Genomic DNA, 72,089 nt, shown 5'->3' with positions numbered 1-72,089 from the left:
AGAGAGAGAGAGAGAGAGAGAGAGAGAGAGAGAGAGAGAGAGAGAGAGAGAGAGATTCAACAGTATCCGCCTCCACCCCCAGCCCTAAGTTACTATGCGCTGCTTCTTTGTCTGAAAACTCGGAGGTGAAAGATGCTACTTGAGCCGTATGTTTTGTTCAAGCACAAACCAAATTATGCTATACTTGCTTATATCTGAACATATTGGTTTATCTTACATAGAGTTTAATTGATGCAAACTTGAACTTCAGTATGTTAGATTTCAGAGCAAACACCATCCCTCTGATTTAGATTGCTTTTTTTCTTTGAACAAAGCAAAGAGGAGTAAGGCAAATATATCTCAGCTTCTATTTAATTCTTCCATATTCACTAACCGTCACAAAAATATCGTTTAACCTCTTGCAGTATTACCTCTTGTGTCCTTTACTGTCCAATTGCAAAATTTCTTTCTGAGCCAACATCTGCATCCTTGGACAGATCAACTAGTGTGTAAAGTCCATGTTAGCTGATCAAGCATGGCTTTGTTTGCACTCATTCACTGCGCATCCAGCTCTGTGTAAGTGGTTTTGCATATTAACTAAGTGCACAGTAACCTTCCTTTACCTCCTCAGAGCTCCACCCCCTCCCACCCGGCCTCCTCGGAAATCAACACTGTTACTCGCTGAGGAAGCTGCCAAGTGGTTGCCATGGCAACTGTTCTGCTTTCAGCAGCTACTTTTCTCCTTTGAAGGGGGTGGGGGGAGAAAAAAAAAAAAAAACCTGGGAAGAACTAGGCGGCTTTCTGATCAGAGTTCAGATAAAGAAGGTCACAGTAATTTTCGGGCGCTGCCTAAAATAACCTAATGGATTTGAGAGTTACAGCGAAGGAAGTAAACAGACAAACTAAAAGGTGAGTACAGTGAAAAGGCAATAATTAAATTATTTGGTAGTGGTCTTAAGCCGAAGCATTTCGAATTGATATCAGTTATCTTATCTAGGATGCTATTTTATGAATCGCTTCAGTTTTGTCCAGAATCAAACAAAGATAATGAGTGTTATGAGATTACAAATGGCAAGGGGGTAAAGCAGCACCAGAATGGGAATCTAACATCTGAAAGTCATTTTCTAAAATTTCATTCAGCGCAGGAACAATGCAGCATTCAGGCATAATGAGCTGAGAATGCGTGGTGCGCCAGGTCAAGTCGGCAACCTCTGAGCTCCTTTCAACAGAGTGGTTTGCCAAGGTAGGCTACGCAGCGGTCTCATTTCAAAGGAAGGGCTGTGATTAGGGAAAGGTGCAAGAAGTCAAAAAGTGGCATCAGGGCACAAAAGACTGGCACATTTCAGCGACGCAGAGAACTATGCTAAAAACTGCCCAGACACCTGGTTCATGGGATTTCAGTAGCGACCCGTGAAAACGCTGAACAGTTCACAGTGATTTCTGGCAGACAGCTTGGGCAGGGTTCAGGCAGGGCCACGTCCTGCGAGTGGCAGTGACTTACAGAGTCTGCACTTCATACTTTCTGCCTCTGCTCTGCCCACTGCCCCAGCACACACTGCTCCCCACTGACCAACAAACTTCCCGGCACTTCTCTGCAGTCCACCGCCCCTTGCATTATTTATTCAGCAGTGATGAAAACAGTGCTATGGCCTTCTTCAAACAAACTGCCCTTTTCTGAATCCATATAGTTTTCTTAAGAACCCAATAACAGCTACAACACCCAGATAAATTTAAAGGAATTGTTAGCTAGAGAAGCAAAACAGGTACAGAGAGACCAAATGAGATTGTAAGAGGCAGTGTCATTCTGGAAACAGCGTCATTAGTGTTTGATGACAGGAGTATATTCTTAGTGGAGTAGCAAGTGAAGCACTAAGATCTCATAGGTTAACGTCTCTTTAAGAACATGTGACGGTGCATTAAGGAGCCTTGAGTTTGGAGCAAAGTCGTCGTCGTCGAGGACTTGTCTCTGACCTGAAATGCAGCCATTTTTGCCTAATACCATGATGTGGTCTGGATATTTGTGTCTCCTCCACCCCCTAAATTCATATGTTGAAATTGTAAACCCCCAATGATGACAGTCCTGGGAGGTGGGAACTTTGAGTGCTGCTAAAGTTATGAGGGTAGAGTCCTGATGGACGAGATTAGTGATCTTATAAAAGACAGCCCCACTGCAACCCTCAAGAGCTCCTCAGCCCCTTCTACCACCTGAGGATAAAAGCAGAAACCTGCACCCAGAGAGGGCCCTCACCTCACTCTGATCTCAGACTTCCAGCCTCCAGAACTGTGACAAATAAATTTCTCTTATTTATAAATACCCAGTTTGTGACATTTTACTATAGGAGCCCAAACAGACTAAGGAAGTCCATATTGTGGCAGAGATAATGGGTGTATTGTCAACTTTGCGTAGACTTTTGTCACTCACTTTTTTTAAGTGGTCTCTGACAAGTAGAGGTATACTGAGGCAGGAAGGAAGAGGTAAAAGGGAAGGGAAGAAAATAGAACTATTGGAAACAGAAATGACTAAAGCAAATTTACTTTAAAGCAGGATTCAACATTCTTCATGGTTTATATCCTGAATGATCTTTGTAGATGACAAGAGGGAGTGAAACAAGTTTGAGGACATAAAATAAGGCCAAAGACCCAAAGCATTTTATTTATGCAAAGTTGTGCAAAGCACTAGCAGCCAATCTAGAAGAGAACGGATGGATGTATGGATGGCACCTACCTTGGAGCTCTTCTCAATTAAAGCAAAGTACTAAGAGTTAAAAACAGAGCAGGCTCTCCCGCGTATGCTTGATGTAGCTGGAGGCCCTATATTATATAACAGTAACAGGATAGAGTGACAGTTCCTCACAGACTACAGTAACTGTGATTAAATTATCTCATCAGCTTCATACTCTTGAGTATTTCTAAAATGCCAGAAAATCACGCATTAATCTGACCTGTCTGCTAGACCCCCAGGTAGCACAGGCTAGCAGTATTAATATTCAAAGACATTCCTCCCTTGAACGGCTGATCGGAGGGATGCCAAGTTTAGTCTGTGCAGCCGTCGTGTTCAGGAATAACACATGGAGAAATAATAAGGGGGAAAGGAAGAAAAGCAAAGAGAAAATTTAGAAATTTGTTTTAACTCTGCAACATCTTCTAATCCAGTCCTTTTCATTGACCTGATCTAATTCGAGCAGCTATTATCTCTGTGAAACACTGCCACAGCTGAATTTATTTTTATTTTGCCTGCTCAACGGCAAAGTAAAGCAAATTTGAGAGCACATCACCTTCAGGGAAAAGACTGCAGAGTATTACTCACCACCTCCCGCCTCCCCTCTGTGTGAAAAGGTTAATTTGAATAAGGCTGCTGCTTCCACAAATAGAACAGGCACCAGCACACAGAAGCAACGCCAATGAGAATGTTTTTCAATGATGTCATACTTATACCTGCTTCTTATTATTTGCTGCGCTGTGACAATGCGTTCCTTGAATCTCACATTTTATTGGTTAGAAGCCCTGCCATTCTGAGTGCTTCTGGAAGGTTTTAGACACTGCAGTTTCCTTACAAGCCCAGAATTTTTTCAGCTTCTGCACTTCAACAGACTATTGGAAAACAGAGTATTTTAGACACTAATATCTTGAAAACAAATAACCTTTTATAATTCATACATATTAACATGGCCTTTGATACTAGGCCCATTTACCATGTAAAAGCAGAATTAAGAAATGTCTGATTTTGGTTAAAAAATTATTTTGTTGAACAGAACTTTATGGAAGTGTTTATAGAAAGGTGACATTTAGGGTAATATTGTCACCACAGGCTTAAAGGAAAACAAAACTATCTCCTTTATTCAACAACAATTTACCCCATGGAGCAGAGCCTTCTTAAAAAGAAATAGCTCTATGATGTATCACTTTTCAGGATAGAAGGCATTGGAATGAGGGCGGTCTACCTGCCTTATTTTTATTCTAACTGGATTTTATTTCTTTAGCTCAGTTAGGTTTTAGTGTCATAAAATGTGTGCTGCAGATCACTCAGATTCCAGGACTTTTCCAAGGAAATTCTTGCAAACAGATTTGAGAACTGTACTACCTTATAGTGAAGGTGATAGATCAGCTGTGCACGAGTTAGACATTATTCAACTAATTAAAGGATTCTAAGAAATATTGTGGTCAGCAGGGTATAAAAATTTGGTTGGGGAGCACAGAAATAAATGCTGATGATTTAAAAGTCCCAAATCTACCTAAACTCTTGTAATCTATGGTGGTGAGTGGACAACTCCAGGTCCTCAAAAACATTGAAGACAAAGTCAAGCTGTCTATTGTTAGCTGATGAAGCAGAATGTATAGATTGAAGGTTAACCTATTACACGGGCAGTGCAGTATATTAAATGCTCCAATGAAAAGGGCAGGGCGTGGAAGGAACAGCTAGGTTTTAATGGGTGGAGAGAGACTGAAAGGGTTCCTGGGTGGGGAAATGACATAGGAAAGGATGAGTAAAATCAGAACAGACCTCCTTCAGTGGATATATGTATTGTGAGATAAATTTAGAAAAGCAGGTGCACAAATTAGGAAAGATGATGTAAATTAGGAAGCAGATATTATTTTGAACGTCCATATTTCAAATTCAGTAGTTAATACCAAGTGTTTTTGAAATGAAAATATCTTTGCAGCTGTGTATCATGGCTTATTGTCTGCTGAATCTGATGAGGGGTTAATTGCATGTTATAAACATTTGATTATTTTATAACTTAAATATTAAAATTCTAATACAAAATTATTGTGGATTTGAACATTCATTGAGATCTTACTATATTAAGAGTATGAAAAATATGACCAAAATAAAACGTATTTGTGGTAAAAAAAAAAAACCTGAGAATATAATTCCACTCTTTTATTACAGTTAGAAGTATCTACAGCCATATTTATTGTATACTTGTACTTCACAGAATTTTCACTGATAAACTACATGTAAATTTTGATTCCAGAGAAGTGTCTATAGTGACAGCATCATAGAAAGTACAATAGCCTCTGGCGTTAGACAGACCTGGGTTCAAATCCCAGCTCTAATACTTAGTAGTTGTGAGACCTTGATCATGTTGATTAATCCCTCTAAGCCTCAGTTTTCTTAAGGGATAATGATGATATCCAAATATAGAATTATCGTGAGCATTAGACAGATATATATATACTAGTATAGTGCCTGTCTCAGTAAATGAAGCATTTTTTGTCTGTTTTTTGTTTTTATTTTATTATTACCTTCAAGGTCCTTCAAGTATCTCCATGATCTGGCACCAGGCTGGCCATCTTCTTTCACTGTTGGTCTGCTCCAGCCAGGTTTAACTGCTGCCACTTCCCAACACGCCTCATGTGGTTTTGCCTTTGCAGCTCCTCCGGCCTGGAACACGTCTCCTCCCAAATCTAACTTCTGCTTTACTCCAATCTCAGTGCAAATATGGACTCCCCAGAGAAATCCGACTTCACACCCTGTCTGAACCAGCATCCCTGTGGTTCTCTTCCCCCTTATACCATATTAGGCGTTTCATTGTCACTTATCACTACTAGACCTTACTTCATGGTTGTCTTTTTTTATTTGTTCATTATCTGTTTTGCTCCCTTGAACGTCAGGTCCACGTGAGCAGTGGCGGCTTTGTTTACCTCTGTGCTCCAGAGCCTGTAGACTCACGCCTGTACATAGCCGGTTCTCAAAACTCAGTCTTTGCTAACGAGCAGTGACGATGAAGAAGACAGCAGTGGAAACCCCAGTTCTTCGGACTGTGCCACCACGGGAAGTGAGTACCCTGACCGGACAGGGGATATGAACATCCTTGCCTCACACCAAAGTTTCAGATGATCCAGCGGTGGCTGGTACACTCACGCACACATTAATACACAGGTGGTGAATGGGCTGACTGAAGGTTCAGAAAAACTTTAAGATCTTTTTGCTCTGTCCTGCTCTAATTAATCATGATGATACAATAAACTCTTTTTGGGATTCCGATTTTCCCAGTAACTGAAGGACAGTGTGAAGCGGCATAGAGCTTACATAAGCATTATCCCTGCTGACATTCCAAGTGGGCAGATCAAATGCTCCCTAATCATTGGGTTACAGCCTGGGTTTGGCAGTTTCTTATAAAAAGTACTGAATTTGAAGGAGCATCTGCCTTTTACATCTTGGCAATGTCAGCACCTGTGGCTGCTACCTCTCCTAGAAACTAATTAACATAATGAAAGCAATATGAAATAAAATCATTGCTAACCAGAATGCTTTTGAAAGATTTTAGAGTCATGGTCAAAATTCAGGGTTTAGAGCCTTTTTTTTTTTTTTTTTAAAGAAAATTGCCTCTCTGACACTTTCCTCCTCTATTACCCTCAGTATTAGTTCTCCTAGATGAGTGTTTTATTCCTCCCTCCTTCTCCTCCTTCTTCTTCAGTCTGGAGGTCTTGTTAAACTGCAGATTGTTTAAGAATGTCCTGAATGGGGTATGAAATTTGGCACTTCCAACCAACTTTTAGGTGAGGTGATGTTTTGTTGGTCTTGGACCGCACTTTAAATGACATGATGCCACATGTTTAGTTCTGCTCTTCCAAATGAACATAACAACTTCTAACGAAGTATTTCACTATTTTTCCTGGCACACGTTTGATCATATCTGGGTTCAGAGATTTTATTCTGAGGCATGTTCACATCTGACTGGTAACCAAGCTTCTTTGGGTCACTCCCAGCACTGTTTCTCTCCTCTCCATTTGCACAGAGGCTGGCTCATCTTTCTCTCGCAAAGCCGTAATAACCTCCAATTTAGCTCTCAATCTCCAGCGTGATCTCCCTCCAATCCACCAGCTCACATTCTGTCACCACACTTTCCTTTCAGAGAATTTTTTTTTTTTGATGAGGTCATTTCTTTCAAGACCCCTGCTGGCTCTCCTTGCTTAAAATAGAGGTTGGCATGGGCTCCGTCATCTGACAAACCTGGGCTGGAATCCAAGTTTCTTCAATCTCTTTTTATGTAACTTCAGGCAACTCACTTAACTTCTGAGAGCAACACTTTCCTCATCTGCACAACAGATATAATGCTACTTATATTAGAGTGTTTTTACATGATTTAGATGCATAAACATGGTAATGCATCTGGTTCGATGCCAGCCATAGTAAATATTCAGTAACTTAATTGCTATTTTTTTCCCCTTTTTTCCCCCAGTCTGATCAGTTTTGACTTCTCCAGCCTCATATATAGACACTCTTGTACCTCCTCCTTCTTGTCCCTCCTCTAATCCACACAAATGCATTCTCTAGCCCCCTTGAACGTCTATTTCCTGATTCATCTGCTGAGAGGCTTTCCCATTGTGTTCCACCCAGCACACTCCCTGGTTCTTCAGGGCACAGATCCTCTTCTTTCTGCTCTAGGAAGTCTGAGTCTGCTTCCTAGGGCAGAACTTGCCACTCGCTTCTTGTCTTCCCATACCACTGTGATCACACATCTCTCGTAATACATTTAGTCTGATGTGGTGTTAGGATTACCGCTGTGGCTGTTGCCCGACTTGATTGTAACCATTCAGTGGCCATAACTTTCTCTTATTTTGCAATCGTTAGTGACTTGAGCATTTTTAAAGTTAAGGAATGTAATCAATATGGTATGTATTTTAAAGAAATGGACGATTCAATATTATATTCTAGAAACTATACATAGAGAAAAGCAGTTCTGCAAGTTTTCCTAGATAACAATAATAGCTTAGAGCAGCAATTTTCAACCATCTCCATCTCATGGCACACATAAACTAATTACTAAAATTCTGTGGCACACCCCCAAAATTTTTTTTGCCTATGTGACAATAAAGTACCTGTAAGTTTGATTCATTCACACTGGATGGCTATTGTTGTCTTGGCTCTTGTCATTTTTTAAAATTTGACAATCTAAGGGAAAAGAAGTTAGTGTCCCTGGATGTTTTAAAAATATTGGGGGGCACACCAATTGAAAATCACTGATTTAAAGTTACAGTGCTCATTTTCTAGCACATTTTACTATTTTTCAGGCTCTGTTTTTAAATGTTTTATGTACATGATCTCATTGGATTCCCTTGCCTATTTGTTGTAGGTGCTATAGCACTCATTTTCCAGATAGAGAAATTAAATTCAGAAAAGTTAAACAGCCTCCCATGGCTATACAGTTTATAAGTGTTAGAATAGGGATTTGAACATACGCCTGTCTCCAAAGTTTTATATTGTACTATCTCAGGCAATCTTCTGCCATAGCTTGGTTTCAACTTAAATATAAATTAAAAGCATGGATAGAGATCTTTACTAGAAGAGAATTTGTGAGGCAGATAGAGATAGTGTTGAGGGAATCACCTATGTAAGTGGGCTGAGAATAATAGTTATTAGTTACATAAAACATAACTCAGAACTACACAATTGTAAAATCTGGATACCTAGTAAATCCTTTCCTTTTTGCTTATTATTTGTTTTGAGAAGCCATTAAGCAGTCTCCTGAGGGAAAACTATTTTAGTGATGCTTTTTTGACTTTTAAAGATACTTTTCCTTTTTACCACACAGTAGTTTCAAAGGCAGTCCTTATACAAACATAATTAAATTACGCAGCAGAGCTCATACCTGTCATCTCAGGCACATCGTGAAAACTTCCATGTGTTATCTGGTTCTGAGAACTGCTAGTTGTAGCAGACTCTCCAGGTATTTTCAGTAGGGGAAATCTTGTCTACAAGAGCCTTTTAGGGAATAACCATATAGCGAATTGCATCTACAATTAACGACAAATTGGTAGTTCAGTGAGCAACTGCGATCCCAAATATGTGTGAAGCCTCTTGGCAAAGCAACTACAACTGTAAGAAGAATTTTCAGTGGCAACTATAGGAATACACAGTGTAAGTTATTTTCCTTCCTTCCTTCCTTCCTTCCTTCCTTCATTCATTGGCCTTACTCTTGGAAACCTCAAATCTAGAATCTGTAGAATCTATAAGGTTTCTGAATCTGTTGAAGGTATCTAAATCTAAAATATGCCAGACTATTTTGAAACCAGGAATACCTAAATGCCAAAACAGCATTTCTCTATGTGTACTCCCTGGAACATGAGAAAACCCCATCGACAGTTTTGATGTAAAACTTATAGCATGTGCATGCCAGGGAGTGAATTCAGAACAGAGGGAGTAGAATTTAGAAATTGTCAAATAATGTTTCTATTTTCTACTTCTTTCAAAAAAAATATGTCAGGTTCAAGTGACTTTGGGCCAAGGGAGGGCTCCAGCAGCCACTACAACCCCAACTTCTAGTTTTGTTTCCTTAGTGCCAATGTTTCAGGGGAGGCAAAAGAAAGAGTAGAGAAATGTGGAAAAGTTCTCCTTTTTCTCTTTCCCAGCCTGGGAATCAAACAACCTACATGTGAAAAGTATCCCTAATAGAAAAAAAAAAAAAAGATAGAAAAAGGAAATCACCTTGAGTTCCATAAGAAGAACTACAGTGGAAAAATTTCAGATAATTGAATTAATAAAATTATGGAAAAACTTTTAAAAAGTTTTGTTTTTGTTTTATGTTTTTTTTTTTGTTCTTTTTAGAATGAAAGGTTAATTTTGATGAGGAGGGCAATGAAAATGAAATATATCATCCTTGATAACAAAGAAATGCTTATTTAATCAAATAGACTATTGCGTTTCCTGACTAGTAAATACATCTCTATTTATTTCAGAGATTATTCTTGATTGCTGGCATACAACTTTTTTTGTGTGTGTACACTGTAGCCATCACTGAATTCATAATGTCGTGAACAAGAAGGGAGTTCTCAAAGACGACCTCTAAGATTGGAAGGTCAAAAGTACTGTGGAGAACCAAGAATAAAAAACAAAGATATAAATTAATGTTCAACTGGGAGGGCAGAAATGGACATATGGACTTGTTTCTTCATTTTTCTTTTAGATTCTCCTTGGGCTGGTTTCATTTCAGAGAGAAAAGGAAAACACCATCCTGCCCCTGCTTCCTAAGTGAATCACTGCAGGTCTGAGGGGTGTGTGGTGCTGTGCCCATACCTTAGTTCAAGTCATTTTATATGGTTTTCAACATAACATTTATTCTTGTAGTTTGAGACTTATTTTTTGTTTGCCATCTGATAATATATTGAAGAGAATTTAACTGAAAAGATTTAATAGTCTGCTCAATAAAGAAAAGTAATTTCTGGAATTAGCTGTGGAAACTAGTTTCAGGAAAATGAATAGTTAGGTCTGGGTTTTGGGGATAATACCAAAAAAAGCAGATCGGCTTTAAGCCTTGGGGGGCTCTCACTGTTCTTTTCCATTCAGTTGCTCTTACAGGACCAACACTGACAAATAGGAAACTTTGTGGGACATCCTTTGGCTAAGGACTGTGATTAAACCATTATTTTGTTATTTATTTATTTTTAAATTGAGATATAATCAAAATGTAACATGATATTGGTTTCAGGGGTACAACATTTTTGATATGAAATGATCGCTACCATGAATCTAGTTAACATACATCACCGCACATAGTTACAATTATTTTTGTCCTCGTGATGAAGACTTTTTAAGATCTGTTCTCTTAGCAACTTTCAAATATACCATATAGTATTATTAACTATAGTTATAAATAGCTATAAAACAAGTGCTTTCTTGAGAAAATTTCCATCACATTTTGGTATGTTGAAGAAGATTCGCTATCGTATTTCTAGGTGTCTTAAACAATATTTTGAAAGTCAGATAATTTTCTTGTGTTAAAAAAAAAACTTTTGGACCTACATATTATTTTTTTAGAATTCTACAATGAGAAACAGTGCATCTAAAACAGTACTTCAATTAAGTGCTTAGCTGACTATCTTAGCTATAACAGATCCTTGATTACTTTTGCAGCTTAACGATGCAAACGCAAAAAATCCCTAAATGGAAATCCTTTTCTCCCATCACAAACACTGTGCACTGTACACTGAAGGCCACCCAAAATAAATCAGTGTTATAATTTCCATGATGACAGTCCCCAATACAGCATTTTGTTATTATTTCCTTCAGATCACTAGAATTCTTCCCATGCGCCGTCATGTCTCCAGATAACAGCCACATAGAGATTAAATGTGAGTTTAAATGAACTTTTACATGCCACTATATTTTCTTCTTGGATTTTATTATTTTTAGAGGCAAGTGATGAAAAGTTATTCCCTACAAGATTTGGCCAGTTAACTGTGCAGCATAAAAACCTGAAGCTCTGCAATCAGACACAGAAAGAGCAAAGGGGAAAATGCGAACTATTCCATTGGAGCTGCAACTCTTCAGAGCATGCAGGAATGATGTCATTTGTTTTTACAAAACCCAGTTTAAATTTACTCCTGCCTTTCCAGAACTGCAGCAGAGTGCAGCTGTGGAGACTTCCTGCATTCCATATTTCAGGATGTTAGAGTGTCTGCTGCATCAAAATCCAACCAATCACAGGGTATAGTCTTGCCCTCCCCATGCTCGTCTGTTCCCCCGACCTGAAGGCACTGTGTGTTGCCGGTGTTAGGTCACCGCTCAGCATCGTCTAGCTGGGCAATAACTGCAGAGGCATCACTCCAGGCCTCAAATAGTTTAAAGGAGAACAGCACCAAAATAAAAACTTACTTCTGGTCACCCACATGCATAACCTCCAAGAAGAGAGCTCTTTGTGAATTTTGGTTTTGTTTTGTTTTGCTTGTTTTAAATGAAACCTTAGCCTGTTGTTCTTGTTGCTGCTGTTGCATCCTGTGCATGGTACTGGAACTATCGCAAGAGGTAAGGAAACAGAAATCCTGGTCAACCGAACTCTCAGCAGCAGAAGCAAGGACCTTCACATTTGATACCGACAATTATCTTTTTCAAAGCAAACCCCATTTCTGTCTATATGTACCAGCAGCCATGAAGTAGATACAGCATTTTTACAAACTAGTTAAGGTGATAGAATTACATGATATGTAATTCACTTACAAAACTAATGGTTAAGATACAGAGTGAAAAAGAAAACTGCCGAAGCGCTAGCTAGTAACTGTGTCACTCACTTTTCCTTCGTTCCTCCCCTCTGTGTATAGATATCGCATATGGGCAACAATGGTCTCAGGGTGGGTTTACTGTTTGAGAGTACAAACAGCCGAACTCTGGCTACTTTAAGCCAAAAAGACATTTACTGGAAGGCTATGAGGAAACTTAACAGAATGAAAGGAAGGCTGGAGAAAGGACTTAGAGACAACAGGGGCTGCACCATTATGGGGGTTCCTATAGCAGGAACTGCTTGTGGGGATTGTCAGTGGACTACGGCCAGGTGGAATGCTCTCCAAGCTTCACTTCCTATTCTCTCATTTCACCATCCTGCTCAAGGGGCAAGGCCCTAGGAGAGAGTGTCCCATTGACTTCGTGGTCACATGCTCACCCCTTGGCCTGCAGAAAGCAGAGGCCCTTAACTTATTGGCACAGAGACATCTGTCAAAGGGTCAGGATAAATTCTTCCCAAGGAAGATGGTGAGCTGTTTCTAAAAGAAGAGGAAGTAGCAGTTGTTTGCTCCTCTCTATCAGTGTGACCACTGCCTTGGGTCATAGCCTCATAATTTTTTGTCGTGGTTAATGACCCTCTTCCTTTAACTCATTTTATATCTTTTAATGGTTCCTCATTTATAATCGACAAGCCAATGAACTTTTGGAAATGAACCCAGGTACTCTTGATAATTATACCAGGACAAGAGGCATAAACTGGGACCATCGTTGGCAAACTGGGATGCACGGCCACCCTCGTTTTATCATATACGTGAACTTTTCTGTGTTTGATGGATACCTATTCTGTTCTTCAACAGTTAACCATTCAAGGGAAACCAAAAGTTCTTTAAGGACATAAATGTGCTTTCTCCTTCTTTGTGTCCTCAGAGTCTCGTCTGTCGCTTGACATGTGGTAGGTCCCCAGTGGACCTTCACTGTGGAACTGTAATTGAGTGTAATTATTCAAGTTCTATCCTTCCTCGTCACATATGCTCCCACATCCAGATTTTCTATGCATTTAGGAGTGTACTACCTCCCAGTATTTACATTGGGGAGGCAGAACTAACTCCTTTTTTCCTTGCCGACTCTCATTCTTCTAACAATGGCACTCAATGTGCTTCTCTCTCTATCAAATAAAATGGCTAGAATAAAAAACTAAATGAACCTAGACCATTTCTATTTATGGAATAGTAATAACAAACATTATTTTTGGATGAAATGAAAAATAAGATGGTTTAAAAAATAGTTCTTAATATTGAATGACAACTATTTTGTTATATACAGTGGAGTACTCTTAACAGGTTTTCCTAACCAAACTTACTGCCAGACTTTGTGAACTTATAAATCCTCTAGGCTGTCTTCTGGATAGACACAACTTTCTGATATCAGGAATGCTGCAATTGCACTGTAAGTTTCTCATCTTATGAGTACAAAGAAATCTACTGTGGATTGTCTTTTCCACAGCCTGCTCTGTCCCCTGGATGACTCACAATGGCACGTTATTGATCCCTACTTGTGTTCAGATCATGTCCTGAGGTCTCTCCTTAAGCAGTATCTCTCCTATGAAACAGAGATCTAAAAATTCCTGAATTTCTCTATATAGGTGAAGCTCAGAGTGAGAATCTAAGAGGTTTCCCACATCAAGCAGAACCTCAGGCAGATTCCTTCTAGTCCTCTCCACAGGCCTGCTTGAAGGACTAATGAGTGTGCTTTGCTCCACATGGATGCATTTCCTGCTTCCAGCTGGGTGCTGTGAGCTAGAGAACCCAGGCCTAATGCACCAAAGCTCTGTGGTAGAGGTGCAGGCTTTCAGCATGGACCAAGGCCCCAAAGCCAAATCATTCTGCATCAGAAACCAGGTCAGCTCCTGTCATTCTCATTGTTCTTCCCCTTGTCCATACTGTTGGACTTTCCTGGAAATGTTTACTGACCAATTAAAAATTTATGCTTTATAATACCAAATATTGGGGCTTTTGGTTATTAATTTGAGAATAAAATTAGTTAACTGAGGAACAAAAGATGGGAGGATGATTTCATGTAAGGGTGAAGGAAGTTAGGGCAGAGAGGTGACAGTTCTTTGGGATGTAAAGTGAATGAAAATAAGGGGGAAAGTGAAGTGTACTTAGTCACTCAGCTGAGGGTAAAGCAGAGCACCTTTCAGGCTAGGAAGCAGAGAAGTTTTTAACAAAAGAAAGCATCCGTACCCATCAGATATCAAGTTCTACAAAACAACATTTTTCCTGTTAGAAATTCTACAACACTTAACATTTTCTGCTGCTCCTCATTGCTGACGACAATTGTTTTCCACACTCTTGTTTTAGATTTTCTTCTCAGAGTTTGTTTCTGCAGTATGAGCGTTAATGTGAAAGGTAACTAATGTATGGGTAATTCGATCAGTGTCTCTGGTTATGCATCATTAATTCCTATCTGTCTGTGGCCCCCTGCACCTGACTCATTCTCTTTTATTCAATAGCACTCTGGACTTTTCTTTTTCTTAAAAAAAATCCTGAATAATTGTTTTCTATAATTCTCATTGCTTAAATATATACAGTATGACTGACATCAATAAAAGTTCTTTAAAATTTTCCACATCTGCAGAAAGTATAATGAAAGAAAATAAAAAGCTACATACCTATTGGCTGTGCTGGTTACCTCATTCAAATTTTAAAAGTACTCCAAATTTAAAAATGGTGCTCATATATAGAAGCACCTGCACATCCTTTTATTGCAACTGGCTTATTTACCTATATTTAACTTTTCTCCATTTATAGTCATACAACTATTAGACCACTAAAGGTCACTAAGTTTTTAATTTAATTTTTTATTTAAAATTGTTTTTAACTTAAGTAAAAACTGAAAAAGAAAATAATGCTCATCCCTTTTCTCTAGGTCCATCTTTCTTTAGGGTTTAAACACTGTAAGAGGAAGACCTATATATTCTCTACTTATAATAAAACATTGAAACTTTATTTCCTACTTACAGTTCAATGGGACTCACTTAATAAGTTAAATTCAGTGTGAATCCTTAAGAAGAAATATTTTCATCTCCTTAAAAATATCACTGGTTTGCTAAATGACTAAAGCTCCCTTAACAAATAAAACATAACCCTGTTTGCTGCTCTTTCCCTGTGAGGTGATGATAAATTGTTGAGGAGTAAAAGCCTTTATACTAATAATAGAGGAAAATTAACTAAGATTTCATCATTTTGTTTACCAGCTGTCTTTACAATTCTATAATAACCCTAGCCCACATTAAAAAAAAATTGTTCAGAGATAGTAAAATAGACGAGAAACAAATGATCTCTGCTGAAATTAGTTTAAGCCAGGGAAGCAGGCTGGAAAAAAAGATTTGATCCAGAAACTTACCTATATCTCAGGCATGATATCTGGTGACCACATACTCGGTGCTGAAACACAACTCAGGAGCATTACATCATCGTGCCAAACTTTCATTGGCTGCAGAAACCCCAAGGATAAGACAGGCTTTTAAGGTACTGTGTGAAAACTCCTGTTGGTTCTTTATCAAGCTACTGCCATAATATTGAAAGGCAGATTTTTAAAAATACTGTCATGGTTGTACTTACAGAACATTGTTAACCATTTCCTGTGCATGTTTATCTCCACTTTAGCCACTAGTTTCATATTTAACTCTAACCTATTGGGAGATTTTCTTTTAGTCTAAAACATTAAATATATATATACACACATATATACATATATGTGTGTGTGTGTGTGTGTGTGTATATATATATATATATGTTTTCTTTTAGTTTGTTTTTATTGAAGTTACACAGTATTGCTCTGTCACTGACTCTTGTTTCCCTTGTTACTCTTCAGGTCATCTTTCTTATTTTTAAACTGTATCTGAATCAGTAAATCTGGTTTCCTTTCTATTACTTAGTCTGTCCTTATTCTCTCTAGGCAAAGAAGACCAGCACCGACAGATTCAAGAAAGCACAGTGTATTTATTATTTTGAGCAGTTTAATTGAAACTAGTACACAAACCTTTACTTCCTCATTGTTCATTTTCATTGTTAGTTTTTTCTGTTGAACTCTCTGAGTTATTACCATGGTGATTTACAAACCGAAATCATGCATATAATTTGAGGGTGTGAGGAGCTTTCAGCGACTGAGTGAAAGTGATAAGATGATGTCTAGAGTCCCCACACCACATCTTCATCCCTTTCTACTGCCTGAAATGGAAACTTTAGGTGGAGGGGGAAGTGCTCTTGTAAAAAGAGGAACATTTTAACAATTAGATTGATCATTTGGGAAATGACAACAATATCACATTACCATTGAGTGTCAGCCTCTCTCCCTCTCTCTGTCTCTGTCGATTTGTCTGTCTGTGTCTTTCACTTTAAGTCATGCAGAGAAAGACCAAGATGATGACAGCAGCGACTGAATCAATGCTTTTTAACACATTGTTGACTGGCAATTTTATATAAAAGTTATCCATATCACCGGCTATTTTTTCATAATTGAATATGAAAATGAAATAATCAAAATAAACTTCAGTATACCTTATTTATACGTAATGTATTGAAACTTTGTACATATTATCTGTGTAACTTTTAATAATGTTTTTTGGTATGATAAACTGTATAGCAGTTTATCCTGCTTGAAAATATGAGTTTATTTGTGACTGGTCAGCAATGTGTTATTTTGTGCCTGCTCTCTCCTAAGAATTTGACTCTCAAGTCTCTTAAGGACAACTAAACACACATACAAATATGAAATTTCCAAGGCCAGGAACTGGGAAATACATTTCTAGTACATGTCTGGCCTGCTCAGCTCTGTTGAGAATGTCTTCCTATTGCTTTCAGACTCCTGTTTTTAGCTATGTGCCTTGGAAGGAGCCAATTTATTGCAAGAGGAGTGGCTGGTAAGAATATGACTTTCAAAGGGATCCTTTTACTATTATTCCTTCGACTCTGGTCTGATAAGAATAGTGGTTATTTTTCCATTATGTAGAGTGACATCAAGGAGTCAAGCCCTATTTTGACATAGTTAGGAACTTTCTAACAGTGATCAGAGAGGAGAGAGAGAACCTTACTTTGTTTCTACTAGGAGGAGAGAAGTAATGCACCAGTCATAGGCTTTCTGTTTCATAGCTGGGATATTCAGAGTAAAATAAGTTCTGTTCTCTGCCCTCCAAGTTTCATACTAGAAAGGAGGCAAATGTTAATCCATAATTACTACTAAAGTCTGATAAAGATATGATAGGTATACAGTAGTCCCTCTTATCAGCAGGGGAATGTTCCAAGAACCTCAGTGCGTGCCTAAAACCATAGATAGAATCGAACCTATACATACTACATATTTTTCTATACATACCTATGATAAATCTTAATATATAAATTAGGCATAATAGGAGATTCACAACAATTAATAATATAAAGTAATTAGAACCATATACTATAAAAATACTTATGTGAATATTAACCCCAGTAATTAAAGCTATGGAAGCAAAGCTGAAAAGAATGGGGGATTACTGTATATACACTGGTGGGCATGTAAATGAGAATGGGAGATCCTTGAAGAGGGGCCATTTTGAATTTTGAAGAAGTAGGAGTTAGGTAGGTGAAGGGAAAAGAGTGAGAATTTCATTAAGAGAAAATACAATGAAAAGAAAATGAGGAATGAATACCATGGCTTGTTTTGAGCAGCAGCAAACAGTTCTCTGTTTATGGAAGGTAAGTGTAGTGTGGAAGATAAGGCTAGGTTGATAGATATGATCAAATCATGGAAGGCTTTGTGAGCTAAGCTAGGCTTTAACTTGAAAGCCACTGTAGGTCATTGAGTAACTATAATCAGATTTGTGACTAAGCTGTATTAGTCTAGCGGTAGCATGTAATGGATGGGAATGTGCTGGAACTAGGAATATGAGTTAACTTGTATTCCAGTTACAGTCTTGGCAGAAAACAGATGGCACTTTCAAAGGGCTTAACTGTATAAAGATTACTGAAGGACTATTTAAAGGGGTGTGGACAGGGTTCATGGAATTAACAAAGGATAGTAAAGCACCCAGGGAACCACAACAACAGGAAGCTGTTACTGCCCTATGCTTATTACCAGAAACTAAACCCAGAGGAAGAACCAGAGAAGGAAAGATGGGTGTTGCAGTAAGTGGAGTTTAGCCTCTTTGGGCATAGAGAAAGGTAGTCAAATGTAGAGAAAGTATTTTGAGGTAGAAGGTTGTAGGAAGTACATAATAATCAGCATTGCTGGCTAGCCTAGTACTCCAGGATAGATAGAAACAATCAAGACCTGAGCTAAGGTAGTGGGGTTTGAGAGAAGTAAATAGATACCAGAAATTTTGAGAAAATAGACTGAATAGTACTGGTGAATGTTGTGTGTGTGTGTGTGTGTGTGTGTGTGTGTGTGTGTGTGTGTGAGAGAGAGAGAGAGAGAGAGAGAGAGAGAGAGAGAATGGAAACATGAAAACATCTAGGTAGAACAATTTGTGGATTATTTTCTTTAGTCTGGACAAATGGATGGATAGTTGTTTGTTTATTGACAGAAGGTGTCATGGTATCATGGGTCTTTGCTTGTTTCAGCCTAGGGAAAGTTACATTTGAATGCTTTTGGAGAATCTATTAAAAATATTCATGTCTGGAGTTCAGAACTGAAATCAAGGATCAGAGATGGGACTATGGACTTCCGGTCAAGACGGCAGCATAGGCAGACATGACTCGCCTCTTTGCATAATCATGTCAAAATCACAACTAAAATATAAAACAATCATCACTCAGAACCACCAGAAATAGAGTTGAATAAAAGTATGAAAAGTATGGAATTAAGAAACCACATACATCCAGACTGGTAGGAGGGGTGCAGATGCAGAATGGGCTGGCCCCACATCCATGTGTGGTGGATAAAAATTTAGGATAAAAATTTAGTAGTCCCAGTCCCACACCAGTCCCCTAAGCTCAGGGTTCCAGTGCCAGGAAGATAAGTCCCTACAAATGCTGGCTGTTAAACTCAGCAGGATTGAGTCAGTAGAAGAAACTGCTGGAGCCCCAAGCAGTTCCTCTTAAAGAACACACACATGGACTCACCTACTAAGATTCACTCCCTCTGAGCTCCAGCACTGGGGTAGCAGCTTGAAAGGCACCAGTGGCGTACTGGGAGAAACAAGTGTCTGACGTCAAGGTGGGCAGAGGCCATTGTTCCTTGTCTAAATGTCCCACCCACAGAGCCTGTAAGCTGGTGCCATATCTGAGACTCTTATCAACCAAACTAACACTGTTTTGATAAAGAACTTCCCAGACAAGAAAAAACTAAAGGAGTTCATCATCACCACACCATTATTATATGAAATATTAAAGGGAGTTATTTAAGAAAAAGATCAAAACTATGAGCAATAAAATGATAATAAATACACATCTATCAAGAATTGAATCTAAAAAACAAGCAAACAGAAGAATAGAGACAGAATCAAGGATTGGGAGAGCATTTTGATGGTTGCCAGATGGGAGGGGGTGTGGGGGAGAATGGGTGAAGTGGTGAGGGGATTAAGAAGTGCAAATAGGTAGTTACAGAATAGCCATGGGGATGTAAAGTACAGTATAGGAAATGGAGCAGCCAAAGAACTTATATGCATGGCCCATGAACATGAACAAAGTGTGGGGATTGGCTGAGGGAGTGGGGGGTGCTGGGTGAAGGGTAAAAAAGGGGGAAAAGTCAGGACAACTGATATAACATAATCAATAAAATATAATAAAAAATGAAAAAAGATGGGGCTGTACATTTCAGAGATGAGTGCCTGCATCATTGTGGAGGCCATGGATGTGGTTGAGATCACCTAGTAAAAGCACACATAACATAATGTGAAAGAAGAGAGTTGATGTATATGGCCAGAGGACACTGAAGTCTAAGAGCATCTGGAGTACAGAGGCCCAGAAAAGAACACAGAGAAAAAATGTTCAAGCAGGAGAACCATAATATTTTACTACATGTGAACATTATATTAAATTGGAATTTCAATATCCAGAACAAGTTTTATTGGAATACAGCTAATATCATTTGTTTATGTCTTGTCTATGTTTGTTTTCATACTGTAACCACAAAGCTGAGTAGTTGAAACACAAACCATATGGCTTGCAAAACATGAAATATTTACTGTCTCAGCTTTTACAGAAAATGTTTGCTGACCCCTGGTTAGTAGATTGGTAGTACTGATGTTAACCCTGGCTGGTTTGGCTCAGTGGATTGAACGTTGGCCTGTGAGCTAAGTGTCGCTGGTTCGATCTTCCAGTCAGGGCACATCAGAGAAGGAAAACTCTGACTCCAAAAAACCTCCGCTGCCTTGCGGCATACCTCTTCAGGGGAAAGGCTAAGGGAGTAAACCCCGACAGAAAATCCGGAGCCGGAGTCCCTAAGGCGGTTTGACGTTGTAGTCAACACCGGCAACTCCTGCGGCGCACCTGAAGCCAAGCTGTATTGACTCCGTCTTTCCCTTGGATCCTTCAGCTGCGAAGAGAGGGGGGTTCTGCTGCATGGGCAACAGCAGACCCTCCATATCACCCTGCCCAGGCTCTGTAGCTTCAGCTTCACTGGAGAGGACACTCCAGCGTCATCACAAGATGTCGATTCAACACGGGAGGAGACAGATACCGTGTCACTCCCGAGTCGGACTGCACAACCATTCTCGGCGGTGCAGATAGACTCTTAGGAAGCTACACTATCGTCTCTCGAGACGGACGGCTGCCGACGAGTACTGATGTCAGGTTATAGTGGAAGGTTTCATGAATATGTGATGAGGGATCGAAGTAATCAAACAGAGATATCTTCTGCTGTACCTGGCTATGAAGGAAAGTCAAGAAATAAGGTGATTGGTGGAAGTAATTTTAGGATTGAGGTTTTTGTTGTTGTTTGTTTTTGTTTGTTTGATTAGTGGGAAATAAAAATTCCTGCTTGGGACAAGATAAGATCAAGATGTTTTAAAAGTAAGAAAGCAGGGGGGAAATGATTAAGAAAAGTATCCTTTAGGACGCAGGAATGGATGGAAGATTTGCCCCTTGTAAGGTGATGGAAGGCAAATTCTGAAACCCTGAGTTTCTCAGTGAAGCAGGAGGCAAAGTCATTTGCTGAAACCTGAAGAGAGTGATAACACTTGCGGAGTTCGAAGAAGAAAGTGAAATCTTTGAAATTGAGGAAAATGGGAAAGGAAATTGAACAGAAACATAGGCAGCACAAATCCGTGGTGATGCCAGATTAAACTTGTTTGATTGTCTTCAGCACTGTTTGCTGGAATAAGTGTTAAAGTGGAGAAATGAAATAGTTCCATCAGTTCAGGTTTATGGTCTAGTAAAGCAAGTATGGGCAGGATAAAACATTAAGCAGGATAATCAGTTAAGGTTAATGGTTAAGAGGTTTTTAGAAGAGAGAGGTCATAGATTCCTCCCTTATTTCTGCTAGCATGTGTTCAGACTGTCACATGGCAGATGTACAAGCTTCCTCCTGATTGGACCTATCTTATGAATAGGGGGAGGAAGACTAAAATGAGAAGAAAATCAGCCATTAGAGATCGGAGATTTCAAAGAGCTTAGAGAATAAGGCATTGGGAGTGAAAAAGTGATAAGCTAGATAGATAGGCTGTTGCAGTGAAAGAAGTGATTAGACTTTACGGTTTTAAAAGTCATGCCTAGTGTATTGGTCAGCTAGGGATGCTGTAACAAAAAAACCCAGACTGGGTGGCTTAAAACACAGACATTTATTTTCTCACAGTTGTGAAGGCTGGAAGTTCAAGATCAAGGCGCCAACAGGGTTGGTTTCTCCTGAGGATCTTTCCTAGGTTTGTAAATAGCTGCCTTCTCTCTGTGTACTCACATGGCCTTTCCTTTGTGCCTTCCAACCATTGGTTTCTCTTCCCCTTCTTATAAGGACACCAGTCCTATCAGATAGGGCTTTACTCTTATGATCTTATTTAACTTTCATTACCTCCTTAAAGACCCTCTCTACAAATACAGTCACATTGGGCACTAAAGCTTCACCGTAAAAATTTGGAGGGAACACAGTTTAGACCATAACATCTAAGTAGAGGGTAGGTCAGGGGAATGAGCTGCCAAAATGGAAAGTGAGTGAAGATCATCAGGATTAAGGTGACTTAAAGACTATTACTCTCACTGTAATGTGACCCCATGTTTTGTAATAGAATTTTTTAATCCTTATGGTCCAGTGGGGGTTTTACTGATTTTGAGAATGAATCTAATAGAATAATGATAACACCAGGAATAGCATAACTATTATATCATATATATCTATAGAACTTGGAGATCAGTTAAAGCATTTCACATAAAAATTGTCCTGCATTTATAGATGAAGTTGAAGAATTTCTATTTCTATATGTGAATGTATCCATATATAATATCATACTCACATAAGTTTTTTTCTTTTTTGCCTCTGGAGAACCACGTTTGGATTAGCTAAAACTTAATATTAGATGGCTCCAAATGGTTTGGAATATTTTGGGAAAGTATAAAAAGGAACTTCCTTATTGAATTCAAGGAAGGCTGGATTTTGAGACGCTTCACAGTTAATTTTCAAACAGCATCTTCTGCAAATTTTCCACCAGTCTCTCTTCACCCTGGAATCAGATGCATAATTCTTGAGTCTTTCTAAAATGATGTAATTCTTAAAGTTATTAATCCACACTAGGCATTATTCAAAATTACTCAAGAGATTTCAGACTCAAAAACATTGCAGTTTAAATTTGCTCTGTGGGTCTGGCTTGGCATTCATGTTCTGTAGGAGAAGTCTTATGCTTCTTAGTTTTAGGGTGAATATTTCAGAGCAGACATTCTTTATGCCCTAAACCAACAGTTTTTCCAGTAAGGTTTGCTGGCCTTCTTACCTGTGCCACACAATGTACCTGTTGTACCTTTCAGATATGGTTAACTACACATGTATCTTATTTTCAGCTGTTAGACTCAATGTGCATGAGAGAAGCAAGCATCCTCTGAGGTTTGAATTCCAGTAGCAGCGGGGATGCACATAAAATTGAGATTTGTTCTTACCTGCAGATTCTCTTTCATTGGGGGACTACTGGAATCTTTTTTGTTGTAGAAAAACTAAGGTTTCACTTCTATGGTTATGGTCCATTTATCTACTGCAGATGTATTCAGAGCGTTCATTTCTAATGTTTACTTCTTTTGACAGAAAGGAGTCTCTGCTGGTTATTTGAGAATGCAGTACTCTCCTTACCCTTCACATATCAACCAAACACCACCTCCTCCATCTCGCAGCATCCATCAAACAACAGTTGTCAGGGAGAGGAGGAGAGAAGGGCAAAAAAGAAACTTTGCGTATAACTGACAGTCTGCTTAAACAAAGCTCGTGCTGCATTAGACAGTTGTATTCCCACTTATAAACATGGGCAGCAACGGTAGTATTTCCACTGTTTTTCCTATTAATAATTAGGAATAATCTAGAATTTAAAACTTTATATTTTAATAGAATATGACTCAACTTGTTTGTTGAACATAATAAGTGAAACTCTTGCTATACATATTATGGATAATTACATTAAAGAAATGCTTGACAGGGGAGAAAACATGGCATATATATGATCTTAGAATTCACCAGGAGCGTTAGCTCATTTTCCTAGTAACTCCTGATTTGTTTATTTGTTTATTTGCTTATTTATTCTAAAACACCAATGAACAAATTAGTCTAGCATGTTTGCTAATTAGGTGAGGTACAGATTAGACTTGTGACATTTAGAAACCTGTACAATTATGACTTTATAATTACTGACGATGGTGAGTGTACTGAGCCCTGTGAACACAAAAGCAAGAGAGAGTGTTAAGTTTTCCTGAGAGTATAACATGTGGATCCCTTTTTGGTAATTACAGCTACATATTGGCTGCAACAGCCAAACAGTCATACTCAATTTTATTATACTAAGACTAATTTTATATTTGACTCAATATTGTATATTTGCATGTGTGTGTGGTAATATAGATACTAGACGTTCCTCAGATTCCTATTATACCCTGCATCGCTTTAAACCATGGTGTAAGGCAATAATTTATTCTTCTATAAGAGTGATTAAGATTCTGCAGTAGTTGCTTTGATGTTGGTAATGTAGGATAATGCATTTGACTTCTTAAAAAGAGTACATCTCTTTGCAACATATTTAGTATGGGATTCCAAAAAGTTAAAGATCTAAAAATACAAAGTATTATATATCAAACTATGAAAAATAATATAATTATCATAACAGTTTAAGCAAATTACTGTAATTTAATTGTAAAACAATTTATTATAACAATTTAATAATATACATAATAATATTTGCTTAGTAAAATCAAGGTTATATACAGGCAAAATATTCTATATCAGGGGTCCCAGACCTCTGGCCCTGGCCTGGTATCAGTCCAAGCCTGTTAGGAACCTAGCTGCACAGCAGGAGGTGAAAATGTAACATGCTTGAATCATTCTAAAACCTTCCCCTGCCCTGCCTCTCCCCCGAGTCCTGGTCCTTGGAAAAATTGTCTTCCATGAAACTGGTCCCTAGTGCCAAATAGGGTGGTGATTGCTGTTCTCTATGGAAAATACAAATCTTTACATGGTCCCTAACATATTAAATTGTGTTTTACCTGGTTTAGCATACCTAGAAGAAAAGGAAATGAACATTTATTGAATACCTACTATAATCTAGATATTATACTGGGTGAAGTATGTGCATTCTTTAACACTGGTAGGTAAAGAGGAAATGCAACTTGATCATGCTCAAGGAGACAGAACTTATGCAGGTCTGTTTTACAAAAGGTGCACAGTAATGCTTCTCTATCTAAATACAGCAAAAGTCACTTTAAAGATCATTAAATTGGTTAAAAGCTATAAGAAAAATGAATACTTCTCTTTTTATTGCATATTTTTGAATATTTTCCCTAGTAATGATTAGAAGCTGAATACAGCTAAATGGTTCTACATATATAATTTGCTTCTTCTTACAGAGCATTTTTCATTTCATGACTTTCCAAACTAATTACAGTACTAGATTTATCTATTAATTTGCAAAAGAAAGTAAATACAGTTATGGTGAGAGTACATAAATACCAATGTACTTGGTCCTAAAGGAGCTGGTCCTCAATATACGAAGCATTTAATACCCATTACCAACCCGGTAGCCAAAAATTCTTTTTAATTTTTATTTAAAAAATATTTATTTGTCTTTATTGTTTATGCTATTACAGTTGTTCCCACTTTTTTTTCCTTTTCCCACGAGCACCCAGTCCCACTCTCCCCCTTCCCCAAGTCAATCCCCACACTGTTGTCTGTGTCCCTAGGTTGTGCATCAATGTTCTTTGGCTAATCTCTTCACCATCTTTCTTGGTGTCCTCACTCCCCCTCCACTCTGGCAGCTGCCAGTCTGTTCTGTGTATCTGTTCTTCTGTTACTTTTTTGTTCATTAGCTTATAGTATTCGTTAGCTTCCACATATATGTGAGGTCATATGGCATTTGTTTTTCACTGACTGGCTTAATTCACTTAGTATAATATTCTCCAGGTTCATCCATGCTATCGCAAAAAAGTAGGAGTTCCTTCTTTCTTTCTGCTGCATAGTACTCCATTGTGTAAATGTACCACAGCTTTTTTATCCCCTCATCTACTGATGGGCACTTAGGCTGTTTCCAAAGCTGGCTAACGTAAATAGTGCTGCTATGAACATAGCGGTGCGTGTATGTATTTTTTGCATTGGTTTTTCAGGATCCTTAGGATATATACATAGAAGTGGAATTGCTGAGTCAAAAGGAAGTTCCATTTTTAATTTTTTTAGGATAATCTATATTGCTTTCCACAGTGACTGAATCAAACTGATTGCTGTGTCCAGGACTTCCAGAACTATGTTGCATAAGCATGGTGAAATGGACATTCCTGTCTTGTTCCTGATCTTAAAGGGAACACTTTTAGTTTTTGCCTATTGCAGATGATGTTAGCTGTAGGTTTTTCACATATAGCCTTTATTATTTTGAGTTATGTTCCCTTTATTCCCACTTTGATGACAGTTTTTATCATAATTAGGTGCCGACTCTGTTGACTGCTTTTAAGCTCTCTTGCAGCTGTCTCAGGAAATTTAGAGTCTTTTCTCCCATGTTCACTGGGAAACTGTTTTAGTTGTTTCTAATGTTTGATTTCCAATCATCTCTTTACATTTTCATAATCTCATGATTAACTCATTAGAGCTACAACTCTAGATTATTGTATGTTTGTTAATGGGTGTTTTTATCTATTTTACCTGTCGTTATTAATTAATTACTGATTGATTGATTTATTCAGTACACAACTATTGAGTGTGAACCATGTGTAAGGCTCTAATCTGGATATTCTAGGAGAAATAGAGATGACTATCAATTAATACCTGCTTTCAAGTAGGTTACTATCTAATTGGCAAGAAAAACATAGAAAGAGCAAACCATAATTAAAATCAGAATTAGACTATGTTACATGTTATGGGAAGAAGAAGTGCTTAACTTTTATTGGAGGGAGAAAACCAACTCTTTTTTGGCTCAGAACCAATGGTGGTTCCCCACTCTCATAACCTTATCCAATTTATATCCAACATTCATTTTATTCAACTATGCTTTAATTTTAAGCATTCCAAACTTATCTAAAGATTAGCCTTTAAAGTTTAATGTCTCCTATATATGTTCTTTAAAAAAAAAAAGATTTTATTTATTTATTTTTAGACAGAGGGGAGGGGAGGGAGAAAAAGGGGGAAAGAAATATCTATGCGTGGTTGTATCTCGTGTGTCCCCAAATGGGCCCTGGCCTGCAACCCAAGCTTGTGCCTTGACTGGAATCGAACCAGTGACACTTTAGTTCACAGGCCGGCACTCAGTCCACTGAGCCACACCAGCCAGGGCTCTATATATGTTCTTTATAACATTGCTAAAACCACTTCCTTCAGAAAGTGTTCTTTTACCAGACCGTATCTACATTTCTTTCTTTGCCATCTGTACTGTTATTTCATATAATTGCCTAATACATTGGATTGATAAATGCCAATTTTTCAAGAACATGAGTGCTATTTGTTTCTCTATCAGATTTCAAACCTCCTAGGTAGAGATTAAATCTATATTTCTTTTTTTTTTAAGCCTATGTTTCTTTAACCTCTCTAGAATAGCTCATGTTATATACGTTAAGAAGCCAATAAGTTTTTGTTAACTGACTTATCTATGAGGTCAGAAAGCATGTTTGGTCAGCTGTTATTACCTTTGTCTATAGGGTCCCTACAAATGTAGTTTCTGAGGATGACTGCATTTGCTGAAGTTAAAATACAATAATATTATCTAATTATAAAAGATTGGCATATGTATTTTTTAATCATTATTGAGATAGTCATTACAAAAAGAAATACAAGTCCAATAAGACATCAGCTTACTATCAAATATTTAATCAACACATGAAAATAACTTGGATGGTAAAAAATGATAAATAAAAAATTTATGCAATGAAGTATAACACACATACTGTTATTTGCACAGATCACAAGAATATAGTTTGATGAATAATTACCACACAGAACAAGAAATAACATTTACAGTACTTCAAAAGTCCCCTCCTTCTTGCCCTGACTGTGATACAGTTTTTCAAAATATATTTTTCCAATTTGTCTTACCCCAGCAGCATGCAAGCTTTCCAGTTCTTCCATATCTTCATTATCACTTAGTTTTGTTAATCTTCTAAATTTTGACTATTCTGAATTTGCTTTAATTTGAGGTGTGTAGTGCTTTTCATGTTTTATTTTGCATTTCCCTGATGTGTAGTGAAAATAGTACAGTATGCTTTCCTATATATATTGGCAATTTGTATATCCTCTCTTATAAAGTGTCTTAGACTTTTATTTCCTTTTCTATTGAGAAATTCTTTATATTTGACATATATTATTTGTTTTTTATAAGCATTTCAGATGTTATCTTCTCCTAGTCTGTGGCTAACTTTTTAAAATACCTTAAAGCTTTTTCTTTTTTTTTGTTGATAAAACCACTTATTTACTTTATTTATGATTAATAGTTTTTGTAATGTTCTGTTTAGGAGATTTTTGTATATTCTAAACCTTTGAAGATATTCACTTGCATTATTTACTAGAAGTGTTATTACTTTACCGTTAACATTTAGATAAAAAATTCATCTGGACTTTACTTTTGCACATATTAGTTAGGAATCAACTGAAAGTTGATTCCATATAATAATTTAATTGGTTCAGGATCATTTATTGAAAGGTCCATCTTTTCCCACTATTTTGCATTATCATTTTTGTTGTAAGTCAAAGGAACTTATATATCTGAGTTTGTTTTCAGACTTCCTCTTTTGGATCTTCTCTATTCTTGCACCAATACTACACTGTCTTAATTACTATAGCTTTATCATAAAACCTCAGAGAAGGAAAACTCTGACTCCAAAAAAAAAACCTCCGCTGCCTTGCGGCATACCTCTTCTGGGGAAAGGCTAAGGGAGTAAACCCCGACAGAAAATCCGGAGCCGGAGTCCCTAAGGCGGTTTGACGTTGTAGTCAACACCGGCAACTCCTGCGGCGCACCTGAAGCCAAGCTGTATCGACTCCGTCTTTCCCTTGGACCCTTCAGCTGCGAAGAGAGGGGGGGTCTGCTGCATGGGCAACAGCGGACCCTCCATATCACCCTGCCCAGGCTCTGTAGCTTCAGCTCCACTGGAGAGGACACTCCAGCGTCATCGCAAGATGTCGATTCAACACGGGAGGAGACAGATGCCGTGTCACTCCCGAGTCGGACTGCACAGCCATTCTCGGCGGTGCAGATAGACACTTAAGAAGCTACACCATCGTCTCTCGAGACGGACGGCTGCCGACGACGATCATAAAACCTATATGTCCTCTACCCTTTTTCTTCTTTAAGGTTATCTCAGTTATTCTTGGTTATTTAGAAAAAAATTTACATATTTTTATAAAATATAACTGAGTGTGTGTAGAGGGGAGAAGAGATGCATTGACACTTTAGATCAATTTGGAGAGAATTATCGCTGAGTTCTCCGAATTATGTATGTAGTGTATCCCGTGATTTATATAAGTCTTGTTTAATTTCTCTCGAAAATATTATAGTCTTTGCATTAGAGACTGCGCTAATTTTAAGAAATTATATTTTTACTAGGCGTTTTATGTTTCATGCTGCCATTGTAAATGCATCATTTCTTAAATTTATTTAGTTTGTTACTGACATATAAACATAAAATTGCTTTGAAATATAATATTGGCTTTCCTTTCTAGTGACCTTGCTAAATGCAATTATTAATTCTTATGGAGTGCCATTGTTTGGGAGTTAGGGCAATGAGGAAAACAATGTACATACCAGGATGGAGTTTTATGGGGGTTTGAGGTAGAAAACATGGCTATTCCACATGATACATGAAGGCAAAGACAAGAAGTAAGAAACATGTCAAGAGTGTTAAGGCAGTCTCTTCAAAAAGAAAGGAGATTATGTGAGTAGGCACAAAGCCTTAACATAAGCACAGCTTGGCGTTGGATGAATTTAATTTTATAAATTAAACACCTGATTACTTTATTTAAGAAAGATTGGAATTGGAAGACTTTCACAGAGCTAGGGCTTGAAGATGTGCTTTCTTGGAAGTCCAACAAAATAATGGCCAGGCAGAAGGTTCTATTCCCACTGCCTTGAATCACATTTGCTTCTCATATGGTGTAATCTAACCCTCTATATATCCTATATCTTTGACAACATGTATACCTGATAACTTAGATTAAAAGTCACCATTTTAAATATTTTCTCTTGAGTCAAGTAACTTGAATACATCTTCATATAATTCTATTCATTCCTTTAATAAATTAAAAAATTCCTCAAGATTGATGTGATAATTTGAATCTTGTGAACACAATGTATTTGTAGATCTTTGATTCTATGAAAGAGAAAACTTACCTGAAAAAGTTCAAGCCAAAAGGTTAATTTGGTGGTGGGTGTAGGGTGAGGGTATATTGGGTTATCTCAGAATAAACAAGCTCTGAGTCTGTGTCCGGGCTTTGCAGAAAACTGGATAGAATTTGATTGCAAAAACCATCAGGATACTGTCTAATATCTGTGTTCTATGTATGGACTTCTGGCTGGTTTGGCTCAGTGGATTGAGCGTCGGCCTGCGAGCTAAGTGTCGCTGGTTCGATCTTCCAGTCAGGGCACATCAGAGAAGGAAAACTCTGATTCCAAAAAACCTCCGCTGCCTTGCGGCATACCTCTTCAGGGGAAAGGCTAAGGGAGTAAACCCCGACAGAAAATCCGGAGCCGGAGTCCCTAAGGCGGTTTGACGTTGTAGTCAACACCGGCAACTCCTGCGGCGCACCTGAAGCCAAGCTGTATTGACTCCGTCTTTCCCTTGGACCCTTCAGCTGCGAAGAGAGGGGGGGTCTGCTGCATGGGCAACAGCAGACCCTCCATATCACCCTGCCCAGGCTCTGTAGCTTCAGCTTCACTGGAGAGGACACTCCAGCGTCATCGCAAGATGTCGATTCAACACGGGAGGAGACAGATACTACCATGTCACTCCCGAGTCGGACTGCACAGCCATTCTCGGCGGTGCAGATAGACTCTTAAGAAGCTACACCATCGTCTCTCGAGACGGACGGCTGCCGACGATGTATGGACTTAATTTCTCCTCTCTCTGTCTCTGTCTCTGTCTTTCTGTCTCTCTGTCTCTGTTTCTGTCTATTTTTCTGCTGTTTCTTTCTCCTTGGTTTTCTCTGTATGATGGGAAATATCATTGCTAATGGCTTTTGAGTTTTACATTTTTTAGCGTTAACTACCTTTTCCTTTGTCCCAACTCAAAAAAAGTCCTCAGGAGGAGATTCATTAGCTCAGCTTTGGCCAGGTGCCCTCAGGTGATCTGTGGCAGGGTCATAAATATTATGTTGAACTATATGAAATTACCACTATTAGACTGCTTAAAAATGGCAATTTCATAATTTAAGTTAATAGTAATAGCTACTATTAGTAATGATAATAACTGAGTGCTTACTAATGGTGAAGCATTGTTCTAAGCACTTTACATATATTTACTCATTTACATTTGCAACAACCTTAATAGTAAGGTGCCATAATTACTTTCGTTTTATAGACAAAGAAACTAAAAGCACAGGGAAGTTTAACTAACTTGCCAATCATCATGTAATATGTGTAAGAACCAGAATTCTAACCCAAGTGCTCTGGTTCCAGAGACTACTACATGACAAGGTAGTAAGTAAAAGTATTATATAGAACTGGGGAAAGATATGACCTTGAAGTAATAGGTCAGGGGTATATGTCATATCTTCATTCTCACTGCTTTCTACTGTACCAAAATATTGGCAAGGAAACTGAGGCCCAGAAAAGGTACAGAAATCACATAAGGATACACTGCCAATAAATGGCAGAATTGGGACTAGTACATACTGAGAAGGAAAGTCAGAGAAGGAAAACTCTGACTCCAAAAAACCTCCGCTGCCTTGCGGCATACCTCTTCAGGGGAAAGGCTAAGGGAGTAAACCCCGACAGAAAATCCGGAGCCGGAGTCCCTAAGGCGGTTTGACGTTGTAGTCAACACCGGCAACTCCTGCGGCGCACCTGAACCCAAGCTGTATCGACTCCGTCTTTCCCTTGGACCCTTCAGCTGCGAAGAGAGGGGGGATCTGCTGCATGGGCAACAGCAGACCCTCCATATTACCCTGCCCAGGCTCTGTAGCTTCAGTGTCATCACAAGATGTCGATTCAACACGGGAGGAGACAGATACCGTGTCACTCCCGAGTCGGACTGCACAGCCATTCTCGGCGGTGCAGATAGACTCTTAAGAAGCTACACCATCGTCTCTCGAGACGGACGGCTGCCGACGACATACTGAGAGTGCCTGAGTCCATTACATTATACTGTCTATTAAAATACGGGTATTGTATGGTAGAATAATAATAAACTTATTATGCCTCAATAAGTACACTGTATAATAGGTATATCCAGCTTCCTATATAGAGAGCACTCTTCTGAATACTAAGGTATATGATTCTAAGAAAATTGTTTTATTTCCTATTTGAGAATGAAAATATTCCATGCGTTTTGAATGTGTTCTTTGTTGAGTTCAATGTGTCATGTTAAGAAAACTGCATTGAATGTTACTTGCTAAGCAGATAAATGCCACCTCTGCTTCTCCCTCAGAAATGGTTATGTGTATGTGAGGAATTTTTGTAGACTCCCCCTTCTGGACTGCTGACATGAAAATGAGTTTGTGAGCTGCTTTTATGCTCTTGAGAACTGATGGAGGCTCCTTAGGTTTCTCAGATTTGCATTAGTTGCTGATTGTCTCTGTGGAACTCGGGGAGACCCAGGGAGTTCGACCTTCCCTGCAGATCTGCTGGTGTATCCTGAGCTAAGTAAAAAGTGAAACTGTTCTTTTTCACACATAAGTAACTAGAGAAGTAGTAACGTGTGTAAAGTTTGGTTGTGCAATATCAAAACAAGACAGAACCGTAAAACAAGGTTCGTACATGTCTTGTTGTATTCCCAACCTCACCCCTAATTTCTTAGATTATAAGTACCTTGTGAGAAGAGGCGGTCCTTGAATCTGTAAATTGATGTTTCTCTTCATTCTGGTAATTAATTGTATCATTTAAAATGCCTTTATTTCATTCTCTCTGACTCATCCTTTTGCTCATTGTCTCTTCTATGTCTTTCTATTCTGTATTTTCACCTCTTTGTCAATCTGTATACGTTCTGGATAATTTTTTCTTACCTGTTTTTAATTCATGAGTTCCCTCTTTAGCTATGTCTAACTGTAGGTAAAAATCTATCCATTGGGGTCTCAATTTCAGTTTTGGGGGCTGAAATTAGGGCCTTGTTTATCGGAGGGCCAAATTTTGGGGTCCCGTGCTTTGACAGTTCTAAAAGTCTACAAAAGCACATTTCGGTTTTAATGATTTTTCCCCAAAATTGATAATGATCTTATGTTAAAGAGTCTTTGAGTCCAGGCTTTAAAAAAAGTAAAAATATTTTACCCAGAATTTTTAGTTATCCTCAATGAGAGAAATGGTATTAATTACTAAGACCTTCTCTACTGAAAGTGAAAGTCTCAAGATTTGTCTTTGCTTACCTAATTTTTAGTTGAGTAATGAATGACTAAATGAATAAATACAATGAGTTGAGGTTTAGAAGAAAAGAAGACAATAGTGTTCTGCTTCTAACTGTACCCCATTAAAGAGCTCATCAATAGTGACTAGACAGGTAATTTTCCTTCAGTGGGGACTCTTTGCTGGTTTTACTCTATGGATTGGTCCTTAGAGGTGCCTCTGGTGCTTCTTTCACATATTCTGTGAGAACTGTGATAAGATGGGGCTGTGCAGACAAAACCTTTATTTCAATGAGCTTCCCAGGCCTCACGTTCCGTGGACTGTGGTGAAATTTGACGTGGACATTAAAGATTAGGGTTTATTAGGTAGATAAGGAAAGATTTATAAGCATGGAGTGCCTTTCAACTTCTCTATTGAAGCAGTGGCTCTCTCTCATTTGCTCTGTAATTGTCTTTTATTCTAGGAAATTTGGGGATCCTCAGTATAAACTTACCATTATAATTTAACTACTTTCTCCTGCCACTGATTGGGTTAGAAGTAAATGCTCCACAATTATCTGTTACTTTTTCTATGAGTAACAATGGAAAACATATAAATATCAGTTCCTATGTACCAAAGTCTGTTCTAAATTGTTTACATCTATTAGATAATTTTGCTTTGATAGGAATGCATATGGATATAAGGCAAATATGCTTAGTAAAATTGCATGACTAGAGAGTAAGGGATCCCAGACAATCTTGGTCTACAGTTTACGCTTCTAGCTGTAATTATAACAATAAATACCAGTCCAACACTTAGGAGCATAATTTCATGCATGGGAGAAGTGAGGATTATTCTTCTCCACTAGATCTCCAGTTGTAAAAGTGGAAGAAAGAAAATAAAGGAAGAAGAAATTTGAGAGAAAAATAATGAGAAATATGAAAGTAAGTTGTTAAACTGTTAGATGATTTTTCCAAGAGCATAAAGCAAGTGCCACAGCTGTGTTTTAAGCTGGTGATTTCACTAGTTTGGTTATATGTCTATACAGCAACAATATCAAATAAAATCTGTAGAGTCACTCATTTTAACAAGTTGACCATTGTGTTTAAGCACTTCTGCTGGATTTATGATTTACACATCTCTCATTCACAGATAAACACAGACTAGCTCTCAATGTAGCCAAGAACTGGCTCTTAACATGGCTCCCTGCTAAAACACACCCAGCTTTCCTATTCTGTCTGCTCTCCACGTTGCTGCCCACCCATAGAGGCTATGAGGGCTTCATGGCCTTTGGTTCTCCTACTGGAAAATTTCTACAGACTTAGCAGAGAGACAATTAACACAAAGTGGACAATTTGCAAATGAACCCCATAGACCGCATTCTTCTGCAAAGGCCCTAGGGGTTATAAAAAGAAGCAGACTCCTATGGTGAGAATCTGCTAGCTTTATACTATAAATGGAAATTGTTTTTTTAAAAGCTAAAGGGGTTGTAATGAGTGAACATCGATGCTGTTTGTCTTTATGCTTGATGAGAAAATGGTAAAAGGAAATGATTTCAAACCAGCCAAGGAATGGTTTAAAAAGCTGTAGGCAGCATCAAAGGGAACCACAAGAACGAACACCATAATCTGACCGCTCAGAATGGAAAATCCATTGAAATTTTTGTAAAAATATGCATGTCTCTCTGTGTGTGTGTCCTTTAACATAATTAAGGAAGAGTTCATTTGTAACACGATGAAACACAAAATTTTTCCCTATTCAATGTAATTGTAGCCATGTCTGTTTGTTTAAAAGGTCATCTAAAAATGGTCAATACTATTTTTTACTCTTTATTTAGCTAGTTTCAGGGAATATTTATATTGTAATAATCTGAATATGCTCTGATTAAGAGATGAAAGATCTAAAATTACCCCAATGTGATTGCTTCAGTGACTGCTTGTAAACATGACACATAGCTCTTCTTGTCCTTTCATGCAGAAGAGGCTTTCAAATGATCCTGGAGAGCATGTAGGAGCTAGCAACACACACATATTCTATGATATTTTATTATTATTCTCACTTAAGATTATGTAGTTGGAAACCAACATGATTTTCCCCTAAAACTATCACTTTTATGGGGATTACATACAATTAAGTTTTAAGGAAATACAACACACATAAAACATGATGTGACTACAGGAGATAACATTTGAATGTAATTTTTTGTAATTTATTACAATTAATATAGTGTTAACCTCACCTTTTCTATATACTGTTAAAAAACACAAGGCTTGTCCAGAAAGTATACAGCCATGTGCTATAAAAAAATAGAGACATTTATTGAAGAAGATAAAAATTACAAGAAACATTGTACGTAGGACAATGAACCCTCAGTTCTCTTCGAAGTAGGCACCTTGGGACCTCACACAGTTTTCCTAATTGCCATTAGCTGCCCTGCCCAATTCTCCTGAATCTCACTGATAGTCTGAAATCTATTCCCTTTCAAAGGTGATTTTAGTTTGGGGAAAAGCCATAACTCATAGAGTACCAAATCTGGGCTGTAGGGGAGCTGAGTCACCTGGGTGATTGCTGTTTCATAAAAAAACTGCATAAGACAAGATGCATGAGCAGGTGTGTCGTGATGAAGCTGCCAGTCACCAGGTGCCGATAGCTGCAGCCTTCTGAATTATCCAAATAGTTTCTGCAGAGGAATGTTCAAGCTTAACGCAAAATTCGACGAAGATTCGTTGCTTTACTCGTTCAGTCATTTTGAATGCATAGGCCACACAATGCTCACTCAATGACATCTACACCCTGCCACTGACTAGGACAGTGAAGCTGTCATTGTTCAAGCATGTGCATTCTAGTCCACTCTCTTTGGCTGCCAGGTTACATCGATGTTGTGCAAACCATTCTGCAACATCTTGGACTTTTTCCAGATAGACCTCATATAAGTATTGATACATTCTTGTGTTAATTGGGTTAAACTAGGTTAATCTGTGGTAACAAACAATCCTGAGATCTTATTGGCTTTCAGCCCCCAAAATTTATTTCTTACTCACATGACTTGCCCATCAGGAGCTGATTGGAGACCCTGGTCATGTGTATATACTTTGGAGCCTAGGTTGATGGAGGAGACTCCATCTTGAAGGTTGTTGTTTGTTGTTGTTGAAGGTTGTTGTTCGCAGGAAAAAGTGTATTGAATTATGCACTAATTCTTGAAGCTTCCATCTAGAGGTGACACACATCAGCCCCACAACTGGTCACATGGGGAGAAAGCAAACTCAATTGCACTATGTACTTGGAAGGAGAACCAGAAATATTTGGTGAATAGCACTAATGATTACTATAATTTTTATTCCTTTAAAATGGTAAAAACTGATAAAGCAAACCCAGTAGGTAAATTTACATGTCAGAGTAGAAAGCTACCGAGGTGAGCAAACAGTGCACTGTAAATAGTTTTCTCAGCTGCGTTTTGCAGCAAACCTCCTATGTGTTCGCTACACTCACTCTCTTCAACTGATTCCTCCTCAATCTCTTGGCAACTGCATTTTATTTTTATCTGCTCTGCTAGAACCACAGTGGCCTCTCTTTAACCTCCATGACCATGTTGGACACAGTTTCATCTTTGAACATCCTCTACCCCCAAATCTGACATACCCACTGATTTAGAAGGGGGCTGAAGGTCTATCCGAAAACAACTCCACTTCACCATTTAACTCTGAGTTGGGACATATGCAATTTTGGCTGCTGGATAGGGGTGAACCCAGTGGAAATGCAATTTCAAGGAGAAAAAAAATAGAAGCTTCTAAGAGTAAAATGAAGAAGACGTTAAATGGAGTAAGCTAGACAGAAAAACAAAACCTGAGAGCTGGAGAAAAGAGATATTTTAGGTATTGCAAAGCAGCTGAGTGGGGAGTTCATTCCAGTCCGGTCACTATGGTGTATACATGCACCCTGAGAGAAACGTGTGTGTGTGTGGTTGTTGTTGGAGCAACCATGTTGCAGAAGTCTTACAGTAGCACAGAGGTAGTGTTCCAGTTCATTGACATGGGCCATTGGCACCTCATTGGCAGTACTGAAAAGGGGAAGGAATTTTGGTCATGGACTAACAACCCTGGGAGCCCTCAAGGCTAGGGTTGCTGAGTTCTGCCTCAGATGGCAGTGGTCAGGTGGAAATAAGCATCATCGCTTATTAGCCACTATGATATTTTGATATTTAAGAAATATATTTCAATAGGACGCCAACTGGAACAATGCATGAATAACTTGAGTAAGTCTTTGGTCACAGCAGAGCTTCAGCTTGTCCGGTAATAGGAGCCATCAGGATCCAACATGATCACTCTTTCTTTAAGAATCTATGGGTCCTTGGGCATGGAATTGGGGGGGAGGATTGCTGGGGGATAGGGGGTGCTGGGTGGAAGGGAACAAAGGGGAAAAATTGGAACTATTGTAACAATATAATCAATAAAATATACTTAAAAAAAAATCTATGGGTCTTTTGTCGTCCTTCCCAAGGCCTCCCAGGCCTCAGCTTTTTGTGATCAGCCCCCTCAGCACCCAGGTGCCATACTATCTCATCAGGTAACCTTGACTTTTAGGTAGGCTCTTTTCCCTTGTGGAACCACAGCCACTCTTAGGCCTTACCCATGTCTCACTTAACTGAGAATAATTTGGGACCTACCTAAGCTTGGTGAGCTCCAGTTTGTTTAAACGATGGAGGATAATAATACCCATTGATCAGGGATGTTATTAGGGATGAAATGAAATTGCATATGCAGAACTCACAGTACATAGGCATAGAGTGCTCAAGAAATATCATTTCTTTTCTTTAAATATGGTGTATACTTATATGAAATTCAGAGCATAACTCCAAGGTCAAAAAAACAAGAGTTGTTTTCAGTTGGTGTTGTTTAGAGGCATAAAGAAAATCTCATTGACTCTAATTTATCTTTTATCACATTTCCTAAAACTTCAGAACTAGAATATATTCCTTTGGCTTATGTGTTTTGCTTTTTGAATGTGCTCATTAAATAGATAGTTCTTATCAAGAAGGATAATGCATAAAGTTGTTATAGGTAATTGCCACAATAATGTGGATTTGTCAGAGGAGTCTGAGAAAAAGTTAGGGGTACTTTTTTTTGTTTTCAGTGAAATGGAGAAGAGAAAAATATATTTATGTGGTATTGCAACTTCTAAGGAAGCAGAGCTGATTGAGGTGTCAAATCTTGCAGTGTTTGAACTGTTTTGTGTGTGTGTGTGTGTGTGTAATGGAAACAAAATAGAGGAAGAAATTGCAAAAGGAAAAACCAGGAAATCCAACTCTCCTTTTTTTTTTGGAATCACTCTTCATGTATCTGCTTTGTGCTTGACAATGTAAGCTTTATTTTCATTTAGCATAAACTTTGAATAGCTCCAGGAAAATTCTCAATGACCTAAATCATCTTGTTCTGCTCATTTGAGAGAGTATGCATGGCATGATATTCTGGGTACTAAAGATTAAAGATATTTCTAAATGGAACCAATATTATTATAGACAGTTTGATAATGGGTACTATAGATACAGAGTGATAAGTGCTGAAGTTTTACAAAATTTGGATGGTATACTTTAGTATAAACTCCTTTGTGCTAAACTTGCTAAATCACAGCAGCTTGAAAAAGCCTTGGTAGGAATTCTCACAAAGAAAACTATATGAGGTATACTTTTAAAAATAATATAGCCCTGGGCAATGTGGTTCAGTTGGTTGGAGCGTCATCTTGTAAGTAAAAGGTCGCAGGTTCAATTCCCAGTCAGGACATATACCTGGGTTGCCAGTCTGGTCCCTGGTGGTCTGGGCCTAGAGGGGAAGCAACCAATCAATGTTTCTATCTCACATCAATGTTTCTCTCTTTCCCTTCCTCTCTCTCTAAAAGCAATGAAAAAAATGTCCTCGGGTGAGGATTAAAAAACAACAACAACAACAAAAAACAGTATATCAAATATCCTTTACTTGATAAAATTGCCTAAATCTCTCCTTTCTTTCTTTCTTTCTTTCTTTCTTTCTTTCTTTCTTTCTTTCTTTCTTTCTTTCTTTCTTTCTTTCTTTCTTTCTTTCTTTCTTTCTTTTTCTTTCTCTTTCTTTCTTTCTTTGTTTCTTTGTTTCTTTCTTTCTTTGTTTCTTTCTTTCTTTGTTGTTTCCTTCTTTCTTTTGTTTCTTTCTTTCTTTTCTTTTAATTTCTTTTCCTTCTCTTTCTTCCTTCTATTTTTCTTCTTCTCTTCCTTTCTTTCAAAACTTCTGGCTCTGGAATTCCAGGAGATAAACTTTCTGGGACTTTAAGAAAAACATACATACAAGTTTGTACTCTAGTTTCAAATACCTCTTAGTCTCTTGGGTGGTTTTATTTTTTCCTTTAAGTGTTTCTGTTATGTTTTCTTATTCCATGTTGATCTTTGAACATTCACCTATGATGTCTTTCATTTTAGTTGGTTTGCACTTGCTAGATAACATGCTGTTTTGGTTTTTTAAAACGTTGCCCTTTTTACCCCTTTTAGTTGCATTTAAGGACATAAGAATATATTTTAATGGTTATTTTATGTAAAATGTTCTGGTTGAATGAAAATAAATGTGAAAAAGTGTCTACAGAGTCTTCCAAGTTCTGGCAGAAGCTATCCTTTTAGAGTAAGGAAAGAGCTCTTATTTCTAGGGCTTGTAAGATAATGATCTTTATATCAGAAGATCATTGTGTCCACTGGAGTATGTTGTTGAGAATCATAAATACTCCCATCTCTCTAGCTTATTCTTTTGTATAAACCCATTTAGACACAATTAAGGATAAATGGGTTTCTTCTCATGGACTAAGACAATCAGCTTGATCTGATACTTGATTTTAAATGATCATTAGATCACATAGAGCAAAAACAACTGTAATAAAATTCATAGCTCTCAGTACATGGGTCCTTGTGAATCTTTAATTAGATCCACCCAAAGACAAATATATTTTGAACATTGTTTGAAATGCACAATATCTCAAAATGAAATAAATGTAAATCTCCTTGAGTCACAAAATCTTCATTTAGCAAACTCCATGGAAAGCTTGCTACTCACAAAAGACCAAATGAAAGTTAGATCTTTGCACTTTTGGCCCTTGGCATAGGTGTCCAGTTTATGAAAACAAGCTCAATCTGTGGATTAATTCATTTAGTGGTTCTACAAATATTAAGCCACTATATTAGTTTTGTACTACTGCTGTAACAAATTTTCACAAACTTAGTAGCTCAAGACAACACAAATGTATTATCTTACAGTTACATAGGTTGGAAATCTGATACCAGTCATGCTGAGCTAAAATCAAGAGTATTTTTCTTTCTGGAGACTCGAGGGGAAAATATATTTCCTTGCCTTTTCCAGCTTTTTGAGGCCACTGCATGCTTTGTTTTTTGAGCCCCTCTTCCCTACATATCCAAAGCTAGAACTGCTGCATCTCTTTAATTGTTCTTTTGTCTTTACATCATTTTCTCTGATGAAGGCCTGGAAAGGCTCTCCACTTTTATAATTTATGTGATTAGATTGAGCCCACCAGGATAATCCAGAATAATCTCAAGGTCCATACTCTTAATCACATTTGCAAAGTACCCTTTACCATGTCATTGTAATATATTGACATAATCTGGGGGTTAGGGTGTGGACAATTTTGGGGACCATCATTCTGCCTACCACAGCTGCTAGCATGTTTCATGCTTTGTGCTAAACACTAGGCATATAAAACAATAAAACAAGGTTCTTAATTCCTGAATCTTTTATTATCAGAAGGTTAGTGATAGAACAAGCTCTTGATATATCTGTGAGGAGCGTGTTGCAATCATTTAGGTAATATCCCCAACCAGTGGGATAGCCTAAATTGAGCAATGTGCATAAGGACCATGATTGGGAAGCAGGCACACTTGGGGTATAATTCTGGGTCTATTACTTAACTGAGAAAAATTTGAGATCTACTGAAGTTTGTTGAGCCCCAGTTTGTTTAAAAGATAGGGGATAATAATGATTGATTGGGGCTGTTATTAGGGATTAAATGAAATTGCATATGCAGAACTCACAGTACATAGGCATAGAGTGCTCAAGAAATATCATTTCTCTTCTTAAACAGGGTATATATTTATCTGAAATTTGGAAGCATAACTCCAAGGTCAAAAAACAGTGCTGTTTTCAGTTGGTGTTATTTAGGGGCATAAAGAAAATCTCAATGACTCTAATTTATCTTGTATCACATTTCCTGAAACTTCAGAACTAGAATATACTCCTTTGGCTTGTGTGTTTTGCTTTTTGAGTGTACTCACTAAATACACAATTGTTATCAAGAAGGATAAAGCATAAAGTTGTTATAGGTAATTGCCACTGTAATGTGGATTTGTTTGTCAAAGGAGTCTGAGAAAAAGTTAGGGGTGATTTTTTTGTTTTGTTTTGAGTGAAATAGAGAAGAGAAAATATATTTATGTGGCAGTTCAACTTCCAAGGAAGCAGAGCTGATTGAGGTGTCAAATCTTGCAGTGTTTGAACTGTTTTTTGTTTTTAGTTGTTTTTTTTTTTTTTTTTTTTTTTTTTGTGGAATGGATACAAAACAGAGGAAGAAAGTGCAACAGGAAAAATCAGTAGGATTTGAGTTCACATTTCCCGACTGTTTTATGTATTGATATCTGAGGATGATCCTGCTGGCTTGATTCATTAGATATCATCTATTTGAGAGACACCAGAGGACACTGAATGCTTGCTTTAATTATTTTATAATTTTGGGTGCAAACCCTTACTTCCATTCAAGAATAATAATACTTCTGCTGAAAGACTACTGAGTTTGGAATTATCATCCATATGGTGTTTGGAACCAGATAGATTTCTGAAAGTTCATTTCTTAGTGGAGATGAAAGGTGTGTCGGACTCAGGCGGTGACTTTACTCTCTGTGAGGATGGAAGCTGAACGAGCAGAGGAGCAAAATCTACCTGGCTGGGTCCCAAGGAGACGGGGCACTAGGAACCAGGTGATACCTCTAGGGTTCATTGTGGGAGATAGACATTCAGATGTAAGTCCAGAAGACTTAGTTCTGAGGATGGGACAGGCAGGTTGTCTGTTTCACAACAAAGGACAAAATCAAATGAAGACAGAGTTTTATTTCAGTCAGGGAAGGAAGGCTGAATTCAAGTTCTAGGACAGAGATCCATGTTTGATAAGGCTTCCTGTGTTATCAGAAGATATACATTTTACAAGAGAAGATAACGAATAAGGGTAACACACACACACACACAAAACTACTAGCTACATTAAGATTATAGGTATATGAATGAGCTTTCATTATCCAGTAATAGTAGCAGGTTTTGGAAACTTGCTACAGGTGTTTGAGATACAGGTCATGAAATACCTTGGAGAATAAGTGCTTATGTTAATGTCGTATAGAGAGAAATTATCTTGGGGGAAGAGGCCTAAAACAACAGAGAGGCAGTAAGAAGGAATACTAAATGTAGGAGCTCTCAGTTAATGCTGCAGAGCTCTCGGCTTCTCAGCTGCGACATGGACATAAAATGATATCCACCTGATAGGTTTTTTAACTTAAAAAGAGATAATTCTTGAAAGGTATGTAGTGCCGTGATGCATACTGAACACTCAATACTTCTTAGGTATCATTTATTTTAATGATTCTGAGCCACAGAGCTATTTCTACACTTCCTCTAAGGGCTAAGACCTGAGGTTGCTTAGGGTTGGTATTCAGATGTTTCAGCACCTGAGGGGAACAGAGGGGAAAGCTTAAACCCCCTCTCTCCTTTTTGGATTTCTCTTATTGGGATTAAAATTTAAGTTGGAGTCACTCGGATAGTATGTTCTGCCAAGTATTATCATGGGGAGGAATCTTCTGTTTTGCTCTTGCATGAAATTAACACCACAACTTCAGTAACTTCCCCCATCAAGTACTTATGGGCATATACATATTAGGTACCAGCAACATGCAGGGGAGCAGGGTAAACAAAAGTCGACATGCTATAAAAGAGTCTGCAATTGAGAAATAGTCTAAGAAATGATAACCTCTAAAGGTTGTTAACACCTACTCAAGATATTTTAATATAACCAGCTTATTTCCTTCTAAAGTTTTCATGGAATAAATTTTAGTACCAAATATTCATAGAGTAGCATACTATTTCTATTAATAGAATAATGACAAATAGAATAATGACAAATTTCATGTCGGTTTCATGCACATGTTTTTCATTGCACATAATCACTATTAAAATCATAGGCTTGATTAGAAAAAGAAAAAAATATGAATGGCAAATCATATAGAGAAATCAAAATGATTCATCACATAAAAATATTCAATTTTCAAATGCCCTGCAATATAAATGAAATAGTTTGAGTAGTCCTATTTTAGGGGCTGTTTCCTATTCAGCATGTATGATGAATTCTCTTGAATAAGAGAGAACATTCTTTCTTCACTGAAGTGTTCATTGTACTTCATAAGGAGATGAGTTTCAAGAATTTTATAAGAAATAAATACAAAGAAATCTATTTTAAGACTATTATAATGATTAGGCAAATCTCAAATCTTAAAAAGTTTAAATGAGAGACTTGATTTTTAAAAATGGGCTAAGATGCTGTACGTTATTAGTAAATTTTTCTTTGGACAAAGTTTAGCAGTTTGCACATTTAAATAAATACATGTTAAGAATTTTAATCTGGCACTTCCAGTCCTAGATAGTTATTTGACCCTACTAAGTCCATTAATAAGTGAATACATATTTATTGAGCACTTGTTGCATAACCGGTTCTGTGGTAGGAGCTACAGAGTCTAAGGTATAAGTCAATGATAAATTATAATTCTTGTCTATAGGAACTTTTAACCAAGTTTGGAAAACATACATGGAAGAGCATATATAATAAAGTCTTGCATGGTGAATGTCAAACTATAAGAGCAATATGGAAAAAAATGGAAAGGTCACTGTGATTCATACTGCTGCAGGAAGACTTCTTGCAGGAACATGCACTTGAGCTGCAAGAGTGTTGGTTTTGAATGAGGGACAGTGGTATTATAGATGTGAGAGAGGCAAACAGGTGTTTGAATGGGGCACCAATGAAGGAGAATGAGAAGAGAGGACTGACCAGACCAGAGGACACACTGGTATTTGTAGGCGGATCACAATATGGAGAACCTAGAAGTGCAAGTTGAAAAGTGTCCAAGATTCAATCTGTCTTTTAGTCCATATGGTCATCTAAAATAGATTAGATCATTCCTGTAGAACTTGAACTTAGGTATGCCAAGAAAATAAAATAAACTTAAATGTTATTTTTAACCTTATTGTCATGTAAATAAACCATGTTAATTACTTTATTTTAACTTTTCTCTTCACACTGCATGCAGATAAAATGATATGATGTCTATTTACCTCAACATGATCTGGCAGAGAGAGAGGGAAGTAGGTGAGGGCAGAAATAAAACAAAATTGGCCAAGAGTTGGTAATTATTGATACTCAATAGTGGGCACTTGGGATTTGTTATACAATTCTACATATTTTTATGTTTGTAATTTTCCACAAGAAAATAATTTTTAAAACATCCTTCTACTTTATCTGCATGATGTATTGTCATTGTGAAACTAGTGTCTATTTTCCTACCAAATTTTGTGACTCCCATGAGTAAATAAAACCAGAAAAGTAATCTATAGGAAAGTAAATATACACACAAACAACACACATATGCATTTAAAGAATGAAAACATGAAAAAAAATCTCTTCTACCGTCTATTATAATGATTTCATTTCTAATTACTATTAGCTGTAAAGAGAATACAGCATGGGCCTTACTGACTTTTAAATTGTGGGTATAATTTACTTCAATGCTTTACAAGGGGTATCCATGAATACCTTTAATCTGTGCAGGACATTTATTCTGTCTTTAATTGTGTGCCTTGCCAAGTGTTGGAATCAGTATTCACATCTTTATGTAGTCATTCATTTAATAGTTAAATTCTATTTTCTGTAATAATAACCAGCTATCTATCAATTATTTTAAAATTATTTCTTGTGCAGTAGAGCTGACACTGAATAACCCATTAAAATTGCAAAAAGAGCCAATGAAAAATTTGCTAATTTGGAGACTTTTTTTATTACTCAAATTCATTTTCTCAGTAAGACCTGCTGTGCCTATCCAATTTAAAATTTCATCCCCTACTTCTAGAGTTCGTATTCACCTGCTCATCATCTTAGCAGTTAGCACTGCTAAATATATTTTACTAATTTTTCTTGTTTACTTTCTGTCTCATCCTGTTCCTGCCCCACCTCTATCCCACACCCCTTGTTTTATGAAGTCAGGGATTGTGTATCTCTATTGCTGTGTATCCCTATTGCTGGCACATAGTGGGTACTCTGTAAATCTCTGTTGATAAGTGAATAGATTAGACTATGTATTTGTGCTAGAAAAATATCTGCACATAAAAAATACCTGCACATAAAAATATTTGCACATAAAAAAAGATCTGAACCAACGTAACTTACTCTTTTCTTTTTTGGAAAAGAGAACATTAAAATAATTATTTCAATTAATGTTGACAATAATTCTGAATAATATAGGCCCCTAAATTAGTACACTTACAACTTAAAGATGTGGCATTAAATGTTGTCACAGATATTTATTTTTAAATCATTACTTTATATTTTCAACACACATTTATTGCGTTGCATGATGTGGTAGGTAGGCATTGTGTTAGGCATCGCTATATAAAGAGGGTTGAAATGCATTACTACCTTTAAGAAGTTTCCAGCCTAGTAGGGAGGAAGATCCAAAAAGAGATCAATGCTTTAGAAAATATAATGCAGGAGAGGAAGAAGCACTCAACCCACCCTAAGGGGCCCAGAAAGACCCCTCAGAGGAGATAATAGGTGGACCTAGTGCTAAAAATGAGTATGAGTGAGCATGGGGAACAGAGGGCCCCAAGGCAAAGCCAAACAGGAACAACACAATGTGTGTGTGTGTGTGTGTGTGTGTGTGTGTGTGTGTGTGAGGGGGTGTGTTGGGATTAGATTTAGTACTAAGATATTTTAAGGTGTGTTGTGCCTGAATTCCCATTTTTGTTATTGCTCTTGTCCCATACTTGCCCTCTCTGTGTGGCTAATGTATCGGTGCACTAATACATACATAGGTACTATGTTTCATATATAGTCCTAAAGGGTGCATTTGCACTTCCTTATACCTTAAAGTGCTCCTTCTGTGGGATCAGGACTCTTTAGAGTACATAATCACTACATGGGGAGATAATATTTTATAGTTGTAATTATCCCTTAAGACATGCTTTAGACATGTAGAGATGACTTAGGAAGGTTAAAATATTCAGGGTAAGAAAAACTAATAATAATTTGCTGCGTCATGGGGAAAAAAGAAATCTCTTGCTTTGTTCTTCTAGAAACATGTATTATTAAGGAGACAATTTGTTCCACATGACGTTTTGCATATAGACAAAGAATTTTACTTGTACTGCCTATAAGAAGCCAAATGAGACTTGTGAAAACAAGAATATAATACTTGGGTAAATCACAATTAGGGACAATTTGGGAATTTAAGAATTTGAAAATTAAAATCCATGAATATTCAAGAAGAGAATTCCATACAGTTTTATGAAAAAAATGTTAACATTTAAATTATGTTTTCTAGAGAAAATAATGTTGTGTTGGTCAAAAAGGAAAATTGTGATATAATGAGTTCATTCAACTAGCATGTTAGAGGCAGCCTATTAAGCCCAAGAGAGCAATATTGAAAAACACCATCCTCTGATTATTCATCACAACAGCCTTGTAAGGAAAACACAGAAAATCTCCTTTCCATTCTATTTTGTAAGAGAGCAAATACATGCATTTCAAAGGAGACACGTTTGCATTCCCAGTGTGATGCAATAATGGAGGTCATCAGAGAGCTGCTATAATTTGAAGTTGATTTGTTATCATAATTAGAAACTCTTATAAACTATTTCACTGTTAGAGCAGCTTACTACTTGTTCTGCATAATCTGATTCTTCTTTGGTCCTGGGCTCATGGCTGTACAGCCAGCAGCTAGCTAGACTTCATTGCTTCTTTGTCTGGACTTTGTTGTGACTATATCTGAACCAATGGGATTTCAGCAGAAGTTATTGGCCTGGACTTTGACTCTTTCCTCCTTCCTGTTTTTTGGGTAATAAACATGCCTCTGGTCCTGTTTTGTCCAAGGAGACAAGAATAATACCTTTGGGATGATACAGTGAAAGATAAGAAAGAACCTGGGTCGGTGAATGACTGGAACCGAGCTGCCCTGCCAGTTTGTTCTGGCCAGGCAGAGATAAACTTCTGCCTTACTTACTTATCAATCAGTGACTTCTACAGGAAACATTTAGACAGTTTCTGTGGCTGGATTTTATTTATAAGAAAGTGGTTTTCTAGTCAATATAATTTTAACCTCTTTTATCTCAGGGACATATATTCTAGGACAGAGGTAACAATACATAAGTCAATTTCTGATTTTGGGAAAGCACACTTTACAGTGACTCTTATTTAGTCTTACGATTGTATAATCTTCTTCCCTTCAGGAGGGGAGGGCTTGTGTAAAGCCATCCAGTATGGCAAATGTATTGGGATGCCACTTTCATAATTGTTACATTATGTTAGACCCCATTTTATCAGATCATAGAGAGAGATTCTCCTGCTGGCCTTGAAGAAACAAACATCATGTTGTAAACTGTCTACAGAGAGGATCCCATGGGTGAGGACAATGGTGATCTTTAAGACTTAGCATGGCTCTCAGCATGTAGCTGAAACAGGTAGGTTCTCAGTCATACAGCTTCTTTAAGATGAATTCTGCCAGCCACCAGGATGAGCTTAGACATTAACTCTGCCTCAGTCAACCCTCCAAATGGGAATACATCTAGGCCAACACCTTGATGATAGACTCGTGAGACCCTGAGCTAAGCCAAGCCTAGACTCCTGACCCACAGGAATGGAGACAATAAATGTGTGTCATTTTAAGCACACTGTTGTACTTTTTTATTTACAAATCTATAGAAAACTAATAAACTAATAATGATACAATTTATGATTTAAAAAACCCAACCAAAGTTCTTACACCAATCCAAAATACTGCAAGCTAATTCTATTTTGGATCTCTATGGATAAATTCTCACTCATATATCTGTTATTTTCCTGAAGTTTTAGGATATAAGGTGATAGAACCAGTCACTAAAATAATTAAATTCCATAGCAACGATGAGAGCAAAACATATTCAATGTTACATCTCCATCTGGATTAACACTTCTAATAGATAAAATTTTTTTCTAATCTGCTCTTTATTTTTTTTCAAAATAGTCATCTGTACAGTAAAATTACATGACCTACATTTGTTTGTTTTTTTATAAGCTACTAAAATTTTACTCAGCAAGAGACTGAGCAAATTGTAATAATGAGATCAGACACAAAAATAAACATTTGTAGTCTGAGAAAATTTTGTTCTGACAATTTTTAGAAATTACTTATATTTCTTGTACTTAGAAATTATGTATAAGAAGGCATTTTTCTTAAGAAAGTGTAAAAGTATAATTATGTGCAATTAAAATTACTTTGAAAATATTTCATTAAACAACTCTAGTTTGATAGTTTTAAACATTATTAATTTATTAATATTGAAAATTTTGTTTCTCTGGTAAGTATCAAAACAGAGCATGTCTAACAGCAAAATTATTAGTTAAAATGCAAATAGAAAATTACATGGGTGCAAATTTCTTAATAAGAAAGCTATTAACTTACATGGAGGATTTTACTTCTTAGTTTCTGAAACTAATTCTCTATTACCTGAAATTCTAATTCAACAGGTCTGGGCAAAGATGTGGTTTCAGGAATGGAATCCCTGTGCATCTGAGATTTTATTAAGTCTCTCTAAAGATTCTGATGTACTCTCACATTTGTGATCCACTTGTTTATTTAATCTCAGCTCAGTAGGTCTACTGTGAAAGACAATGGTTTCTGGTGACAAAATGACAGGTCATCATCTTTTAAATGGAATTTGCTCTTGAAAGCCCCCAAATTCCCAATAACTGATATAAATGATATCTCTGATCATCTCCTTCATTGATAAATTTAAATTCCTAGAAAATAAGAGAAGTAAGAGAATGGGAAGAGAGGATTACATGTGTGTGTTTGTGTGTTGTGTGTGTTACAGGTATTGACAATTGGGTAGATGACAAAAGGAAAAAATAAAGCTGCATACTGTATCTAAAATATCCTTAACTAGCTGTTTAATTTGTACTCAATCTTCAGGGCTCACTTATCACTTCCCCTATGAAGTACCTTCATTCCTCAGGCAAAACCAGGCTCCACATACCTCTGCGCTCATTGCACCCTGTAAATAACTGCTGAGGTACCCTGAGTCCTCAGTCTTGAGAAGCTACACCATCGTCTCTCGAGACGGACGGCTGCCGCCGACGACGACCCTGAGTCCCTAGCACAGTGTGTAGTCTGGCATGGGTTGCCAACATATAAATTGGACTTGAAAAGTGCCAGAAAGAATGAAAATTTTTGAAAAATTATGTGAGCAAGGGAGAAGGAGTATATTGGATAATACTAGCCTTGATGACTTTTTTTTGACTTCTTATTCATTTAGAGTTTGTTGCCCAAGGCTCTCATTTATCCCATTATTTTTTTCCCATTTCTCTCATATACTTCTCATCCTGTCATCCTGATATTTTCAAAATGATGATATGGTGGTTAATAGTTTTCTTAACATTGATATAATTCTTTAAATTATAAGCACAATTATAATTTTCCTCTTTAGTTCTCTGTTCAATAGTAAATGCAGATGTAACCACTATCTTGGTGGGAACAAGAATATGTGAAAGAGCAAATTCTTCTAAGAGGGCCAGAAAAACTGACACTTGGTGACTATTAATTATATCCCAGGCACTGCGTTGGACACTTTTACTTAGGTTACTTAATATAATTCTCCTATCAACCTATGAGGTAGGTATTATATTTCACAAGAGAGAAAATAATATTAGAGAGGTTATAGAAATGGCCCAACATCTCATAGCTGGAGAATGAAGGAGCCAAAGTTTGAATGCATGCCTATCCTACTAAATTCTGTACCCTGTACCCTCAATTGGGACTGAATTTATTTGTAAGGAATACTCGGGACCCCTGCAGGGCCACTTAAGTATCTTTAACATATCGGAGCGGATGTACAGGCTATGGGGAAGGTCTTGTCTAACTCATCTATTTTGCTTTGTATACTTTCAATCCCTGGCTGGTGTGGCTCAGTGGATTGAGCGTCGGCCTGCGAGCTAAGTGTCGCTGGTTCGATCTTCCAGTCAGGGCACATCAGAGAAGGAAAACTCTGACTCCAAAAAACCTCCGCTGCCTTGCGGTATACCTCTTCAGGGGAAAGGCTAAGGGAGTAAACCCCGACAGAAAATCCGGAGCCGGAGTCCCTAAGGCGGTTTGACGTTGTAGTCAACACCGGCAACTCCTGCGGCGCACCTGAAGCCAAGCTGTATTGACTCCGTCTTTCCCTTGGACCCTTCAGCTGCGAAGAGAGGGGGGGTCTGCTGCATGGGCAACAGCAGACCCTCCATATCACCCTGCCCAGGCTCTGTAGCTTCAGCTTCACTGGAGAGGACACTCCAGCGTCATCGCAAGATGTCGATTCAACACGGGAGGAGACAGATACCCTGTCACTCCCGAGTCGGACTGCACAGCCATTCTCGGCGGTGCAGATAGACCCTTAAGAAGCTACACCATCGTCTCTCGAGACGGACGGCTGCCGACGACGACGACTTTCAATATTTGAGTCCTTTTGATGTTCATATTAGCTACTACCCTTTACCAAAACCAATCTCCAAATCTTTTGCTAGTAAATGTCTTCTGTAACTAAAGATACTCCATTTCTATTTTATTGAAGTATAAATGTTCCATCATAATGGTAATTTGTATTTATATGAAAATTTTCCATAAATGTGAGGATTAAGTTTATGTACAGTCACCTATATTCATATCACATTAATCATGTCAATTGAATGTCTGAAATAAACCTTAAATTCCAAACAGGACTACTTTCCATTCCCTAAAGAAATCAAGTGGCTTTTTTGTTCCTATATCCTTGCTCATTCTTTTTTCTGAAACATCTTTCAATGTATGTCTAACAAAATAGTGTCCATCTTTCAAGGACCCTGTAAAATGTGCTAATTTCTCTGCATCAAGTAAACATGGAGGAGAAAAAGATGCTTAGGCTTGGTAATCATCCACTTTGTAAAGCTCAAGATGAAAAGAGATACTGACTTAGGAGGCAGAAATCGTCGAAGGCCTGGTGTTCAAAGAACATGGGGAGACCAAGTATGGTTTAGACAAGGTGCAGGAAGTCCCACCAGGTTCCAGGTGACTTCCAGTCTTGAAGTCTTATAGCATTACAATGGATTTGGGAAATATTTCAAATAGAGAAATCTGGTTTGCTAAAGGGATAGAAATACAAAAATATAACTCAACCTTATGAAAGAATGATTACTAAAAATTAGTTGGCCTTCAGATGCTAGTCAATAGCTGGGTTTTAGGGTGGAATTCAGTCCTAAAAGGAATTGAACTACCAGATGGGGTAAATAGGAAAATAACATAATGAGGAAACAGAGCAGAAGTCTACTCTGTGCATAGGAACAGGAAAAAGAAAAATAGGCAATACTATATTTGAGAGATTTCTCCAGTTCTGCACTTCATAGCATGTACCCTTTTTTTATATTTAATTAATTCAGTTAGTAATCCATTAAGCATTTATTGAGTATCATTCACATATCAGGAGCTAACCTGAATTAAAAAATAAAATACAGTTCCTTACAGTGAGGAAGAAAGATAAATATTAGAGATTTAAGTTGAATAATATTATTCAATCAATGGCCATTCAATAAACATTAATAGTTGTTCCTTCTATCACTGATTCATATCATACACACTAAGGCATTATGAAGAACCAAAGAAACCATATCTGTCTGGTTCCAGCTTACTGAATTATAGTTTTCTGATAAGGATCACTTGTCTGGGTAATATTTTCATGTGGCAACCATGTTCAATTAAAGGGATGACTTATTAAAATTATTTGAACCATTAGCAGTGAAGGAAGTGACAGGCAAATGGGGATAAAATGGAAGTCTTCAGATTCTGGTTCTAGGTTGAGTTAATTCCATTAACCAATGGAATTTGATGAGGCTCCTGCACATTTTCTGTCTCTATTGACTGTGAGTCAGGAACTGAACAGGAGCCATCTAACAAGGTGGAGAGGAAAGTGTGGGTAAAAGTGGTTTCAGCTGTGAGTTAGCTGAAGTAGCCAGCAGGACAAGGACAGTTCTACTGTCATTTCCTCCGTAAGTCTTTACCAATTACCCAGGCTGGAGTGATGGCCTAATACACTTTGCTGGCATTCATATGATACTTGCCTTATTGTACTGTGACATGGGAAGACTTGCAGTGCTTGCTCCCCAGACTAGAGAAGTTTGGGGTAAACTCATTGGATTTCAAATATCAGTCCTGGAGGGCAAGCAGGTAGTCTAGACTCAGTGCTCAAGAGAAACAAGTTTCACCATTAAATTCAGATGTTGATAAGAGGCCTATGAAAGAGAACAGGATGGGAGGTGCATATCAGGAGCTAGGTAGGGGTGCTGGTGCTTGTTTTCATGAGAGATTTACTCAACATAGCAGAGCTCGTTGTTGGAGATTTTGGTACAGGAAAAGGAAATAAGAGCGAGGCAGGGTATTTGGACCCTATTCGAACTATGAAGACTTGAAGGGTGGGTCCCTGGTTTTAGAGAATCATACTGGATTATTTATTTATTTTCATGTCCTTAAAATATACCTCTCTCTCCCTCATTCCCATTTCCCTATTTTGAGACTGGGTTTTGAGTAGGAAAAAAAGCAGGCAGACCACAGAATTAAGATAAGGAAAAACTGACTCTGGAGGGGTTATTTGGGGCCTATGTGCACACTGAGTTCCCCTTGCTGGCATATGTATCCAGCCTGCATTTGGTTTTAGAGGGCTTTTGGTACAACATGAGGTGAACCCCATGGTGTTGTTCCTGCTCAGCTTCACTCCGAACACTTGGCTTCTTGGTCATCTAACTGCACCCAGGTATGTTTCCATCAAGGCCTTTGCACATACTGCAAGCCTTGCCTGAAAATCTATGCCAGCAAATGCCCAAATGGTTTATTCCCTCACTTTGACCAAGCAACTGCTCAAATAGCATCTTATTGGAGAAGGTTCCATTCTCTTTCCCCTCATTCTCTTTGCTTTTCTCTATAGCCCTTTTCATGAACTGTTACACTAAGTAGTATTTTTTGTTCATTTTCTGTTTCTGCACAGTGGAATACAAACTTTGTGAGGGGATGGGCTTTGCTTTGTTCCCTGTTATGTTGTCAGGGCCTAGAACTGTGCTTGGCATATAACAGATGCCCAAGAAATACTAGATAAACGTATGCCTGGCCACCGAAATTTAGATGTAGGATGCAAATGATTACCAAGACCCACCAAGTGGTAGGGTCAAGGTGTCTGCCATCTTACATGCTATAGGATTACCTTAGGAAAAATGGTAAGCCTGAATCTGATTCATGTGGATGTTAATGGCGCCTCTATGAGCAGCTGTGGTAGGCAGATGTGGGAGAAACAAGGTGGAGAATGGCATGTCACATCATTTCTGACAGTACACAAGAAGCTTTGATCATTATAATGGTACATTATAAGCTCCTTGGAGGTGCTTATGTCATACTTAAATACTCTTAATAGCAACTAGCCCAAGGCTGTACATATTTAAGTACTCAATAACATTGAATGCATGAATGAATGATTCCATATTGAAATTACAAAGCTATGTAATTGAAAATCATTTAAAGTAAGAATCTCTCTAAAATTATTTCCTTAAACTTGCAATTTGTTCAACTTTATTATAAAATGAACTGTCATCGTACCATTTCAGAAATGAGGAAGTCTTAGTGTTGACCTGAAACATTCATTCAGTCAAATAAATGTAATGATCTATCACAGGACTGTGAGAATTAAATGTGTTTCCACATGGGGTGCATTTAAGTAACTGGACACATAGTAAGATGTCAGTGATGAGAAGTGATTGGTAATAGTAGTCTTGTGCCATTGTGTGTGTGTGTGTGTGTGTGTGTGTATCTTCTCAAATAGAGATCAAATCTTTGTACTGAAATAACCACGTAATATATTTCTATGCACAAGGAAGAGGCTCAGTACAAATATATTGGATGCATGAATGAATTATTCCATTTGAAGAACTTTTCTATCTGTAAAGTCTTTGGAACGTGCTGTCACTACTGTTTGTAAGGAGGGATGGAAAAGGGAGAAAAAGAATAATTTTGTGGGAGAAATGTGGGTTTTAGGATTTGACAGTACTGGGCTGCAGTTCTGCTTACTAACTGGGTTTGCATGAAAAAATTATTTAATCTTTGTAAGACTTAGATTCCTTCTCTGTAGAATGGAAAACAATAATAATAATATACCCCTTAGGACTGTCTTGAGGACTAAATGAGAAAGTGCATTGCAAAATGCACAGCACATTACTTGTACTTTATTTTACCAATTATAGTAATTATAATCCCTCAGGAATCCATAGTTGTATCTTACAAGAACAACCTTGACATATAATATACCTCTTCCTTCCTTATACATTATATTTTATGGAGTTAAGGACACTGACAATAAAACAGGGTAAGTCAGTACTTTTTCACCGTCCATTTGGACATGCATCATATTCTGTTTGAGGACCATTTCTGAATTGTTGTCTTGTATTATTATGTTGAATTTCACTTGTTTAGCTTGTAATCCACAAATTAGGGTACAAGTTTTCAGGGAGACTGTCTCTCTGAATGTATTCATGTCCTGGCTGTTCCAATGACTGTTCCTTATATTAGGCATCCTGATACTGTAAAAATGTGGCTGACTAGGCTGCAAGTTCTAATTTTGGGTCCCAGTCTCCCCACTCCTATCTGCAGTAGACTTCCAGACAGGTATTTCAGCCCTCTGCAAAGGCATTTCCTCATTTGTGAGATAAAAATGTGTTAATATATGTATAAGTGCTTTGTAAGCTGTCAGATGTTGCATAATTATAAAGTAATATATAAGTAATAAATCACAATGGTTTATTGATTGATGCCAGACTAATATCATTGCTTAAGGCATTTAGTAAATTATATTTGTGTAGTGTTTTCACAATTGCAACTACCTAAACTAGCATGCATTTAAAAATGATTAATTTGGGAAAAATATCTCAAAGATACCTTATGTTCCCTTATGTTAAGTCACACACTTATATTTCTTTCTTTCTTTCTTTTTCTTTCTTTCTTTCTTTCTTTCTTTCTTTCTTTCTTTCTTTCTTTCTTTCTTTCTTTCTTTTAATTTTTATTTTGTGGCTTAGCTCTATCTTCTACTTTAGGGCTGTGAAAGAATATTTACTATGCAGATGGTTGACACCAAAAGATGTATTTTGCTTCTTTATGAAGAACACATAATGGCCAAGATCCACAAAGAAAATTCAGTGGCATTTTACCTGTAAATCTTTGAAATATGCTAGAATGTTGCCACCCTTGAACAGATCGAAACCCTCAAACAGAAGAGGAATCAGATATAATTAAATACTTCTGTTACCCAGTTTTCAAAAATTGTTGTGTAGGCCGTAGAATTGGTCACAATTCTCTGGCATCTAAAACCATTACTAATATAATGACTAATGTTGATTATAACAAAATGAGAATCAAGACAATGTTGATTTAGTAATTGTAGAAGTAACTATGTTGATGCATTTTTAAGGCCCCATATTCTTTGGCATCCTTTGCCTTTCCATTGTTAATTTATACAATAGTTTTCTGTTCTTAGTTAAACTCAACATATGCTGAGAAAAAGATTTCTTAAAACTTTATTTCATGGCAGAGTGTCACATAATACTGAAATGAGAAAAAAGTCTTGGAAAATAATATCCATGAAAATATCAGCATGTGCTCTTCTAGATATGGAATTTAAAGCATTAAGTTATATACGAGGTCTGTCAGGAAGAAGTCCAGCCATTGTTAACGTAACAAGAATGGTTTGCATTACATGGATGTAACCTGGCAGCCAAGGAGAGTGAACTGGAATGTGCATGTGTGAACAATGACGACTTCACTGTACTAGTCAGTGGGGGCAGTAGACTCCATTGAGTGAGCATGTGTACTGTGTGGCTGTCACATTCAAAATGACTGAGTGAGTATAGCAAGGAATCTGCCTCAAGTTTTACATTAAGTTTGAACATTCCTCCATGGAAATTATTCGGATGATTCAGAGGCTGCAGCTCTGGCAAACTGGTGATTGGTGGCTTCATCACGACAATGTGCCACTCATGCATCATGTCTTGTGAAGTTTTTTGGTAAAACATCAAGCCACCCAGGTGACTCAGCCCCTCTACAGCCCAGATTTGGTGCCCTGAGACTTCTGGCTTTTCCCCAAACTGAAATCACCTTTGAAAGAGAAGAGATTTCAGATCATTGATCAGATTTAAGAAAATACGATGCAGCAGCTGATGGCAATTAGGAGAACTGTGTGAGGTCCCAAGATGCCTACTTTGAAGGGCACTGAGGCATCATTGTCCTATGTACAATGTTTCTTGTATCTTTAATCTTCATCAATAAATGTCTTTTTCATATTACATGGCTGGATACATTCTGGACAGACCTTGTATATAATAAGGAAACATGCTTGCTTTTTAAAACTTTTTCATCAACAGTTTAACACATATACAAAAGATTAAAGTATAATGGAACCTCAATGCAGCCATTACCAAGATTCCAAATTAAGATTTTGTCATTTTGTCTTTCTCTGTCCTTTATGTCTCTCCTTCCCCCTTCTCTTTCCTCCACCCCCACGTTCTTCAGTACTCATCTCTACAAAAATGTGCACATTTTCCTATGTAACCACAATGTCTTTATCCCATAGAATTAACTTAAAAATAATATTTTCTTGGTATAATTTAGTAATCAATATAAAATGCCCCAGAGTTTTTTTAAAAAAATGCCCCTTTTGCAGTTGATTAGTTTGAATTAAAATAAAAAAAAAACTATCTCTTCAATCACATTTGATTCTTTTAGCTCTCTACTATTATCATCCTTTTCTCTTTTTTTTATGTAATATACTTATTATTGAAAATGGGTTTATTGTTGTCCTATAGAATTTCTTACGTTTGAATTTGTCTTTGCTTTCTGTGATGTCATTTAATTTGCTCCTCTATTTCCCATAATTTTTATAAATTAAAGTCAGCTCTAGAAGCTTAGATAGATGTAGGTACACAATTCTTTGGCTGTAGTTCTTAATCACAGATGGCAAGGGCTTCATGTTATGTCATATCAGGACGAATAACATTTTTGGTTTTCTGTTTTCAGTGAGACAGCCAGAAAATTGGAACATTTCATTAGAAAATTTCAATAGATTTTTTTCTATTTATTAATGTGGGGGGGGGGGAGCAGATTTGTTGTTCTACTTATTTAAGCATCCATTGGTTGCTGCTTGTATGTACCCTGATGAGAGATTAAACCTACAACCTTGGTGTATTGGGACAACACTATAACCAATGAAACTACCTGGCCAGGTCCAATAGATTTTTTCATCTAATGTTTTCATTCACTGATGATTATTGCTTGAGTCAATTATTTCATCAAGGGTTGCACAATGTAGTTTCTAATTCTATCATTTTCACCATATGTGTTAGCTGCAGTTCATCTCAAAAAATAACTTTCTCACATCATTTAGGCCATTTAGTTACCCTAAAATGCAATTTATACAAAAAAGCATGATAAGTGACTACTTTCTCCTTATTGCCAGTTTTCAGAGAAGTAAATGGTGCTTCCAAATCCACTGTTGAGTGCAGCTATGCCCTCGATTTCTATTGCCATTGCCTTGGTCCTTGCCCTCATTGTCCTTCAGTTGTACTGTTGCTATAACTTCAATAGATTCTTCCCCTAAATTGTTTTTCCTTCTCCATTTATTTTTTATTACCAAAATGGTGCTTTTAAAACCTGCAACCGAGTCTGACTGCCTTAAGAATAAAGGCCATCTTCCTTTAGTGAGACATTCGCGACTCTGTGATTACCCAACAACCTGCCTTTCAACTTTCAACAGCCATCATACTCCACAAACATAAGGAAGCTCCACAAACGCCACCGGTGTTTTATTTCAAGCTCCCTGCATGGTTTCCCTGCAATGCCATTCTCCCTGTTGCTTACTCCCTAAATCCTACTGATCCTTCAAGATCCAGATCTTATGCTATTTCTCCAAGTGAAGCCCCATTTGAATCTGTTTTCCCTCTGAACCTGCCATAGCATTTCTAAGAACCTTGAGTCTGACAACTATTGCTATAACTGTCCTTCCTGTACTTGACTATCCATACATGAGAATCTTCCATATGAAACCATACATTCTTAAGAAGCTTACGTGACCTTCATATTCTTGTCACCATCCCTTATATACAGAGGTTCTCAGAAAATAATTATTGGATTATTGTATATGATCCCTTGTGATTTGTTGCCTTTAGATGAAGAATGTACAGTTAACATAATAAAAAATAGTTACATTTTGATAACTATGACCAAACATTTCAACAGAATACATAGAGTACTTAGGAATCAGGCAACATGCCCAATGTTTTATAGGCCCTATTTACTTATTATCATAACTACCCTATGATGTAAGTTCTGCTATTATCCCCATTTCATCAAAGAGGAAATCAAGATTTAGAGAAATTATTTATATTGCCAATATCATAAACCAGTGAGAGGAAGAGCAAAGATTCAAATCCAGCTGATTCTGATAAAAGCCAGTGCCTCCAACATCACAGAAGTGCTTCCTTCCTTCATGACTGTTGAATGAAGAACTGTTGTGTGGTGTGAGTTCTGAGAGTCATTACATGTCAGTAAGCTGGCATGAGCTTCATATGTTAAAACTTATTTTTCTGTACATTTTCAGTCTTACTAAGGACAATAATTCCTATAATGGGCACATTAAGGGTAAATCTAAAAATACCACAAAATGGTAAAGAAGTAAAATTTGGAAAAAAGAATTTATAAAAATATATTCTGAATTTATCAGGGATTTTCTATCAACTTTTAAAGCTTAAATTTTCAAAGAATCAATATAGCACTTAAAGAAGATGAATGGCAGTTTCAAGAGGGAAACCATACAAAGTTTAAATTTTGGTGCATTGATTCAACAAATATATATTACAATATTTATTCTCTGCTAAATGTTGTAGGAAGATACAAAGTTGTGTAAAAAGCCTACACGTTGCTTGTAATCCAGTGGAGGGGAGTGAGAATACAGTTTGCAGTGGACAAAAGCTGGCACTAACCCACCGCTGCTCCAGCAGGTTACCCGGTCCTGCCATAACGTCTAAGGGGATTCTCGGAAAGGAGAGCAAACTCTCCGTGCTATTAGGTATACAGTAAATTAATTTTTGCTGACGATAACAACCGGTGTCAAAGTTAAGGAAATACAGACAGGTCTCTTATGATCAGACTTCTATCTCAAATAATTACTTAAAAAGAAAAAATATCCTTTTTGTTTGCTTCAGACTCAGTCAAATAACCATTGTGTTCTGTTTGGTTGAAATTGTATAAGAAAGCCATACTTAAAAAAAAAAATCTCCACTATTCTAATAAAAGTATAAATGATGAAGTCTGTCAATGAAGAGCTCCTTATGACCTTCAAAATAAAAACCTTAACTTGATCTGATCTGCAAGCAATCTATGAGTTAATGTGGACACTGCCTCATGCTTAATGAAAGGAACATGCTGTCGTGCTGGACTGAGCAGTTCTGGGTTCTGCCTTCTGCCTTCTGCCCTGCCAAGAACCAGCTGTTCTGGAGATTTTGCACAAGTCACTTAATTTCTGCCATTTAAATCGAGTAGCTTGATGATCTCTAATGCTTCCTCTGTCAGTTAAATTATGTAATTAAATATCATCTCATTTAAGCAATGCTAATAATGGAAAAGAGAGTGGACAGCTCTCTAATTAATGCAAGTCTGTATAAAGGTTTTTTTTTGTGAGGCAAAAAGAAATAAAATGGTTCTATTCCTAAGGCCAAACCGTACTTTCCAGCTGCTAGTTTGTGCTTTGGGCAATCGTGTTGAAAAAAGAGAGATTTTTCCCTGTCTCTCAGAAATGAATGAATAGAACATATTCATTTATATAACAGCTATTTATTTATTGAGCACCTACTGGGTACAGGGACTGTCTCAGGCCCTGAGAAACACAGAAGTGCACAAAGTCCTACTTTCATGGAGCTTCCAGTGCGGAGTATGGAGAGGGGGTTAAAATAATGTACAAGATGCTGCAATGGGGCTCTTTCTGTCCTTGTTTTCTCTTTCAAAGGCAAGAAGGACACAAGCACTGCCAAGTGACTCCATGTCCTTAAGGAATGGAGAGACCCCACATGCAGCAGCTGCCAGGGGAAAACCATTTCTGCTAGTACCAGCATTAGCTACTGTTAAAGACAAAAATATCCCATGGCACTTGTTAAAGATGCCAAGGCGGTCTTTATTCAGGACTATTGCGTTAGGTAGAGGGATCGCTACAGTGGGATTTTACATTGGGGAAGAGAAATTGAGGTCATCTCTAAATATAGTATGGGCAAGCAGGAATTTATCGCCTGGGAGCTGGGGTCAGTGGGTGAAAAATCACTAACAGGAAACATCAGAAATACTGAAGGTTCTGGCTGAATCAACCCAACAAGATTCTTTGCTGAAGACAGGCCAGGGTGATGAGACATCAACTGAGGGATGGCGGAAGCGGAGAAACGCAGTCAGATATGGAGGGTGATCAAATATCCAGGGCTCTGGTTAAGCTCATGTAGCCAGGCCTTTTCTAAAATCTAGATTTGACAAGGAAGTCCACAGATGGGTTTAGGTAAAGGTTGAGAAGCTTGACTAAAGTTTGGTCAAGCAGAATCTTTGTCACTGCCATTCACCTCCAGCCTAGAAAACATGAGCTCTGGAAGTGGGGGGCCGCTGTCTTACTCATGTCAAGAGATTATAGGTGGGGGTCCCTATCTGATAGCAAAGAAAAATTATTTCTCTGGGATGAGTTTCACTTCTACCAAGTGCTGGATAAGCAAGAGTGAGTTTTCTTGTGAGCTCAGAGATAGTTCCAGCATGCTGCCCGGAAGAACAGAGGGACCTTCTAAAGAAATAAGTGAGGTGGATTACCTAATGCTCCACAGGCTGAAGGGGAGAGAGAAGCTTAAAACCAGTTGAAGGAGTGGTTTGACCTATCTGAGAGATGGTACAGGGGTATGCTTTCTTCTCCCACCCCCACCACAAAAGTCACAAGGATGTGCCGGAAAGTGAGGGGTGATTGTACAGTGGCCTGTGTCTAGAGTTAATGGCCTATCACAACTATACTTGCATCCTAAGAGTGTTCTATTTCCCCAAAGATCCTTTTCTCCTTGGTTTGATGTTGGCTGGTGAGGGTCAGGGAGCTGGAGTTAGGTGAGAAGGAGGAAGATGTACATGCCATGCTTTGCTATTGAAGGGTGCATGCCTGAATCAGACCTGAGATGCAGGGAGACAGCTTTAACTTGAGGGATATTAAAAACTGTCCTTACTTCCTTGCTTTGTTTATTTTCATATATGACATGACACTTTTCTAGTAACCAAGAAGGACTCAAAACCTGCACTAACTGCCTGAAATTTCATCCAAGAAGAAAAACAAATTCAAAGAGTGCTTAGAGGGGCCATCTCAGAACGGATAAAGTTGCTTCATGACCTTAAAATCCTGTTTGTTTAAACAGAAGGTTTCACACCAATCACATAAACATATTTCTATATAAATTATCTAAAAGAAAATAATGAACATGTAATAATAAATGAAAATCTTCTTTCAGAAACTATCATGCAGATGCTGAAGACTGCTTTTCTTCCTTTTTCCCTTCACTATCACTTCCTGTCCTGCAGCTCTTCATTCATTTCACTCATTTCCAGCAGTTGGGAACATTTTTAGTTTATTTTTATTATATCAGATTCAGTCCACAGTGGGGCTGAGATAAATATATCTGTAAGCCAGAAATATTACAAACTACCAAGATAAATCATCAGATTGCCTTGTCAGTCAGAAAGAGGCATCTTAAAGTTAGACAGAATTATTCCTAATACACTATCATCTCCTACAGACAGCATTTCATATTAGATCTTCCGTAATGTTTTGTAGGAATGGATCTTTATCTTACACATCACCTTCAAAGGAGACTTAAATAAGAATGAGCAAGTTGAAGAAAAGGGAATGTGAAAGGTTTCCTTTGCAGTAATGTTAACTGGGGAATGACAATTTATAGATACTGGTGTGTTTTATTACGAGGTTTGCACATGTTAAAGTATTATAACAAGCATTTGATTGCCAAAAAATAAAACTTTCATGTTTAATAAATATTATAGTTATAATTTAACTGGAATATTAAAGTGTCCCTCAGACTTACCTACTTCTGTATTTGTCCTTCTGTTCCTGCTTCATTCATCCTTTTACAGTCATAGAAAAAAGTGTTTATCCTTCTGATTGAGGTCTGACTTCCAATTTCTTCCACAGCCTTTGCTTCACGACTGATTCCCTTTGTCTTCTATACTCATTCTGTCTCAAGTAGATTCTTCTGCTTAGCCTGTAAAACATGATGAAATCTCCTTCTGGTCCTAATATTAGAACAAAAACCTTCCTTGGGTTTGCATCTCTGTAGCTACTACCCAGCTGTTCCTGTGTTCTCAATGATTTCTTAGTGGTCAAATTAAATGGAGACTTTTCAGTTCTTATTTTACTTACGCTAACACTATTTGTAATAACAAGTAGTCCCTGCCAAATTTCAGAACCCAACAGAAGTTTATTTCTTGCTCACACAGCCTGAGGTAACTGTTTTTAGCTGAGGGTGACTTTCCTCCATGTGCTATTCCAGGGACTGTAGTTCCTACCCAATTGTTATGCCCTCGGCCAGGGCCACGGGGTCCTCTGCTCTTGGAGATAACACTATATAGTTACCTGTGTATTTTGTTAAAGTGATAGTATATCTTTTTAAATTCTTTTGGCAGCCACATTCTATTGATGAAAACTAGTAAAGTGGCACCACCAAAATTAACTCAGGCTGGGAAATATAGTCCTGGCTAGGTGCCCGGTGACAATTTTCTGCTAAGAAAGGGGGAGCACAAATTTTCAGTGAAGAGTCAGCTATTTGGCTACAGGATTATAGCCACTACCTATTTCTTGAAACTCTCTACTCTTTTAGATAGCTTTATAGTACTTTTTTCTGTATCTCCTTCTATCTCTGACAATTTTTCTTTTTCCTTCTTCCTCTCACACTTTACTTTGTTCCAAAACTCTTATTATTTCCACTCTTCACCGACCTTTCCACACGAACTCTTAAGAGATTCAACTACAATCTGTATGCCAACAGTTTACAAATTTGTATTACTAGTCATTTGTATCACTCTCCTTAGAACTTCAAATATATTAAATAACTTCAAGTAATATATTCAATATACTCTTTGAATTTGATATGTCTAAAACTAAACTTATTTTCTTCCCTCACCCTCATCCCCAAACCAAATTCTACTCCTCTCTGAGCTAGTTAATAAAGTACTTTTTTTTTTTGTTTTTTACCATCTTTTCACTTACCTCATTCCTCTACCCTCTCTACTAAAACTCAATTTTACATGTTTGTGATACACCAAGTGTATTTCAATTATGTTATCTCTTCTTCAACCCTGCTATCACTACCTATTAATGCCCTCATGATGCCCTTTCTAAGGCCCAGGGACATGATACTTGAATGCTAACTGTATTTTGGGCTTCATTTGCCCCTCTCAAACTCACCAGCTGTACTGCTACCAGTATGGTCTATCTGAAATAAATATTAACAAAACCTGCTACTCTACCACAAGCTATCAGAAATTCTCTCTCTCTTTTTTTTACTAGACAACACTTCATTTCTTTGGTGTATTATACAAAGCCAGCATTTAGCTGGATCCTACTTTTCTTTTTATGTCAACTGTTGCTCACAGCTGAAGTCCAAGAATACTTAATTAGCTCCACAAACAATATATGCTATTTTTATTTCTCAGTTTCTTTATTTATGCTTTTTCTCCTATGTGAAATATTCTTTGTTGTCCTTCCTCACCTAGTACTCAAGACTCAATTCAGACACTACATCCTCCAGGAGAGATTACCCAATCTTCTAAAGCTGTCCCAGTCCCTCTGTGCTTCCTTAATATCTTTTAACATTGTTATCATTGGCTTTACTATAGTATATTTAAATTATGTATTTTTTAAAAGTAAACACAGACAGTGAGTTTCTCAAGGCCATTATCATCCTATACCCTCAGGGCCCGGCACAGTGTCATCCATATGAAAGGTACACAATAAATGCTTGGTGAACTGAAATTGAACATTACTCCACTGTATTTTACCATTTTTCACCTCAAATATTTTTTTGAATCCAACTTTTCTATAGTAAGAGGAAGGAAGCATCTCTCTAATTGTCTGTTTGGCAAAAATAGACAATTTCTCATTTAACTTACCTCTATTTTTTCAAGCTCCATCTAACATTTTATCTTTTAAAATGCTTTAAAGAAGTTGTATCAGTATCTGCTTTTAAGTCATAAGGAGAAATATAATAACCATTTTTGTTCATATAAAATAAGCCAAGCATATTGAAACAATGAAATATCAAGTTTGTGAAATGTTTTTAAAGATTACTTTTAAATTCTGAGTTTTCCACTAAGATAGTTGTATTAGTCTGAATTCTCCATAGAAACAGAGCCAGAACTTCATTTATTATAAGGAATTGGCTTGCATAGTCATGGAGACTGAGAGCTGATGGAGAAAGTTCTAATTGAGACTAAGTCTGAGGCCAGGAGAAAGCAGATGTCCCAACTTGAAGACAGTCATGCAGAGAGAGTAAAGTCTCCTTTTTGTTCAACTGAGGCTTTCCAATGGGTTGAGGCCCACTCATATTGAGGAGGGAAATCTGCTTTACTCAGCCTACTGATTCAAATGTTTATCTCATCCAGAAATACGCTTACAGATACACCCAGAATTATTATTGTTCAAATATCTAAGCACTCTGTGGCCCAGTCAACACATAAGATTAACCATCATGGTGATATATCATTAATATTTCCTATATCATTAAATATTTATCAAAGCCATGATTTTATTGCCTGCATAATCTTATAGACGCATTATTAATCATTATGTAATTCCCCTATTGCTGGAGAGGAAATTATTATAAATTTTTACTAACATAAGTAATAATGTAATGGACATATCTGTATAGGTATCTTTGGTTGCGTATCATTTTGCAGAATGTTGTTGAGTTGTCAGTCTGTCCATCTTTGCTTCCTTTCAGAAACTACTCAGCATTCAATGTGATACCTTTGTGTCTATTTAACCTATTGTCCCCTCTCCCTTAATCATTATTACCATGATAGTAGAAACCAGATCAAGCTGACCAATCAAAGTACTCCATTAAACCACATCAAGTTGTCCAATCAGAATAACCTATGCTCATGGCTCAAGGGTGATTCAGAGATGATCATGGGTAGCAAATCCAGTGACTTGGAGTTCTTCCTGAGGCTGTTTCTAGAACTTTCAGAGGAGATAGATGTATTATGTTGGAATTGCTGAACTGTGAGGATGTGAGCTGGATTCTTGGTGGCCATCTCCCTGACCTTGTGCATAGAATGTCTGTACTGAGTAAAGTGAACGCATAGAGGAAGGGAGGGAGGATTAAGAGAAACAGAAAAAAAACGGACTTTCTTCAAACTTTATTGGTTCCTTATTCAGTATTGCCTCTAGCAAATTTATTCCTGGAATTTTCAGTTATTTAAACTAATAAGACCTCCCCTATGCATAAATTGTTTTGAATTGTAGATCTCTCATTTTCAGCCTAAGGGGACAGATTCTTAGAAAAGAGATTATTTAGACATTCCTTTCCATCCACACATATACTCATTGGAATGGACATTAGCACAATGGGTTAAGAGTCTTATATATAATAAATCAAATAAACTATAACTTATTGTGTATGCCTTTGCTTTTCAATATTTAATATAAAATAACTTACTTATCTATTATATTGTAAAGAAAATGAACAGAGTAAAATAAACATAAACCAATGTTTTAGTTAAGGTAATGCTATTGTCATAATATATAATTCTCTGTGGCTCAGTATTACAGAGATCACATTTATTATTCAAGCTAGAGCATTTTGAGAATGAAAGTAGAAGTTTTTAATGAATATACTGGGATAAGTGGTTTAAAATAGGACTATTCTGGGAATAGTGGGTCACAGAGTCATTTTAATTCATACAATAGATGTGCATTTCTTACTTAAATAAAGAGGTATTAGAGCAGTGGTGAAAATTATGAGTTTTGTCCCATGTAATTATTTGTGGGTCCAGGTTCACAGAGACACTTTTATCTTAAACATGTGGTTTCTCAGGGTATACCCTCTGGGATGATTTATGGACCTTGTCTGGAAATGAGGCAGTTGTGTTTACCCACATTTCATCGGCATGTTCTCGGTCATTTGGTCACATCTAAATACAAGGGTGGCTTCGAGTTATAGTCCAGGTAAGTACCCAGGAGGAAAGGAGAAATTGTTCAACAATGGCCAGCCAGTATATTTCCACAGCTAAAAATAGATTATTTCAAATAATTATTATATGTTTATGAAAACATGTTAAAAATTTTGTTCTAAGAAAAATAAAATTACCGATTTATATTTTATCTCTTGAACATTCCATTTTTCTAGTATTTCTAAACTATTCAGTTAAAATATTTTAGACTTTATCTCTTATATTCCATCCTTCAAAAATATCATGATGTATTATTTTTATCAGAACCCATGTGCCTAATCCCACTTTATTCACACAATGTAATAAAAAAAGCATAGGCTTCAGGGTCAAAAAGTCCTGAATTACAGTTTTGGTTACTATTTACTAGACCCAAGATCTTGAACAAGTTCCTTAACCTTTCTGAGCCTCAGTTTCCTGTCCTATAAAATGGAGGCAAAAACCTGCCTCACAGGGTGGTTGTGAAAATTAAGATGAATGCTCAATGTTTCAAAATTGACATTTGACCCATAGTAGATGCTCAGTAATGTTCCCCTTCACTTAGGGTACTTAACACTTGTTAGATATACTTAAGTAATTGTTACTCCAGACAACCATTCCCTCACTCGAATTAAGAAAGCACATCAACTGAAAATAAAAGATTTTAAACCTCGAAGGACAGAAATTGTAGTTGCTAAAGTGTTGGCAAAAGTTACTCTTCAGCAAATGAAAGAAAACATATAATTGAATGCAACAAACCCTTGTTTCCTCCACATCCTTAATTTTGTACAGATGATTACACAATGAATTCATTATTCAAAAGATTGCAGAGATGCAAAGGGTAGCAGAACTTGCTATGCCCAAACAAGCAACTTTGTCACAGTATTATTTTGAGCTGAAGGCAATTGAGAAGAAGTGATGAAAAACAAAGCAACTCAATGCCCTGTATTTGCCTAAAAACAAGGCCTAAATTTACAAAATGTGTTCTTCCTCCATCACTACCAGAAAGACCAGAGACAACAGTTAGAAGCTTGGCAACTTTACTAAGTAGACTTTATCTACAATTAGTTTGCCATATATTTGCCTCTCCACAATGTGCTGCCCTCTTTAGAAACCCACTGTTCCTTTGCTAAGATGCTATATAAACCCAATGCTCTAGCCACCCCTTTGAGGCACTTATCCATGAGTATCTCCCATGTATATATGAGACTTTCTTATTAATAAACTTGTTTGTTTTGCTTTTGTTAATCTGTCTTTTTTCACAAAGCCAGCTGAGAATCTAAGATGGTTAAAGAAAAAAAGTTTCTCTTTTATAATGGTAAGTTAAATTTCATTTTTCATGACAAGAATAAAGAAAATTTTGTTGCATACTGCAAAGCTTTAAAACATATATGAAAATAGTGAAGAATTATGTGGAAGAATTCATAAAAGATGAATTCTTAGGACCTGACAATATCCCATCGGAAGATTGCATTCTTCCATGCTGCAACAATCTGATTGTCATAACCTGGCTTATCCTTCAGGAGACTAAGAATGGAATATAATCCTTGGAGTCTTTATGTCTGAGTAGGCTGTTTGGTAATATATTTGTTCTGGAGCTTCGATAACATATACAATCTATTTGAGTTTTAAGCTGCTTTTTACCAATGTCTCAAAAGCAGTTAAAAACCTATTAGAATTTAAAGCCAGCTCCTCAAAATCAAAGCAGGATGCCACAAAGTTTAACTTTTGTGCCTGGCTGGTATGGCTCCCGTTGTTTAGGCCCAGGCCCATAAACCATTTGATTCCTGGCCAGGGCACACGCCTGGGTTGCAAGTTTGGTCCCCAGTCAGGGTGCGTACTGACAGCAGTCAACTGATGTTTCTCCGTCACATCAACGTTTCTTTTCCTCTCTTTCTCCTTCCCTTCTCTGCTCTCTAAAATCAAAAATTTTAATTTTAATTTTAAAAAAATTTCTGAAAATGAGGAGTAAGTTGATTTTCCACAACCTTGAACGAGATGACATGAGTGCATGTCTAAGCGATTTTCAAAAACATTGTCATCACTTAAATTTTGTCTTTAAAGAAAATTAAAAGCCACCTGGTTCAGATCTAACCAAAATCTAACATCTTCACTTAGAGTATTTAAAACAGTATTAAAGGAATAGTTTTATTCTAGGTTACTTTTAGGTTTTTAATTTAGAGAAGAAAAGAATCTACTTGGCGCTAAGTAAATAGTCAATTCCGTGAAGGTATATTTGGTTGAATCCCTTCTTCCTGTCTCCTTCACTTTCAATTACTGGTGCTATCAATCCAAATATGCCATTTTGCCACCATCCTCATTGTGTCTCCTTTCCCAATGACCTTTCTTCCTGTGAGTTTGTAACTGCAGCGTTCTTCATTTTCATTGCATCTCATTTATTCAGGGTTCAAAATGCAAACTATATATTCTGATAAATGAATCTGAGCTAAAGTGTTAATCACTGAGGACTAGACAGTTGATTTTTTGTGACATATGGATTTTAGCTGAGACTTTTAGACAAATTTACTCAATGCTTGTTTTTTTTTAAACATAAATGGCTGGCATTTCAGGCTTGAACAAGAGTTGTCATTCTAATGACACTGAAATTGTACTTCCTGGAGGCTACATACTTTATATAACATAGGGTGGGCCATGGTTATTATCAACTCTGTATTTGTGGTGCAGATAGACTTTTAAGAAACTACACCATCGTCTCTCGAGACGGACGGGCATGGGCAACAGCAGACCCTCCATATCACCCTGCCCAGGCTCTGTAGCTTCAGCTTCACTGGAGAGGACACTCCAGCGTCATCGCAAGATGTCAATTCAACACGGGAGGAGACAGATACCATGTCACTCCTGAATCGGACTGCACAGCCATTCTCGGCGGTGCAGATAGACTCTTAAGAAGCTACACCATCGTCTCTCGAGACGGACGGCTGCCGACGACGATTTGTGGTAGGAGAAAAGGTTGAACCAGCTGACTAACCTAGTGGTTCTATTTTAATATTTTTGGAAGGAATATCTGTAAAAGAAGTTTCATGGTGCCATGTGCCTACAGGGGTACTTAACACATTTTTAGTTCTTGTTAAATTCAACATTATGCTTAAATTATAGCAAATTTGTGACAAACTGATCTAGGTTTAATAACAAACTTTATTTTCTGCAGCAAGCATTTTCTGAATACAGATTTAGGGATTGAAATATGGCCTTCTCTGGAGATAAGCAGTTCTCATGAACAGACTAAGAAATTTGCCTGTAGGCCTTCAAAGAGTTTGCTTGAAGGTGTCCTATCACTGGGACAGATGACTTGGCAGGAAGGATGGAGTGCAGAAATTTTGCCTTTTCCAATGTCCCACTTTCCTCAGTCTTCAGAGCTAATATAGATCTAACTTTCACTTTTTACCTTGTGCCATTTTTTATACCTTGACACAAGGCATCTCCCATGTTTCTGCTCAGATAAAGGGCAGAGCTAGGCAGAGCAAGTCAGAATAAGCCTATACTAAATGCTTATACCAGTTTTTCAAATTTATAGCTTGAATGAAACACTCATAGAAAAAAATCATTTTTGTTTTTACCTCAATTATTTTAACACAGACTAACAAACCAAGAGTCAAATCTTATCAAACCTGTGTTATGATTCATAATTTTCTAAAGTAAAATTGAAATTGATACCTGAAGAAAAGAGTTGAAGACATTCCAATGTTTTCAAAATGGAAGATAAAAATAATCTTTCATTCTTATCTAGCCAAATACTCCTATTGAGAAAAACTATGTGATATGGGCACATTTCATTGTCAGTGGGTGGCCTTGTGTAGACAAAATAGTGGAGCATCTGACTAAATTTTTTACTTTGATGTTAAGTAAACACAACAAATATAAAGGAAGGCTGATTCTACAATGGATTGCTCATCTTTTCCAGATTCATATGATCAGCCCACTTGTGAAAATTTAAGGGACTATATTTTTAAAGAATAATAAACAAACACGATATGTTCAAATAATAGAATCACAAATACAAGACTTAAAGTTTATGTTCTCAGATATCTCCATGGGTTTGAGTCCTGGTATATCAAATTTGCAATTATTGAAACCTTAAGAGTAGCTTTTTCATTTTGGTGAGTGTATGTGTGTGTGTGTGTGTGTGTGTGTGTGTGTGTGTGTGTGTGTGCATCTTTTTAGCACTGACCAAGTGTAGTAGCAGCTGATACAGATAGCTAACAGGCTCTTTTGCTTTGCCAAAGTCGACTATAGTTCTCAGATTTTTAGAACAACCAATTTCAGACATTCCATAGTTTCTATTGTCCTGGAGAGAAGCTGAAAGTGTATCATTTCTCGAGTTGATTACAAAAGAGCTTTTCAGATATTCCTTTGTAAGCAAAATGTTCTTATTCCCTTTCTTTGCTGGCCCCTAGGCTCTTGTTTTCTGAGATAAATCACTCTCTTTCCTACCAAGCAAAATGAAAGAGGCAATTATACCCTCTGTGATTCTTAATTTTCCCAATTAACTAAGTCAGTTTCTAGAGTCTGAGCTGAAGATGAAACTTAGAATGTGCCCTGCAATAACTGGAATTTGTTAAGTCGGCTAGAGCCTTTCCCTTTCCTCCCCCAACCAACTGTTTGACTATTGAATCTCAGTCACTCTATTGGTGCCGGTAGGTTAGAATAAAAGTAATGTGCCCTCTCCCTATACCCTTAGTTAGATTAAGGGGAACAACAATGCAATACTGAGTATTTCTTGAACAGATTTCATTTTAAGCAGTGTATCCTTTTCTTTCACATATTGTCCCCTTATATCAAATCAGCATTTCATTTATTTTTCTTGTATTCATGCCGGTTTGTTTTCCACTGAGTATTAATATATCAAATCAGTTTTATTAAGTACTGGTTTCAAAAGCACTGCTGGTCCAATAGAAAAATTAAAACATGGGTTATGTAACTGAGAAGTGTTCTCCTCTTACATATGGGAATATTCATTCATTAGTGATTTGATAATTAGAGGAACTTAAGCTAAAATGTTTTTGAAACATATAAGTATTATCACTAGTGTAATTACCAACAAAACATTTATGTTTCAAATAAAGGCAGAATAAGCCTATAGGCAGAAACTTTGCATTTGATTACAATATAGCATCAATCAATCAAGCAATTAATTATTAGAAAATGTTGTTTCCTTTTTATTCCAAACACCCCTTTCCAATTTGCCCCTTCTTTTCACTTTTTTCTACCTACCCTCTGTAGGTAATGAATCTCTTTATGTTCTGATTTATCCTTTCTATATTTATTTTGCATAAGTTAGCAAATACATGTATATTTTCTTATGTTCCCTTCTTTATTTCTTGTGTTAATATAACAACTTTATTGACACATAATTCACATACCATAAAATTCACTCATTTAAAGTGTACATGTCATTGGTTTCTTAGTATATTCACAGAGCTATGTGATCATTACCACAATCA

The sequence above is a fragment of the Furipterus horrens genome, unplaced genomic scaffold (assembly GCF_987537825.1).
Source record: "Furipterus horrens unplaced genomic scaffold, mFurHor1.1.pri manual_scaffold_12, whole genome shotgun sequence".
In the NCBI taxonomy this organism is placed as follows: domain Eukaryota; kingdom Metazoa; phylum Chordata; class Mammalia; order Chiroptera; family Furipteridae; genus Furipterus; species Furipterus horrens.
The sequence above is the reverse complement of the archived record's forward strand: the minus strand, read 5'-3'. Positions refer to the sequence as shown.